This window comes from Malania oleifera, chromosome 6, assembly GCF_029873635.1.
Source record: "Malania oleifera isolate guangnan ecotype guangnan chromosome 6, ASM2987363v1, whole genome shotgun sequence".
Lineage (NCBI taxonomy): Eukaryota > Viridiplantae > Streptophyta > Magnoliopsida > Santalales > Ximeniaceae > Malania > Malania oleifera.
The window spans coordinates 106,446,291-106,518,379 of record NC_080422.1 but is presented as its reverse complement, the minus strand read 5'-3'; the positions used below and the strand labels follow the sequence as shown (position 1 = coordinate 106,518,379).

General features: G+C 36.5%; 2 protein-coding genes across 15 annotated transcripts; one reads left to right on the top strand and one right to left on the bottom strand.

Moving 5' to 3' along the window:
* Positions 1-16,070: 16,070 nt before the first annotated feature.
* Positions 16,071-38,401, top strand: LOC131157835 (translocase of chloroplast 90, chloroplastic). 13 transcript variants are annotated; one of them, XR_009137327.1, is made up of 4 exons: positions 16,075-16,350; positions 17,443-17,569; positions 35,221-37,809; positions 37,910-38,401. XR_009137327.1 is itself a non-coding variant. In XM_058112240.1 (3 exons), the coding sequence occupies exons 2-3, from the start codon at positions 17,443-17,445 to the stop codon at positions 37,485-37,487; spliced, it is 2,394 nt and encodes a 797-aa protein (XP_057968223.1). In that variant the 5' UTR covers positions 16,071-16,350; the 3' UTR covers positions 37,488-38,401. The 13 variants fall into 13 exon arrangements, 7 of the variants coding, with proteins under 7 accessions (XP_057968223.1, XP_057968222.1, XP_057968224.1 ...); XR_009137324.1 differs by having other exon boundaries at positions 35,215-37,809; XR_009137325.1 differs by having other exon boundaries at positions 17,438-17,569; positions 35,215-37,809.
* Positions 38,402-56,888: 18,487 nt separating this feature from the next.
* On the bottom strand, positions 56,889-59,860 carry LOC131157363 (uncharacterized). 2 transcript variants are annotated; one of them, XM_058111446.1, is made up of 4 exons: positions 59,772-59,860; positions 59,609-59,677; positions 57,351-57,552; positions 56,889-57,257 (listed from the first exon to the last, which is right to left on the bottom strand). In XM_058111446.1, the coding sequence occupies exons 3-4, from the start codon at positions 57,537-57,539 to the stop codon at positions 57,165-57,167; spliced, it is 282 nt and encodes a 93-aa protein (XP_057967429.1). In that variant the 5' UTR covers positions 57,540-57,552; positions 59,609-59,677; positions 59,772-59,860; the 3' UTR covers positions 56,889-57,164. The 2 variants fall into 2 exon arrangements, with proteins under 2 accessions (XP_057967429.1, XP_057967427.1); XM_058111444.1 differs by having other exon boundaries at positions 59,768-59,838.
* Positions 59,861-72,089: the final 12,229 nt, after the last annotated feature.

The following is a 72,089-nucleotide window of genomic DNA, read 5'->3' as shown; positions in this document are numbered from 1 at the left end:
ACACTTTACTTTCAAACCTATCTCTATCTCAACCATAGCCTTTCATTTCTTAAAAGTTTCAAATACATCATGTTTATTTTTTAGAAAATAAATTCATACCTTTCTATTTGAGTCATCAATGAAAGTAACGTAGTACCTTGAACCTCCAAGGAATGCAACGGGAGAAGGCCCCCATAAATCTCTGTGCACTAACTCCAATTTTTTAGCCTTTGGTGTTCTACCATTTTTTAAGAAACTCACTATTTTCTACTTTCCTAAGATGCAGCTTTCACACAAGTCAAAATCAACGGACTTCAATTCTAGTAGTTTCCCTTTTGACAACAGCATCTTCATCCTTTTCTCACTCATGTGACCAATTATGCGGTGCCATAAGTGTGTATTAGTACTTGCTTTAGCAACTGCAATTATGCCTCTTGGACTTGAGGTCATGTATAGAGTACCAGATTTCTTTCCATGAGCCAATACTCTGGCTCCCTTAGTAACCTTCCAAAATGCCACCAACAAACAACATTGCATCCCCTTCATCATCAAGTTGTTCGACAGAAATCAAATTCCTTCTCAGGTTAGGAATATGTCGTACCTTCTCTAGTAACCAAACAGACCCATTGGGCAATGACATCCAGACATTTCCCATACCCACAACATCCGAGGTTGTACCATCAGCCAAATACACCTTACCAAAATCTCCTACTACATAGTGTGAAGTGGTATGAAACGAAACTCCTGAGTCCAAAACCCAATCATCAAGTGGACTTTCTACTACAAGAAGTAGTGCATCCTGTACCTCTTCTGTTACAACATTAGCAGAATCATCCTCATTCTTCCTTTTAAGGCTTTTGCATTGTCTCCTAAAGTGACCCATTTTCCCGCAGTTCCAGCATTGCCCCTTTTGGCCAGATCTAGATTTACTTCCGTTTTGATTATAGTTTCTGGATTTTGATCTACCTGATCTGAATTTCGGTCATTACCTCTGCCTCTTGTCTGAAGGTTTGGGGTAGAGCCAGATCCTGAGGTTTCACCCGCATCTCTTCTGCGAATCTCCTCAGCTAGAATTAAATCTCGTATATCATTATATTTCAATTTTTCTTTTCTAGTAGAGTTGCTTACTACCATCCTCATTGCCTCCCAACTATTTGGCAACGAGGCCAAAACGATCAATGCACAAATCTTATCATCAAAATCAATTTCTGCAGACGATAATTGATTTGTGATAGTATTAAACTCATTCAGATGTTGTGCTATTGATGCATTCTCTGCCATTTTCAAATTAAACAATTTCTTCATCAGATGTACCTTGTTATTTGCTGACGGTTTTTCATACATACTGGACAAAGCCTTCATCAGATCTGCTGTAATCTTCTACTTCACAACGTTGTGTGCAACAGACCTAGACAGAGTTAATCTTATAACTCCCAGTACCTGTCTGTCAAGGAGAGTCCATTCCTCGTCCGTCATAGTAGCAGATTTTTCTCCTAGAAGCGGCAGATGTAACTTCTTCCCATAGAGATAATCCTCGATCTGCATCCTCCAGAATCAAAAGTCTGTGCCATCAAACTTTTCTATTCCAGATGCCTTTCCTGCTTCCTCTGTCATTGCTCCCACTCGAACCAAACCCTAGGCTCTAATACCAGTTGTTGGGAATTAAGAACAAATTCCTGAAACCTATAAGAAACAAAATAGAGAAAGAATACACACCAAATAAAAATCAATCACACGCACAAGACAATATTTACATGGTTTGGCAATTTTGCCTATGTCCACAAAGTTGCAAGGATTTCACTATTATTAGGAAGAAAATACAGAGAGTGTGGCAGTACAATGCTCCCCCTCTCGCTCTCTCATGAAGTGTGATCGCATAACCCTAATCACCCAAAAAAACAATCATTTTATATGTTGCGCATAGGGTTCTGAATGGGCTACAAAACTGGGCCCAAAAATTTTCTCGGGGGAGTTGCCCCTGGACCCCCACGAGTACGGCCCAAGCCTTTGCTCCATGGACTAAGCCTTAGGATAGAAATCTCTCATTAAAGAAAGGTCGAGTTATCATCCAGATTGAACGCAACTAGGCTAAACAAAAGCCTAACACCAATACCTAATAGACTTAAGCTTTTGGGTTAAGTTAGTACTCACCTATGGGCATTAAGTCCACCCATGGACTCCTCCAATCCTAACAAGTGGTATTAGAGCCAACAGTTCGTAGCTATGGGTGATCAAATTTGTAAAAGTCGAGACAAAAAGCTAATTCTCCTTACGTGCTAATAGTTGGAAGACCAAGTATGTAACCGAAGCCAATAAGGATCATCTAGGCCTAAAGATGGATCCGAGTAGGGTAAAGATGTGGGAAGTATGATCGGTTTGGAGGCACGTGGAATGCAATCCGAGACACGTAAGGCACAATGGTAAGATTCACTTGAGTATCTATTGTAGAATTGGGCTTACTCCATAAGGAAGATGGTTTCCGTTTAAAGGGGAGCAATTGGAACTCACAAGTGAGGGGGAGATTGTTGAGAATTTCACTTGTGAGTTTGTCCCACATTGGAAAAATTGAGTGGATGATGGGTGTTTATATACATGGTTGGGCCCAATATCCAATAGACTTAAGCTTTTGGATCAAGTTGGTGCTCACTCATATGTATCAAGCCTGCCCATGGACTCTTCCGATCCTAATAGCAAATGCATTGTGTCAAGTCGAACTGAACTAAACTTTGCCACGATCAAACTTGTTTATTAAAATTTTAATCAAACTAGAGCTTAAATTTGTTTATTATACAAATAAACGAGCTAATGAGATCTCACCGAGTTGAGCCATCAATATGCTTACACATATTTTGGTTCTTTTTGAACCTCTCTTTCTAAGAACACAAGGCTCTTATGTTTGTTTTGCAAAAAAGTAAAAAGAGACTCTTACTAATATTGCCTTGGAGTTTCTTTACCCCCACCAAGCTAGCGCATTAGTCTTAAGCATTAACCCTATGAGTAAATTCAATTTATGAAGTCTAAACTAAACAAGCCCACACCTAAATAATCTCGACTTTTAAGCTCATCATAGTCTATCTAGCTTAATTTGACCTTATTAAATGAGCCCATAAATGAGCATAATCTAAACTTTTTAACCGAGTCCAAACTAAACCTACAATTGAGTTGTTCACAAGGGGGAATGAGCTAAGCTATACATGTTCAAGTTCGGTTTATTTAGTCTCAAAATCGAGTTTAAAAATCACTCATTTGTATGATAAATAAGTCTAAAGAAACTCTTACAAAATCAAACTCCTGAATTGCTCATAAGTGACTTGATTCCTTTGTGGCCCTATTTTTCTGTACATCATTCTTGTTAAATAATAAAATAAATAAAACAATATCTTTATTTTACACTAAAAATAAATAAATGCACTACATTCATAAAATCTCGATGCAAACACAGATAAGAATATTAATTTCATAAAATTTACAAGTACAACAACAACAACCACATGCCTTAAGTTCTGTTAAACTGAAATGGAAACGGAGAAAATAGGTAATGAAGAAAATGGAAACACCTTAAAGAGGATGAGCTGCAGCGGGGGAGAATGAGCATGCCAAATTCATTCCATCAAAAAACACAATTATCACGTGCTCAAATAATCCATTAAAAACCATGTGCTCATTATCCATTAGAATACAATAACTCCTTTACTTCTATATCTATCCTATGTATCTATAAATAAGAACATTTGTATTGTGTGAAGAATAAAAAGTGAAGTGAGTGAGCAAGGAATATGAGAGTGCTAAAGGTGAGAGAGCGAAAAGTGAGAGAAGAGTTTAGCTGAGTGTGTGTCTCCTCCTCTTATTTTTCTCCCAGATTATAGTATATTTGGTGTGCTCCGTGAACATAGGTCATATTAGACCGAACCACGTAAATCTGGTATTTTTATTTTGTGTGATTATTTTGCTTGTGTGTGTGATTATTGTTCCTAGATCCCTAACAAGTGGTATTAGAGACAGGTTGGAGCAAAGTTGTCAAATTAGAGCAAAATTTCCAAATCGGAGCAAATTGGAGGTCTTAGGAGCTATATTGTGCTAATTACGTGTCAAAGGAAAATTCTGTCTAGGAAAGTGGGACTTAAGCGGTCCATTGTGACCCTCCACTTCCCTGAAAAATTGCCTGGTGTAATTTAACACAATCATCACTGGGCTCCACTGCCACGTCAGAAGACACGACAGCACTAGGCTCCACTACCATGTCAATAGACACGTTAGCACTAGGCCCCCACTGCCACGTCATCATTGAGCCCCACTTGAAACATCAGCACCACGTCATCACCGGGTCCCACCTGTCATGTCAAAAGCTTGTTAACAGCGTTAATTAACGTCATTAGTAACGGCGTCAGAATATTTTGTTAAGTGGGAGTATATTTCGTTCAGTTTAATGGAAAATTGACCGATTTTGACCAGAAGGTTTGACCGGATTTTCTTTGAACGACTTGAACCATTTCTAAGGTTTTCAATCGTTTCGAATCCAACTGTGTTGTCCATTTTAGTTGATTCCATCTCTAGATTGACGAATCAAGATATCGAACAAAAAGAGCTCAAAGATCGAGATGTTTAATGGCACCAACTTTGGTTTCTGAAAGATGTAGATCGAAGACTACTTGTTTGGCAAGGAGTTGCACTTACCATTAAAGGGAAAGTCGGATTCCATGAAGGAGGATGAATGGGAGTTGCTTGATCGAAAAGCTCTCAGAGCTATCAAGATGATGCTGGCAAAGTCTGTTGCCTTTAATATCAAGAACATGACAACCACCAAGTCTCTTATGGATGCGCTCTCAAATATGTATGAGCAGCCATTAGCTGCCAATAAGGTACACTTAATGAAGAAGTTATTTACCATGAACATGTCCGAAGGTGAAAGTTTTAGTAGACATCTAAATAATTTCAACAAGCTGTCATATCAACTCGCCTCAGTTGAAACCAAGTTTGATAGTGAGATTCATGCCTTACTGATTCTTAGTTAGTTGCCTGAGAGTTGGAAAGGTATTGTTACTACGATCAATAGTTTCGCAGGAAAATCAAAGCTAAATTTGGATGAAGTCATCAGTATGATTTTGACATAAGAGATCAAGATGTCAAACACTACTTCCACTTCAAGTTCAGCATTAAATGTGGAAAGTCGAGGGAGAGATTCATGGAAAGGAAGCGGGCATAGCCGATTAAACAATCGCGGCATATCTAGATCTAGGCGATCCAAATCCAGAAATCCCAAAGGTTCCTATGGCACAAAGAACATTGAGTGCTGGAAATGTGGAAAGTTCGGTCATTTCATAAACCAGTGCAAAGTTCTAAGAAATGAATATGAGGCGAAGACAGAAGCAAATTTTGTTTTAGAAGAAGGTGATATGTTGATATGCTCTTTGGAGAGCAAGAAGGAGTCTTGATTCTTAAACTCTAGAATCTCATTTCATGTCACTTGTAGTAAAGATTGCCTAGAGGAGTATATACCAGGTGACTTTGGTAAAGTATACCTTGGCAATGATCAACTTTGCAACATAACTGGCAAGGGAATTGTGAAGATCAAGATGAGCGGGTCAGTATGGAAGCTAAAGGATGTTAGATATATTCTAGACCTGAGAAAGAACTTGACCTCAGTTGGTTAACTAGAAGATGAGGGATACATCACAACATTCATTGGCGATGAATGGAAGATTTCAAAGGTTGCATTGACGATTGCATGAGATAAGAAAAGTGGAATGCTTTACGTGACTTCTAATGCATATATGTATATTTCAGTTGCTATAGGAAATGTCGATAGCAACATTTGGCATCAACGACTTGGTCATATCAGTGAGAAGGGACTCAAGGTGATGCACTCAAAGGGAACGTTGAGTGATCTACGGTCAGTAGAGATTGATATATGCGAAATACTTGGAAAACAGAAGAGGGTTAGTTTCCAGACATTCACTAGTACCCCAAAAAAGGAGAAACTTGAACTAGTCCACTCATATGTATGGGGACCGGCGACCGTCTCATCCTCAGGTGGAAGGAGTTATTTCGTGACATTTATTGACGATCATTCTCGGAAGGTATGGGTTTACTTCCTGAAATACAAATCTGATGTCTTTGATGCTTTTAAAATTTAGAAAGCAATGGTTGAAAATAAAACTGATTTGAAAATCAAGAAGTTGAGTACCGATAACGGTAGTGAGTATAATGACATCGGGTTAAAGAACTGTGCTAGGTATGCCTCAGCACAACGGCGTAGCCAAGCGGATGAACCGAACATTAACTGAAAGAGTCAAAAGCATGCGTATGTAGTCAGGCTTACCAAAGCAATTCTGAGTAGAAGCAGTCAATACAACAGCATACTTGATTAACAGAAGTCCATCAGCACCATTGGACAACAATCTACCAGAAAAGGTATGGAGTGAAAAGTAGCTAAGACTTTCACATTTGAAAGTTTTTGGTTGTGTAGCATATGTGCATGTTAATGATCATATACGAAACAAGCTTGATCCAAAGTTTCGGAAATGCACCTTCGTTGGCTACAATGAAGATGAGTATGGTTATTTCATTTGGGATGATGAAAACAAGAAGGTGATCAAAAGCATAGATGTGATTTTTAATGAAAAGGTGATGTACAAAGACAGACACACAATAGAACCAACAGAACTCGCAGAACCAGTTCAAAATGAAACAACCTATGTAGACTTGGATGATGTCCTAAAGGTTGTTAGGACACAACAACGAAACTTCGAGAATCCTCAGGCAGAGGAGATACAATAGAAAAATACCAAGATTCCTCAGGCAAATGAACCTGTGGAGCAGATTGTCGCACCACCGTCTCCTACTCCAGCTCCGGAGCTTAGGAGATCTTCTCGGCAGCATATACCAAATAAGAGGTATATGAATTATTTACTTCTTACAAATGGAGGAGAACCCGGATGCTATAATGAAGCATGTTAAGCGGTAGATTCGAGCAAGTGGGAGTTTGCAATGAAGGATGAGATGAAGTCCCTCAACTCCAATAAAACGTGGGAACTAGCTAAGTTGCCCAGAGGTAAGAAGACTTTTCACAACAAGTGAGTATACATAATCAAAGAGGAGCATGACGGATCCAAGAGATACAAAGCCCAATTGGAAGTCAAAGGCTTTGAGCAGAAGGAAGGAATTGACTACATTGACATTTTTGCACCGGTTGTGAAGTTAACAACCATCAGATCAGTCTTGAGCATTATTGCCTTAAAGGGTCTACATCTTGAGCAGTTGGATGTGAAGACAACATTTCTTCACGGTGATCATGATGAGGAGATTTACATGCATCAACTAGAAGGATTCTCAGTAAAAAGTAAAGAGGTTCTTGTGTGCAGATTGAAGAAGAGTTTGTATGGTCTCAAACAAGCTCCTAGACAATGGTATAAAAAATTTGATAGCTTTATGCGCAAAAAATATTTTCAGAAGTGTAATGCCGACCACTGTTGCTACTTTAAGAGGTATCATTCTAGTTATATCATACTATTGCTACATGTCGATGACATGTTAGTTGCAGGACTAGATATAGGAGAACTCAGGAAATTGAAGCATCAAATGTTAGAGGAGTTTGACATGAAGGACTTGGGTTCAGCTAAGCAGATACTTGGGATGCGGATCTCCAGAGATAAGCAACAGGGAACGTTGCGGTTATCTCAATCGGAGTATATTAGCTGTGTTTTATAGAGATTCAACATAAGCAGCGCCAAGGCAGTAAATACGTCATTGACTGGTCACTTTCATCTCTCCAAGGATCAGGATCCCCAGACAGATGAAGAGAAGGACTTCATGGCTAAGGTACCTTACGCCTCAGCCATTAGAAGTCACATGTATGTCATGGTTGGTACTAGACCAGACATTAGTCAAGCAGTGGGAGTTGTCAACAGGTTTATGTCAAATCCAGGGAAAACTCACTGAGAAGCAGTGAAGTGGATTTTGAAATATCTACGTATAAGTGTCTATGTTTCGGCAAAGGAGATTTGAAAATTTGAGGATACGTTGATGCTGATTTTGCAAGTGAAATTGATAATCGCAGAAGCACCACCAGATATGTGCTCACTGTTGGCACAACAGTTGATGTCATAGATGTTGGAATTCATGTGATCCCAAGAGAGGGGGTGAATTGGGTTTTAAAACATTTTTTGTTAATTTAAACAATTACGCCAATTCACCACAGTTCATATCCCATTCAATATTGAAAACGCATACGTACAACAATTAAGTTAGATGTCACATATGTTGGAATTAGTGTGATCCCAAAAGGGAGGTGAATTGGGTTTTAAAATATTTTTCTCTAATTTAAACAATTACGCCGATTTACCACAATTCATATCTCATTTAATATTGAAAAAGTATATGTACAGCGATTAAGTTATCAGTGTGTGCATACATACACGTGTGCTTCATATGTCATTTAAATTAGTTTTGTGTGCATGCAAGATGGTTATAACAAAACAAGAACAAGCATACACATATTGAAATATAAGTGCATGAATTTAAATAAGATAGAGAGAGAATGACACACAGATTTGTTAACGAGGTTCAACCAATATTGGCTACGTCCTCGCCTTGGGCATACCCCCCAAGGATTCCACTATCCCTGCTTACTTAAACGGACGGAGCAGAAGCCTTTTACATCCTCTCCTTACGAGGCGAGGAAAACCCCAGCTCAATTACTAGGCTAAGTCGAACTAGTCTCACTTATGAGGCTGAGACTTTCCAGTTCAATTTTTGGGCTGAACCAAACTGGTCTCACTTACGGGGCTGAGACTCCCCAATTCAATTTTGGGCTGAACCCAATCGTACATAAAAAATATTTTTTGTACATAATACAATGCTTCTAAATACAAGTAGAAATATACACATTAAAGCTCTAAAATGTATGTACTCTCTTATGATATGATTTGAGTTCAGTAGAGTAAAGAGTGCTTATTTAAATGATTAATGCACAAATAAAACATATGAATATATATAAAATGATTATTATGTTCTCCAACAAAGATATTTGCAAATAAAAGTGTTTGGAGAATCTAAAGTTTAAGTTCAAAAGGATTTGTGCAATAAATAATTTCTCCCAAAAAAAATGTTTATCAAGAAAAAAATAACCGGAAGAAATATTAAAGCTACTCTCAAAAACGATTTTAATAAATGAAGTTGCAAATGAGAGTAAATGTAAATGAGTATAAAATAAATGCCCAAAGTAAAATATTCTCTTCAAAACGATTTTCAAAATAATGATTGGAAGAGATTGGAGAGTATAAATTGTAACCCCAAAAAGATTTTGCAATGAAAATATGAATGGGGGAACTTTAATTAAGAAAATGATTTAAGAGGTTTTAAAGTTAATCAAAGTTATTAATCGGGAGTAATGAGGGTGTATTTATAGAATTTGTGAAAATTATGACCGTTGGGGACATGGAGGTCATTTTAGAAAAAATTAATGATGTTTAATTAAAAATAATCTCGTTTTACCGCGATAAAAAAATTTAACATGTAATAACCCCAAAAAGGGTTATAGAAGATTAGTAGAGTGATTCCCAAATAAAAAAATAAATAAATTAAATAATTAATTAATCAGATTTTTAAAGAAAAAAGATATTTAAAATTTATTTTTATTTTTATTAATGAAATATATTATTATTATTTAAATATTATTATTACTATTATTATTATTATTAGTATTATTATTATTATTATTATTATTATTACTAATCATCCTGAAGCTTCTCAGCTTCAGGATATTTTCTTTTTCTTTTTCTTTTTCTTCTTTCTTTTCTTTTCTTTTCTTTTAAGCATCCTGCGTAGCTCTGAACTCTCTCTTTCTCTCCTCTCATTCTCTCTCCCTCTCTCCTGGATTTCGTGATGGATTTTCACCCGATTGAAAATCTGAAGATGTCACTAGACTTCATTCTCCGCTGCCGTCATTTCTACCGGAGCGGATCGGTGGTAGGAGCGGCGTAGGCGTATTCCCTAAGGTAAGTCATTTTTTCCTTTTTTCTTTAATTTCTTACAAAATGTAAGTCCAATCGACGAATGGACACCACCACGAGAATCTAGGGATGATTCTCTACAAGTCTAATGGGACAGAATTCTCATGGGGGTGGCGGGCCAAAACCCCAAATTTGGGGTACGAGGGTTATTAAGGGGCTTATTTTTAATTAATTAGCATTAATTTAGAAATGCTAAAATATTGAGCATCTGGGGCTGAAGTAGGATTTTTGAAATTTAGGGCTCAGGTGAGCGCGCGAGTGTAATTTTGGGACCTGGAGGCAAAATTCAGAAAATTAAGTGGAGGTGTTAAATAATAGTTTAAATATTAATTTGAGGTATATGGAGCCTAGGGAAGGCTAGATGAGTATTATTTTGAAGAAATATATTAATTAATCTAGGGAAAATGCAAATTGCAAGAGTTGAATTTCGGGCGCCAAGGGCGTAGGATTTGGAATTCTAGCGAGACTCTTAGTAAGCCCCTGATAGGTATCATATGTGGCCGTACATGATTGCATAACGTGTTAGGACAAAGGGAAGCTACCTATATGGGTGGGTAATCTTCCCTATTCTCGGGAACTTCGCGGTAAATATGTATTGGAAATTATTAAATTTGAGAAATGATTTTAAAGCTTATAAAAGCTTGTGTTGTATATCTATATGATTATGAGAATGTGTATATCAATGTATTTTCTCAAATGAAACGATGATTTGAAAAGTAAAGTGTATTATAATTGAACACATATGGCCACACACTGTAAATAATTTATTCTTTCTTACTGAGATGTGTCTCACCCAAATTATCTAAATTTTTCAAGGTACTGAGATAGGTCAGGTGGTAGAGCTCCGTGATCATAGGGAGCTGGGACCCTGATATACAGGGTGAGTTTGGATTAGGGAGGTGTGATTCCCTAGGGTTGTATTGTTTTTGGATATGAGATAGTATTGTGTATATGTGTATATAGATACTTTAGGTATTATATTCTAACTGATATGTGTATATTGTCTTTCGCTGTTAGGTTGTATAATAAAATAACTTTTTACCCGATACCTAATGCAGGTCGGGTCGTATGAATGATAGTAGGATTGTTGACGTAGCCGATTTGTGGATTTATGTCGTGATTATTTATTTATTATTGATATTGAGAAAAAAAATTTGTATGAAAAATGGGGGCATCACACAACAACCCGAGAGGCTCGGTCGACCGAACTTGAGGTTTGGTTGATCGTAGTGTCTAGTTCGGTCGACTAGGGAAAAGTTGAACTGAAAGTATGGTCGACCATCTTGAGGGTTTCAAAGGCGATTATCCAAATCAGCGCGGTTCGATCGACCGAGTCATTTTGAACTAGGAGGTTCGGCCGACCGAGAGGTTGGAATCTCCCAAGTGGGGGTTCAGTCGACTAGGGCATTACCCATATAATTCTGGTCGGTCGACTAGGAGGTCAACTTGTTGACCGGAGGAGGTTCGGTCGACTAGGTTTGCCTATATATATCTGGTTGGTCAACCGAGAGGTCAGCCTGTTGACCCGATGGGAGCTCGGTTGACTAAGGAACTCAGTGTAACTGAGTTCGGTCAATTGAACATGCCAATTTCAACATTTTCGGTCCTTTTCTTTAAAATGATGTCCCTAATTATATGATATTTATTTTCAAGTCTATGGGGGGACATTTTTATGCAATATTTAGGGTCCTAAGGTCAGTCTAAGGCTTTTAAGAAATAACCCTAAAAATCCGGCGTCGGTCGACCGAAGGGTGTCCTATGGTCATTTGGTCCTTATGGTCATTATACGGTCATCTGAGCATTTAAAACATATCATGCAAGATGTATGCATTATTACAGGCTAAATATAAAAATAAATGCATATACAAGTAAAAACAAATGTCTTATTTATCTTCTTTGCTCTTAAATCTTCACAGAAAATGTCAGGAGAGTGTGAGCTTTATGATCTTGCTGGCATCCATTTTTCGGTATCTTATTTTCATGCTGAAATGAAAACCTATTCACACACTAAATGCACACATAAGATACTAGTGCTTTGTCAACATCAAAACAGGGATCGAACTCAAAAAGTCAACAATAGATACATAAGATTGTTGTTTTATCCACTACAGAAGCTGAGTATGTAGTAGTGACAGAAGCCAATAAAGAGATGATTTGGCTTCAAGGTTTATTAACAGAGTTCGGAATAAATCATGAAAGAAATGTTTTGCACAACAACAGTCAGAGTGCGATACATCTGGCAAATAACTCTACATTTCATTCCAGAACCAAACATATTGGATTACGTTATCATTTCCTCAAATTTCTATTAGAGGATGGAGTGTTGACACTGAAAAAAATCGAAGGTAGCAGGAATCTGGTAGATATGTTGACAAAGGTGGTGACTACAGAGAAGTTGAAGTTGTGCTCAACTTCAGTTGGTCGTCATACTTGAAGACAAATTTGAGTACATCATTATCTATGTATGGTTAAGATAGTATCTCCGTATTTAAGTGGGAGATTGTTAAGCTGAAATGGAAATGAAGAAAATATGGAAACAAAGAAAATGGAAACGCCTTGAAGAGGATGAGCTGCAGCGGAGGAGAATGAGAGTGCCAAATTCATTCCATCAAAAAACACAATTATCACGTGCTCAAATAATCCATTAAAAAATCATGTGCTCATTATCCATTAGAATGCAATAACTCCTTTCCTTCTATATCTATCCTATGTATCTATAAATAATAATATTTGTATTATGTGAAAAGTAAAAAGTGAAGTGAGTGAGCGAGGAGTGTGAGAGTGCTGATGTAATGACGCGAAATTAAAATAATTATAAAATATAATGAATAAAATAGATTAAAGGAAAACAAGGGGAAGAAAGGAAGAATTTTTAAGAAAATAACAAGCCTTGTCGATGAATGTCCTATATTCGTCGACGAGTGTCCTTCTAAGATCGTCGACGAAGTCTACTTCACGTTGGCGAATAAAGCCCGAGAGAGAATTTTGGAAACCCTGAATTTCGTCGACGAAGGTATCTTTTTGTCGACGAAGACTCTACAATGCCTCGTCGACGAACCCACGTGTCTCGTCAACAAAGCCCTGCGTATAAAAAGGGTTTTTCTTCATTTTCAGCATGAATTCTCAAACTCTCTCTCCTCTCTCTCTCTCTCTCTCTCTCTCTCTAAAAATGATCCCCTAGCCTTCTCTCTTAAGTTTCAGGCCGGTTTTGACCCGGTTTGACAATCCGGAACCACCACGAGGTTCGTGGGATCATTCTCTTCAAGGCTGTAAGAGCTGATCATTGGGTTGTGAGGTTTGGAAAACATCCCAAAATCAAGGTAAGTGAGTTATTTTGGGTTTTCCTTAACAAATAATGTTGTATGGAGCTTAAGAAGTAGTAAATAAGTATTTTTCTTAAGATTTAAGTTAATTGGAATTTATTTTAATTAAGTTAGGATTTTTGGATTTAGGATTCAAGTGAACGCTACGAGTATCGGTTCGGGGATCCTGCCAACGTAGTTTGAAGTCAGATAAGGGAGAAATTTATGTATTAAAATCAAGTTTTTCATGAATTAAAATAGATTATATGTTATTTAAATATATATGTTTTTATGTGGGTTTAAAATGTCAGCCATGAAATTTATGTTTTTTGAGCTTAGGAATGCTTATATAACTATATATATGTGAAAGTAAATGAATGAAAGTGAAAAAGAATTTTCTGGGGAATTAAGTAAGAAATAAAATGTATTTTCAGTATATAAAGGTTAATTATGAGTTGACTTATTTTGTAAGGAATGTATATGAATTTTATTGTTAAATTGTGTGACATGAGATTCTGCGCAAATATATGTTAAATGTACGAGATACATGTTAAGTAAATAAAGTTTTATGAATAAAATATGATATGGACAATGTTGCTTGTGTATGTTAAATGCAACCATGTAAATGTAAGACAGCTGAAAGACAACCATGTTAGTAGATTCTAGCGCATTTCTATGTGGACTAACTGTAGTAAATTCTAACGCATTTCTATGTGGAAACTAACAAATGATGGCTAAAGAGCAACTGTAGTACGAAGGAATGAAATGAAATGTTATGCAATGAAATGACAATGAAATGAAATGACAAATGCGAATGATGTAAATGGGAAAGAGTCACTTAAAGTGAAACGAAATGCAAAGTTAAGTTATGAACATGAATAAATGTGTATGAATGTATTATGATATTAGAATGTGGCAATAGTTGCATAACGTACTAGGGCAGAGGGAACCTATTTGTATGGGCGGGTAGATTTCCCTATCCTTAGGGTCTTTACTGGTAAACTATTGTTAAATGCGTGAGTACGAGATTAATCTAACACTTGAGGGCTTACTGAGTAAGATAAGTGCTCAGGTATGCTTTATTTGTGACCTTAGGGTTACCTATATATTAGAGCAGAGGGGTGCTACTTGTATGAGTGGGTAATCATCCCTATTCTTGAGTAATCTCGTGGGTTAAACCTTTGCATGTGATTGTTTAGGTTCAAAAAATGATTTCAGAGTTATATTAATGATTTGCAAATGTAATTAAAATGATATCTATTTATCTCATGTTGGTCACACTCTGTTTTAATATGTATGTTTCTTCCCTTACTGAGATGTGTCTCACCCGAATATGAATGTTTCTCTTTCAGGACATCCTCGAGATCGAGCTTAGGAGCTTGAGGGTATTTTTAGCATTTTTGGAGGACTATATAAAGAAATAGGGTATATGTTGATAATATTTTAGGAATGTATATGTTATGTTATAAGTCTTTATTTTTAAGTCTGTGGAGAAAAGAATGTTTGTGGACATACTAGAAAGTTATGGAATTATGTATTTATGGAAATGCAGGCGATGATTGGATTTTATGGATTTATAGGTAGAAAAAAGAAAACTCTGGTATTACAGTATTATGGTATATGCTGTATGGAGATTATTTATGTTTTTCACTGCGTATGTTATGGATTATGATTTATCAGGATATTATCAAGTATAACGCACCGGAATCGGGTTTATGGGTTCAAGGCGTTATAGCTAAAGGTGAGAGAGAGAGAGAGAAAAGTGTGAGAAGAGTTGAGTTGAGTGTGTGTCTCTTCCTTTTGTTTTTCTCCCAAATTATAGTATATTTGGTGTGCTCCGTGGACGTATGTCATATTAGACCGAACCACGTAAATCTGGTGTTTTTATTTTATGTGATTTTGCTTGTGTGTGTGATTATTGTTCCTAAATCCCTAACAAGTTCTACTAAATGGGATTGGCTACTGGAATTCTTTTCCGTTAATTCATGCGATCAAGAGCATCTTCCACCAATTCATAGAATCTAAATAAAACTCAATATAATTTTATATTATATTTTTCTAGATTTATATAAATATAAATTTAAACCCCTCCTTAGAAATATAATTATATACATTTTTTTCTATTGGAACCCTAATTGGATTCGGTAGACACAATAAGAGGAGGTACACAACACACACTAGATGCCCCTTTTTTCATTAAGAAAATCTAATTGGGGAGAATTTGAGATTTTTTAGAGGTGAAGTTTTTTTTTAATAATTTTTTATAGTGTTGCCAAAGGCTCAACCTTTGTGAGCTACAGTTAGGGGAGTGTTCATGGTTCGGTTACCTAAACCAAACCTAAGAAACTGAACTAAATCGAAACTTTTGATTCAGTATTTTTTTTAATCGAAATCGATCTAAACCCTTTGATTAATTGATGATATCCAAACCGGATTTTAAATCATTATAAGTTTTTTAAAGATAATTAGATATTTTACTTGAATTTGATTTATTATGTACATTTATACTTTATTTATATAAATTAATCATCTAGTTAGTGCATACTATTTTTTAATTTTAAGATATATTATATAAATTATTATATAGTAATATATAATATAAATAGTATATATTATAAATAAATACATATCTTAATTTGATTCTTCAGTTCATGAATATAAAAATTATAAAAAAATTATAAAAAGTATGAATTTAAACTCAACCGAACAAATTGGTTAATCGAATTTTTAATTCGATTTAGAATATGGATTTTTAAATATTTTTGAACAATCCAGTGCCACGCGTGGTTCTCTTCCCCGTTGGAGAAGAGCGGGGCCCACAAGCCCCTACTCTCTCTGTCTCTCTCTTCGTGACCGACCGTGAAGGTTTTGGGGCGCAGAATCGCTACAATGGCGTTGTCTTATCCGATCGCCGTCCTGGCACCGAAGCCGAAATCAGCAATGATGTGCTACTGATAGAATTGCTCTGTGGTTGAATACGCTTGGTTTTCTTGGTGTCCTTCATCGGGATGCATGTCGAAAGAATCTGAATAGTTTCTGCTGGTTCGAGAAAGGACAAGGTAATTGCTTGGATCTTCGATGGTAGTGTTCAAATTTTACTGTCCTCTAATTATATGACGCGGACTGCGCGTCTGCCGTCGCCCTTGGTTTACCATTCAGACTTGAAGTTTTACGAACTTAGCTGTTTCGATCTTGTTTTTGGTTTTGGGTGGGTTTCGAATGATCTTCTTGCCTTTTTCTTTCCCTGGGGATGATTCTTGTTGGGGCTTTTGGAACTTCAATTGCAGTTGGGGCTAGTTGTGTTATTCTGCTGTTTTGTGATGGTAATTGTCGTCCGATACGGTGTGTGGTGATGGAAACTTTGAGATGGGGGATTTGAAGGGTTTGTTGTTCTTATGAAGCTGCCGAAAATGTATGTAGTGAATGAAGATAATTCGTGGAGACAACCATTTGGTTCACTATCTTGGCTTATGGATGCAATCTTGGAATTTTTGGGAAAATATAGTCTGGGGAATTCATTTCTCATACTTTTCAGGGTTCAGTTAAATTTGTTGTCGTGAAATTCAGAGTTTACCTCAGAGGGTAAACGTAGGATAAGTAGAGGGGAGGTGCTGTTCTTTCCAATTTTATAGTTTTTCCTGCCTTTTTAACATATTTGGGGTTAAGGGATGCTCTTTTTTTATAACAGTGAGGTGATTACTTTCACTTTAAATTTTGTAATTGTAGGAAGAAGATTCAGTGGAAGACTCACTGGGCCTTTATAGCATATTATAAATATAGAGACAATGAACTTTGATAAGTTATTCAAAATGCTATAAGGGCCCTTTTTTTTTTTTTTTTCTTTCCTGTGAGGACTATTTACTCAATTTTTTTTTTGTCTGCAAAGCTGTTCTCATTAGCATGATTGCCTTATCATATACATGCATGTGTGATTGCCTTATGCATTCTTATTTGATTTACATGAATATCATTTTTATTTTGCATTTAATTTTTATATTTTAGAATATCTATGCTACTTGTTCTTCCTTCTGGTCCTAGTCCTCAGTACAAATTTACAAGTCAATTTAACAATGTGATTATTTTATATGTTTTTTAATAGGACGGATGAGGGGCATTAAAGATTGGGTTTTATATGTTTTTTTATAGGACAGATGAGGGGCATTAAAGATTGGGTTTTATCTCAGCTATTGTCCCCATCATTTGCATCGTCAAGGCCAATGCCAAGCAGTGATAGTTTCTTCAATGTAGAACCTTTGGATGAAGAGTCCAACGACCAAGGTATCATCATATGTCTTCCCTTTTTTTGTGTAAATAGTATTCTAGAAAATGGCTAGAAATGATGCTTTTTTTTTATTTTTTGTAGTTTCTTCTAATGGTGCAAATATAATTTCATCTAGGACAAAGTAATAATGGTTTGGGTTAGTCTTACTTTGTGCGGTTGAATTGAGCCAAAAGCACCTAACGCCATAATTTTACTTACAAGGATGTCTTTGCTCACTCCATTTGTCAACTTTCTTGTTTTACTCTCCTTCAATGTGGCTTTGGCGGTTCCCGTTAGAGCTTTCTTCCTTGTGTCATAAAGTTATCAAAAGTAAATTTGGAATTGATGGGAATGGGTGAGATACTAATTTGGGTTCTAGATGTTCTTTGGAAAGCTTGTGGAAAGCTATTTCCCAAATTTACCCTCTCTTTATTCCCCATACCAAATTTGTTTTGTGTAAGGGCAAAATTTACGTTTTGGGAAGACCTTTTGATGGGGAATGTTGTTTTTTCCACCTCTTTTTCTCACCTATTTTGCTTGAGCTTAGGGCAAAATGATCACATTTCTTCATTTTGTGTAGACCTGGGTGGTCCTTTACCGTCTTGGGATTTTCTCTTCAGGAGATCCTTGAATGATAGGGAAACTCTTAAGTTATCTTCTTTGTTGGTTATGTTGAGTAATTGTGGGACATCTTTTGAATATGATAGTCAATAATCATGGTTGTTGGTTTCTTTGGGTGTTTATTCTTGTAAATCTTTCTGAGAATTCTTGGTTGGTACTAATTCTCCTCTCCACTCTAAAAAGTTATCTGGAAGGTCAAAGTCCCCCCCTAAAATCAAAGCATTTCGTTGGTTGGTTGTGCTTAATAGGATAAATACTAATGACTTGTTGTAGATGAGTAAACCTTTAAAGGCTCACTCCTGATAAATGTATGCTTTGTTTGATGGTTCGAAATCTGTTTCACATTTTTCTTACATTGTGATTTTGCATGGAAGATTTGAAACAAGTTATTCAATTATTTCGGAGAAAGCTGGGCTTGCTCTAGAATAGCGGAGGAGTTCTTGGAAATATCATTTGTGGGGTTTGGTAGGAAGAAGGAAGGAATTGCATTATGGAATTGTGCTTTATTTGCAACATTCTAGGGTTTGTGTAAGGAATGTAATTTGCATATATTTTCAGGGGAAGAAGTTACTATATTTTATGGCTTCTTTATGGTGTGTGGGCTATGGGAATTTCAAGGGGATGTGTATTTTAGATGTTCAGCGCGCATGTCATGGAAGAAGGCAAGAATGTGAGGGTGAGGGTGGCGAGCCCCCACAGTCGCAGGGTACGAAGGCCAAAGCTGCGCAGGTGAATGGGTGTTGCGGTGCAGGGAAAGGGTATCGCAAGGGTTTTAGAGTTTTCAGCAAATAAAAAAGGAGAAGGCAAGGGAAAGAAGGAGGAGGGGAGAAGAGGTAAAGGGGTCTGCTGGTTTAGGGATGCCTCCTGTAGTTGCAAAAAAGGACGAGCCCATTGTTGTGAGTCACGGAGGAGGGGTCGGTGAGGGGGAGTGACACGGAGGTGCATCATTGCAAGTCTTCCATAATTGGGAATTTTATTTTAATCTTAGACTTGTGGAAGAAGAAGGGCGTTTTAGTAACAATGAGGAGAAAAATGCAAATTGAAAATTGGCTTAGGTTCCTTTTAATTAATAGTATAGATGAGTTGTAGTTGGTCAGTCTTCCACTACAGGGAGGATAATTCACTTGGTTGAACTATAGAGAGGTGGTGGTCAATGCAAGATTGATAGATTCCTGGTATCCATTGAATGGAGGAGATTTTACCTTACCAAGTCTAGTTTTGTCTGGCAAAACTTGTTTTTGACCACTGCCTTTGCTTGATTGTGGTGGAATTTTTAGGGTAAAAGCCCTCTCAGCTTTGAGAATATGTGGCTTAAAGAAAAAGGTATAGGAGACGTAGTAAGAGTTGTCGTGATGGGTATCCCAGCAGCTCTGCCAAAAAAACTAAAGTTGTTGAAGTATTATCTGAGGGAATGGAACAAGCTTGTCCTTGAAGAGTTTATATCGAGTAAACCAATTTGCTAGGGACCTAAAGGGGCTGGATTCTAAGAAAGAAGCAGGCCCCATCACCAAAGCACATAATGATGGAGTAGCTATAAGGGGATAATAACAAAAAAAATGTTCCCCGGAATTTCAAAGCCCATATGAGAGCAAATTTTATTGGCAAGATCAGTGTCAATGGCGAGGTATTTAATGATGAAGAGCATATAGCTGCTAAGGTAATAAACTTTTACCACAATCTATTCCAAGAGACTACTAATAGGAGGCCTCTATTTGATGGCATGAAGTTTGCATTGGTTAAATGAAGAAGATAGAGCTTTGTTGGAGAGTCTTTTTTTTTAGGAGGTGGTGGTGGCAAGTCTTAAAATTTTTTGTGGGGATAAGACACCAATTTGAATGACCATGGAATTCTTCAAATAGTGTTGGAGGCAGCTAGGGTTGCATTCGGGGGAGGAGATTGCGAAGAGTGGGCCGGGTGGTATATTTCTTGTTTTCAACTTGACCCAAATAATTGAAAAAGGAGGTAAGTCTCTTTTGACTAAATTGGGCCATTTATTTGAATAGGCCCAATGCCTAAGAAAATTTGATTTCGGCTCTAATGTGGATTCAAAGGGAGACTATCATCTTTTGGGCTCGAAGAAGGGCCATGAAGGTGGATAGGCTTATGTTCGGGGAAATGGTGGTATTTCCTTTCTGGCCCCCAAAAATGGGCAGGCGCAAACTTCTGTTCCTAGAACTCCGAAGACAAGTATTGAGGAGGACTCTATACCCTTTTGATAATGGAATTCGTTCCTAGTCTCTATCTTTCCAAGTTACGAGTTGAACCGAACAAGCTTTGCAGCAAGCTTAAAATATTAGCAGCTTAGCTTTGAAACAATATTGTGGAGTTAAAAATGCAACTAGTTTCAAAGAGGGATTAGAAGGTGGCGTGGAAAAGAGTAAAAAATTAGAAGCTGCCTTAGGGGGTGCGATTGGTGTTTTTTGTCTTGACTTTGATAGATTTAAGGGAAACTAGGTTTATGCTTGTCAGAAGGCGACTTGTATAGGTGTTGAGATGAGGAAGGTATTTGAAGATAAGAGAGAAAATTTTGGTGAGTTAGTGGTAAAGCTATTAAGGAGAGATTCTAAAGGAGAGTTTGGTATTGTGGGAGTCCCTCATGCTAAGAAGGAGGTTTGGTGTAGTAATGGGGAAAGTAAAGTAAAAGAGGTAAAGAAATGGGGGGACTTTTCAGATTCAGAAAGTGATGATATTAGTGAGTTTTGACCTTGGTGGGGGGTTATTGTTGGATGAGATTCGAGAATAATATGGGTGTGTTTCTAATTCTTGTGACAAAGTAGGGGATTTATTTTATGTTCACCCACCCCTGTTGGAAGGCTTGGAGGGAGTTTCTATTTTTGATAACGATGGTTGGTCAACAATTTACAGCGTAGGGATGGAATTTTGCTTATACCCATAGTGGAGATTTCCAAGAAGGGGTTAGAAGCTCAAGATCTTTTGGATAAAAGGATTTAAAGATGACTGATTGGAGGAAAAGTGTCCTTGGATGGTGGCAAAAGTCGAAAGATGAAGGGTCAAAGTTTGAAGATCTCAATAAATTATGATGGAAAGGGTTTGAAAAGGGGTTTCCTTGCTTAAGATTGTCTAGTTTTATTTGTGATCTTCCTTTTTTTTTTTTTTCCCTTTTCTTTTTTCTTTATTTTTTGGTGGTTTTTTGTTTTTGATGGACTTCTTGTTCCCATACATTGTACCTTCCCTTATTTCTATCTAATGTAGCTTTTTTTTTTTTTTCTTTTTTTTTTTTAAATTTAAAAAAAGTTAAAGAAAAAATGAAAAATATTGAGCTTCTTGCTTCATTGAGCTCTGACAGCATGGGAAAGTAGAGAGAAGGCTAAAACTATTTTTTAGCCCTTGTCCAAAAGAAAGAAGGGGCACAACATCAAAGATTTTCATCCAATCACCTTTGTGGGAAATGTCTACAAGATCATTGCAGAGGTACTTGTGCTTAGGAAGGAATTTGTGTGGAAAATGATTTTTGAAGCTATGAAGGACATTGAAAAGGCCTATGACCATCTGAATTGGGAGTTTCTTCATTATATGCTAGAGAGGCTGGACTTTGGGGTTTAATGGAGAGGATAGATGAGAATCTCGAGGTTTTAAATTTTGATTTCAAGTTTTCAACTAAAATTTTGACATTTCAAAAGCACGGAAATTTCTGGAAATTTTGCTTTTGATTTAAAAAATGATGGAAATCAATATTAAAGATGGATTTGTTATGAAACTTTTTAAGCTGTTAACAAGCTTAACAATGCAAGATTTGGACTTTTATGAACATTGAGATTAATATTACCTATTTGAGTCCAAAATCTGTGTCTTAGACTAATCCCTCTTTTCCCCTAATATTTGGCATTGTTACTAGTTATTTAGTATTACTATTTTGTGTTATTTCTTTGTTAGTAAGCATGAGTTAGTGTGAAAGGGTGATATAGTCATTGTATTATACTTGGCATATATTATAAATTGAAGGAGAGACCTATCATTGTGATTAAGTCATCCATTTTACCCCATTCTTCAACATGGTATCATAACATGATTCTGAGACCTAAACCCTAATTGTCGCAGCCACTGATGAAACTGAAGCCTAAAACCCTAAATCCGTTGCATGTCTACTATTACAGGAGAATTGCCAGCACCACCATAGGCCTGAAGAATAGCCAACAGCTGCCAACAGCGGTTGTTAGAAAATTCCTAGACAACAGAACCAGTTCAGGAACACAAAGCCTCTTTAGACTTTGCAAAATCAATACTATAGCCACCTATAGACATTGCCGATCTGGCCACCAGTGAAATCCCATTGCCAGAGCTCCTCCAACGTGCGCTCATGCATGGGTCAAAGGTAGCAGTGCCAACGCGACGTGCACCAGCATGTTAAGGTCCTTCCACACTTGAGTTGCTCCTGCACTATTCTAATCCCTCTATAAGCATATTATTGAAGTTTTTGGTGATGGATTTTGGGGTTAAATGCACCTGTGGTCACTGAACTTTTAACTAAAGTTCCCAATACCACTAAACTATTTTTGTGTGCTAAGGTTAACCAGCTACATTTTTTTTTTTTTTTTTCTTGATAGAATCCGTCTTTCTGTCCAATTTACATGACTCTCCATCATTTATGTTGAGTTGGAGGTAGTTTTGGTCTATGTAGCAGTGAGGGTCCCACTTGGCACATGCCATTGCATGGCCGATACCATCAAAACAAAATGAGCCTTCTTCATTCTAAAACCTATTAACAAACAAAAGAAAAATGCTAATTTGTAGAAGATCAACACTGGGGATGGAATTCCGATGTTCAAAAAATATTTGAATTTTTCTCCGCTGCAACATGAAAATCCAAATCAAACAAAGTGAGATCCTGATCTTGTCCATGGACGATGCCGCTTACGCCATTCTTGCCCAAGAAGCTCCTAAGCTCCTCCTCACTAGCTACCTCCACTTTGATCATCTCCACCTTTGCCACCACCTTGAATGCCATCCTACTTCGTGGGCATATATAAATATGGTAAGACCCTAGAAGCCCTTCATCGATCCAATACCATCTCTTGGAACGACATTACCATGGAAGCCACGCCAGCTACTAATTCTTCACCTTTCTTCATTTTAGGAGATAACAATCTCCATTTCGTCACCATTCCCATCTTGCTTCTTCTCCCACTCTTGAGGCGGTTCTGGCCACATGTCATAGGTAAAGAGCCTAAAGCAGAACCACCCTTCCATGGGTTGGACCTATGAGTGCACGGAGTAGTGGAAGTTCCTGTAGATGCTGTGTTGGATGGAGCTTTTTTTTGGCTAGAAGAATCTAGACTCCTGAATGGATCTCAAGCCCCAGAAGATTTAGGAAAAGGTGAATTTTTTGGCGATGAAAGAAGGGCAGTTGGTGATGATTAGGGAGGTTTTGTTCGCAACGAATTTTAATGTTCTTGGGAACGTTCTGTTGTCCAAATATTTTGGAGGAAGGGGAGGGGCAAGGGTTGTGTGATATAGTGAGGAATCTGATGGATCTGTGGACGAAATCCAATGTTTTGGATTTGTATCCATTTTTGGGGGCTTGGATATTTAGGGTCAGAGAAGGGGGGCGTACCAGTGTTGTGAGAAATTGTATAAGGTATGGAGAGGTAGCATTAGGGAGAAAAAAGAGAGAATGAGAAGAGGTGAGGAGAGGAAGATCAGAGACTTCTTGGATGTTTTGCTGGACAATAATTTTTCTAATGATTAGGTTGACGTTGTGTTCTTGATATCAACAGTGAGACAAAGAGGGAAAGAGAAAGAAGGATTGAAAAAGGGGAAAGCAGAGGCGATGGGATTGAGAGTGGATTGAGATTGAGATTGAGGGGAGATGATGGGGTTATACATAGCAGGTGGAAGATGATCTTATAAGGAAAGTGGAGTTCTTTATTTCTGGAAGGAATAATGTGGCATGTGCTGGGTAGGACCCATGCTGCTGTGTAGGCCGAAAATGACCTCCAATTTAGCATTTGTGACTGAGAGTTGTTTAAATTGGATAGAAAGAAGGATTCTACAATAAAGTTGTAGTTGGGGTGACCTTAGGTCAGAAAATAAAGTTGAGTGGTATTGGGATTTTAGTTAAGAGTTCAGTGATCACAGGTGCATTTAACTCTGGGTTTTCTCCAAAGACCTCACCTTTTTTAGATGCTCATGTGTGGCACCTATGAAATGATAGTTTGGTATTGCCTGAAGCTGTTTGTCAATGTTTATTGAGTTCATTAGGGCCTAAAACAACAGTATTTGTTGTGTTTGTGATTCGTTTTTTATCTTGCTTGTCGTGTGCTTGTGGTTTGCTTCTGTTGTCAAAGGTTGTGTGTGTTGGGATGGAGTTCATGAATCCCAAAAGCATGTTGTGTGTTTATGATTTGCTATTGTATTGAGGTTGTGTGTGTGGGTTAGAGCCCCCAAATTGCAAAAGTATGTTTTGCTCGTTAGTCAGTTGTTCGATCTTTGGTGAACAATGCACTATAACTGTCTTAGAGAGGAGTATTCAAGGTTCTTGCAATATTAGGCATCCTAACAAGTATCTCATCACATTTTATCTTTTGCTCAGAAAGGTAATCCTACAATCAGCATGTCAAGTTATCACTCTTATTCTCTCCCACTAGTCATTGGGTCATTGATTTTGCCACCACTGACCATATGACATGTGTAACTAACTTCGTTTATGCTTTCTAGCATTCTAAAAATGCACCTCAAGTTGCCCTTGTTTATGGGTCCACTTCCACAGTGAAGGGGATAGGAGTAGTAAATCTTACTCCCTCCTTTTCTCTTTCTATTGTTTTGTACATTTCTTCAATCTCATGGTTGCTTGTAAGATTTTTAAGTCACAAATTTTTTCTACAACCTTCTTTCCCTATTCTCTTGTTGTTCAAGCTTTGAAGATGGGGAAGACGATTGGAACAAGACATTAGGCTGGTGGACTTTACTACTTTAGTTGCTCTCTCCTTTGATTGCCTACATTGCGGCCATTACACGACTTCAAATCCATTGTTGCATTGATCATCGTTCATTGGCCAAGTTAAAACAGCTAGTTTCTTCTTTGAGTTTTGCGTCCAATCTTGAGTGTAAGTCTTGCCATGGGAAAGCATCATTGTGTTATCTTTGCGTCCCAAATTAATAATTGAGCACTTAACCCTTTCATGTTTGTTTATTCCGATGTTTGGGGTCCTAGTAGTGTCACGTGACTCACGTCAAAGTTGGGGTTTTGATACTTCGTTACATTTGTCGATGGCTACTCTAGGATGACTTGGTTGTATTTAATGAAAGATCATTATGAGTTGTTTGATATCTTTGTGCCTTATATTACCATATAAGGACTTAGTTTGATGTACTTCCTAGTGATAATATTGAGGAATACTTTAGTTACCAGTTCACTACTTAAATTACTAACTCTGTTATTATTCTTAAATAGCATTTGCAACTGTTACTTCATGGTGTTATGTAACAGTTTTTTAGGTTATGCACCGGTGGATTGATGGGAAGAAAATTCACAACTACAATAGCCATTATAGACCATTCTCTTTATGTAACTACTGCAATGATCATTACGTAATCATATAGGAATGTTATGGTAAAAGAACATATATATATATTTTACTTTTTCTTCATATTTTTCTTTTCCCCCCCTTTCATAAATCATTCTCGACAAGCTATGAGAAGAGAGGGGGAGAAGAATATAATTAGGTTGATAATGATACATAAATCATTTATTTTTATTAATATTTAGAAGAGATGAACTAGTTAAGAATTTTATTTTGTTAAATACTTTTTTTTTATGATATTAGTAATTTGATATTTCTTTTCTATAGTTTTCAACTTCAACCTTCCTTTCTTTTTGAGTTTTTTGTTAATCAAGTTGTTAGTACCTTATTTATAATATATAATTATTATAATTTTAAAATTTATGCTATACTTATACAATATAACTTGTTGGTCTAAATTTATTGGTTTTTTTTATTGCTTTAACAAATAAAATAATAAACTTGTTTTTATATGTCTTATGTGTCAAATAGATTAATGGAATGCATTATATATTTTGTTTTATTAATCAATTTATCACACATATGATTGATGAAGAAAGTGAAAAATATTTTTGTTTTGTCAGTAGTGATTTAAAATAGATGTAAAATTTGTTGCCCTTATTAAACAATGTTATTAAGTTGAACCAAGGGATTCAAAATTCACTAAAACTCTTTTTAAGAAGGATTTTACAGCTTAAAACATGCAAAAAATAAATTAAAAAAAAAAAAGAAAAAAGAAAAAAGAAAAAGAAGATTCTGTGCTTGAAAAAAATTGGGCCATTATACTGCTGCTCATTATGTAACATATGTGACCGTTTCTGCTACACTCATTACCGTATGCTATGCTACCTGCTACCATTATTTAAAATCATGTTTGGTATGATTCATCACTCATCTTGTGCCATTCCATAATAAAATGGAGTTGCAGAGCAGAAAAATGGATATATTCTCGAAGTTGCTCATATTCTATTGTGTGAAATGGATGTCAAGTGGTACATGCACTCTTCTTGCTCTATCATCAATAAAATGCCATCCTCTGCCCTTAGTGGTTAAATCCTATATTCAACTATCTTCCCAGAGGCTCCTTTGTTCTCACTTCTTCCTCATTTGATGTTTGTCCTTTGTCTTAAGTCCAAGAATGATAAGTTGGATCCTTGTGCTATCAAAAGTTTTTTGTTTTTTTGGGCTACTTGTGTACTCAATAAAGATATTGATGTAATAGCCCTACTATGCATTGATTATTTGTCTCTATTGATGTCACCTTCTTTGACTAGACAATACTATTCTAATTCCTTGAGTCCTGTTGACCTTGATGATTCTCTTCCTCTGCCTACCTTTCAGACCCTAGAGCCTCCTCTAGTTCCCTCATCTTATGATCCTATTTTCCAAAATATTGATCTTAGTATTCTGTTTGGAAAGGTAAATGCATTTGTACCCAACATCTAATTTTAATTTTGTTTGTTATGATTTTTTGTCACCCTTATATTACTGTTTCGTTTGTACTCTTGTCTTCTATTGCTATTTCAAAATCTGTTTGGAAGCCCTATCCCATTTTGGGTGGTGCATGTGTTACAGCATAATGATACTTTGGAATTGTTGGTTGTTTTTGAGTGTATGTGATGAAAGTTAATCGAGATGGTTCCTGGGCTTGTTGCAAGGTCCATTTTGTTGCTACGAGATACACTCAAGTGTATGATCTGGATTATTCTAGCTCATCTCACCCTGCCTTCAACTTTTTAGTCACCATGTGTCATTGGCCTATGCCTCAGTTAGATGTGAAGAATGCCTTCCTAATTTTCAGGAGAAGCTCCACATGGAGCGATCACATAGGTTTGTTGCTTAAGATTAGTACAACAGCCTCTTGGGACTGACTTGGTGATTCAGTGCCCTAGTAATTGAGTTTGGTTTTTGGTGGTGTGCAGTAGATCACTCTGTGTTATCTTCATCTTTTGATAGGATTTTTCTTATTGTGTATACGGATGATATTGTGATTACCAGTGATGATGATCAAGGCATCCAATGTTTGAAGCTTTTTCTACAAACTAAATTTCAAACAAAGGATTTAGGGCCATTAAAATACTAGTTGGGTGTAGAAGTATCCAGACATCATATAAGGATCGTTTTGTCTCAAAGGAAGCATGTTTTGGGCCTTTTAGATGAGATTGGGCTGTTAGCATCCAAACTTTTCTATACATCCATGATCCTAATAAGTAGTGACAGATGTGGATGATTTTGGCAGATCCTATAAGATAGCGGACACTTGTTGAAAAGTTGAAATATATAACATGGTCATCGACTTGAGATATCTTTTACAACAAGTGCTTTGGGGCAATCTCTTGATTCTCTGAGAACAAATCATCAAAATGTAGTCATATGAATCTTGAGATACTTTAAAAGGTGCACCTGAGAATGTCTCTTATCTTAGAATGGGGGTCACATTTATGCTTAGGGATGAGTTGTCTTTCGACATCCACAACCAGATGTCCTGTTTTTGTTAGTGGTAATTTGGTATCCTAGAAAAGTAAGAAACAAACTGTGCTGGCCTGGTCGAGTGCTCAATTAGAGTACAGTGCCATGGCCCACACTACATGTGAGCTTATTTGGTTGAAGAACATGTAAGAACATAGTTTTTCCACGTTCTCGGCATATAGAATTGAGGTGTGATAATGCTATTCATATTGCCTCCAACCTAGTCTTCCATGAGCGGACTAAATATATTGAAATTGATTATCACTTTGTGAAAAATTTATGCAAAAGCTCATTACTGCGACTATGTGAAGTTTGAATCAAACTTGTTCATTTATTCACTAAAGCCTTGGAAGGTGCTCGGGTTAAATCCATTTGTAACAAGCTAGGAGCATATGATATCATTGCTCCAGCTTTAGAGGGAGTGTTACTGATTACTGCAGTTATTTAGTGTTATTTCTATGTTAGTAAGGGTAGTATGGTCATTGTTGTGTACTTCACATATATTAGAAATAAAGGGAAAAGACCTATATTTGTGATGAGGTCTTCCGATTAACCCAATACTTCAACAGAGAGAATATCTATTTAGATAGAATTTTGGTTTGAATTTTAAAACTCAAATTTCAATTCAAAGGAAATTTGAGTCTATCAAAATTTTGATAAATTTTGTCGAAATTTTGAAATTTTGATTTATGTCAAATGATTTGTGCGAGTTTTGGAGGAATTTGTGTAAGATGGAAATTGATTGCCTATTTGATGTCAAAGGTGTGGAAGGAGGAAATTTCAACATAAGTTTCGATAATTTTGTGGAAATTTACGAGCTTGTAGTAGCTCAATTTCTTTTGTTTAGTATTTGCTTATGGTTAATGGCTCCCTAGAAGGCTTCTTCCTTTTTTATGATTATTATGACAGTTTTGTCCTGACTACTGAGGAGAGCTAAGGCAGGTGGATTCATTAAAGGGTTTGAAGGAGGGGGGTGGGGCCCTGTTGGGGAGGAGGTTCAACAGGGAAGGTTTGCAGGAGCCTGATTTTATCTATTGCAGAAGACACAATTATCTTCTGTTAAGCTGATGAGGACCAATTGATTTATCTCAAGGTGTATCTTCTTTTGGCTTGAAGTTATCTTAGTTTTACAAGTAGATGTAGAACAGACTGAGGCTATACCTGCAGGAAATGTTTGGTTGGAGGAATGGTAGTCTGTTTATTTGGGCTGCTAGCGCAAGGTTAGTAAATCTTGACCACCTACCTGGGGATTCCAAAGCGAAGGCTGTGTGGGATGGTGTGGTGGAGAGATTTAAAAGAATACCAGTGGGGTGGGGAAAACAGTATTTATTGGAAGGGGAAATACTAATATTAATCAAAATTATTGAAAGGGACTTTTATAGGGTAGCAATTCTGAACAACAAAAATTTCACTTGCCTAATTGGGATTCAATCCGTCTACTTACCAGATTGGCGTTTTTGGGATATTGCAAATTATTATTGGGGATAATGGAGGAGTCTGACCAAGGAAACTGCTGATGTTCAACTCAATAAATTGTATGCCACTAGCAACATTGCTTTGGAGATTTTCTGGGCAGTGGGTTTCTAGGGAAGAAGGTTATAGTAGCCAAGCATGGCAGCACAACTGGATGGACCTCTGATGAGGTAAGTAGCTTTTATGGGGTTAGTGTTTCGAAAAGCATAAAAAAGGCAAAGAAGAATTTTGCAAATTTATAGGATCTGACGTTAGGAATGACAACAAACTTAGATTTTGGCTCCAAAAAGTTGGTGCAATGATACAGCTGTGAAAGACAACTTTCTGGTTTTGTTCATCTGTGCATAATATTATTAATGAGGAAGTTCTCATTGCAAATTTGGTTAACTTTAGTCCAAACTCTGTTGCTTGGGGTATCTAGTTCAATCAGGATTGCAATTCATTGGGAGCTGATTGAAGTGGAACTGCTACATGGATCAAAACCTGATACCTGAAGGAGGATGCTGTCAAATGGAAGGGAGGTTAGAAAGGAAAATTTTTAGTCAAATTATATAACCTTTTGATAAACAGGGGGGCTGGGGATTTTCCTTGGAAATCTGTTTGGACTTCAGAAGTCCCAAAAAAAGAAAACTTTTTTCACTTGGGAAGCTGCTCAGGAAGCTATACTCACAGGGATGGATAACCCTTTGGAAGGAATTGAGTCATTTTGGTGAGCCTGTGTTTCATGTGCTAAAACAATTGAGAAACCTCTTAACTGTATTTGGCGTGTCATTCCTTATAGGTAAGATCTCTCTCAGAGCTAGAGCACAGGGGACATTCGTGGGGGAAGGAAGGTGGGTATGGCTCTTCAGTGCCTTTTGGGTGGAGTATGGAGAAAAAAAGAATAGTAGGTACTAGGTCGTTTATTGGGCCTGAGCTGTCAGTACAGAAATTGATGAATCTGCTTTGGCAAACTGCTATTTTGGCTCAACAAAGCTTTTTGTCCTGGCTACAGCTTTTTGATATCTGATTTCTTGTATAGCTCTCTCGATTTGTACTTGGGCTGGCTGCCCCTTGGTGCTCTTAAATACTTTCTCTTTTGCGTATTACAAGAAAAAGCCATTGATGTAGGATAGGACAGATAGAGAAAACAGTGAAAGAAGAGTGGTAAATAGAGGAAGAAAGTAATGGAGGAGAGAAAAAAGTTGCGAGAGAGAGAACTCTAGCAGATATCCTAATTCAGCTATGACTTTCTGAACTTTGAGGCTATGGAAAATGCTGCCGCCAATATCACCGAATCAACCCCTTGCGTCTCTGCATCAGGATCTGAATAGTTGAGAAGATCCAGGAGATTGTCATAGTCCTGCCGGAGAAGACAATCCTTGGGATTGGGGGGTGTTGTGTGGTGGTTGTGCTAGAAACAATGATCGCAGGGAGAGGGGTGCTAGCTGGCATTCTCTATCGCAGATAAAAGGGCTGAACTGCTAGTAGTGTGTTGCACCAAACATGGGTTAAGGGTTCTTGTCCTAGCCTAGCTACGTAACCAAACACATCCAAATATTCTCAAACAAGAGGTTGACTGTTACATTACTCTAATCGTTCATTGTTCTAGAGCTGTGCAAACATTGGGTTGGGTTGGATTGGATTGACACAAATTCTTAGCCAAACTGATTGTTTTGGATATGCAATTTAGGGAACTAAACATATCTGAATCTACTATCAGTTTTATCAGTTCAGATGATCCGTTTGAATTGGGTGGATCATGGGCTTATCAGGCTCATATCTTGCAATATTATCAGAAATAATGGTGTCCTTGATTGCTGGAAGCATGAGAGCCTCTCAATCTCCCTACGCTCAAGTCAGGGGTGCGCTTCCTTTCTCTAAAAAATTTTGCTTCTTCTTGCTCATATTGTAAATTGTACACGTGCACTACCTCTCAAAATTATTTGCGTCAGTAGACGTCTTATGGAAAAAGTGAATGAAAATGTACAGGAGAACAAGATGATAAAGATGTCAAAATTGAAAAGAAACAAGAGGGGTCCGGTTTTGGAATGGCATTTTGCTAATGACTCTGTTAGTTAGGAATTCTTGGATAAATTGCTGGACAGAAAAGGTTTTGGTGCAAGGTGAAAGAATTGAATTAGGGTGCCTTTCCATATCTGGTCTTCTCTATTTTAGTGAACTGGGAGGCTAAACCTTGGCTTAGAGCATTTAGAGGGTCTAAGACAGGGAAATCCTCCATCCCCTCACCATTTCCCTATTGTGGCTGATGCTTTGAGTAGAATGATTGACATAAGGGTTGAAAGAGCATTGGCGGAATGGATTAAGGTGGACCACAATAACTTACAATATTGCATTTGGGATTTGCAGATAACACCATTCTCTTTCTTTTGGAGGATATGGATGGTTTCTCCAATATGTTAACCATTTTGCAGGTGTTTGAAAAAGTGCTAGGTCTTACGATTAATTTCTCTAAGAGTGGCACCGTGGGTACTAGGATCAACTCAAGCCCTTTTGCTAGGCTAGCCAGTTGTCATGTTCTGAGTTGGTCTATATGTATTATTAGGTGTTCCCTTAGGTGGTAACCCTCTGGTGATTCTTTTTGGGGCCCAGTTTTCAAGAGAGTTGCTTGGACATTGGATGGGTGGAAAGGATGCTTTTTCACTCTTGTGGGTTGCATTACTCTTATCCATGCTTAGTCTTTTTTAAACCCCCTGTACAATTTGTCCCTATTCAAAATTGTTGTGAGGCTGGCTCATAGATTAGAGAAATTGACAAGGGCTTTCTTGTGGATGGGAGTAGGTGAACGTGATATGGTTCATCTCATTAGTTAGCGACTGTGAGTAGATCCAAAAGGGAGGGAGGTTTGGGTCTAGGTAATTTGGGGTCCAAAAGCATTTCCTTGATGGAAGTGGTGGTGGCGCTCGCCTATAGAACTTACTCTCTTTGGCGCGAGGTAATACGTAGTAAATTTAGACTTCTTCAAAACAGGTGGGATGCTAAAGTTGGAGTTATTATTACCTATTCAAATCTTTGAAAAATCGTGTATCAGATTCATCACTCATTTTCCCCTCATGATATGGTGTTGGTCATAGGGAGAGGATCTGTTTCTAGACAGATTATTGAATTGGGGAAGCTTCTTTAGTTATTATATATCCTCGTCTCTATTAGTTATCTTTTTTCATGGTTCCCATATTTCTGCTTTCTCCTTTGCAAGAGAGTGGGCATTTCTGGGATTTTCATTTCGTGAGAAACCTTAATGAGAGAGATCAGCAAGCTTGCCCCTTTGCTCAATGTTTTTTTCATTCTTTTTAGCTCTAGTCGAAAAGTGACAAAAGAATTTGGGGTTTAGACTCTTGTGGGGATTTTTCTTGTAAATCTTTTTTTCCTAATGTGATTCATGTTTCTAATGCTACTCCTTTTGCCTCTTACTCTTTCATTTGGAAAGCCAAAGCCCCTTCTAAGGTGAAAGGCTTTTTGTGGACAGTGATCTTGGGAAAAAATTAATAGCAATTACTTGCTTCACAAATGCAGATCTAACAATTTTTTATTTCCCTCCATGTGTCTTTTGATTTAAGAGCGGAGAGACCTGTTCACATTTGTTCTTACATTGTCATTGCTCTTGGACGGTTTGGAATAAATTGTTGGTATTTTTTAAGAGAATTGGGTGTGTCCTTCCTCCTTGGAGGTGTTTTGCTGCTTGAATGTTTAATGGGTTTGGAAAGGGGAAGGAGAGAAAGGCTTTGTGGCAGTGTTCAGGTTTGGCTATTTTTTTGTGTACTCTTGAAGAAATTGGCACTCCTCTTAATTTGCTTTGGAATAGAGTGGTGTTTCTTGTAGACCCCAGATCAGATCCTTCTTGTGAAAAATTTATAGATGCACATGCAATGTAACTCTTTCTGTTTCAAAGCAAAGAATTGTTTAATAAGATGTAATCATGAAGGGAGCTCCAGTCAACTGATTTGATGTTATGATGTGATATTCAAAGCACTAATTTATTTATTTGTGATTCTCCTTGAGGATGGCAATGGTGGTACAGTTATTGCAGGGTAGCATATATTAGTTGTTTAGTTGCTGGGAAAGTCTGGGTGTTGATATCTGTCCTTTGCAATGGTTTGTTTAGCTGGGAAAATTGGGTGATGCTCGATGACTCATGGGCAATTGAATTTTTCTTTTTTATTTTCTAAATCCCCTGCTGCAGTGGCTTGTTTGGTTGATGGAAAAATCTACTTTGGTTGTGAAGTGGTTGTTTGGTTGAGAAAATGTTGGGGGTTCTTATCAGGTAAACTGAAAGGCATTCTATTCATGTCATAGAAAGGTGTTAAAATGGTAACATGGTTAAATAGTGATATTAATAAATTAGTGTGCTTGCATGTAGGTTCTGTTTTCTCCAAGTTAAAAATTATTTGCTTAAAGATAAGAATCCTTGCAGCTGCTGTTTATGGTTGATTTGTGACCTCGTTTACGTTGCTTGGTTTTTATTTCTGCTGTCTATTTTTTGCTGTTTGTGAAAAAATTGAAAAGTAGATTTTATAGTTTTCAGTTTTTTTGGCAACTTGTTTATAGAATATTTTAATATCTAGAATTTTGTTTTTGTTTAAATCATTCTTTTTATACATATTTTTAATTAAAATAAAAATAAAATGATTATATGAATTTAAAATATAATTCAGATAAAATGTCCATAAGTCGAAAAAAAAATCATTTACGAAATATTTTTACTATTTTTCAATTGTCATGTACAGTAAGATTGTTGTTGTAAACTGAATTTTGAAATATAATAACTAAGTAAAATAATTATAATAATTTTATTTTTAATATAGCATTTTAAATTTTTTATTGTTCTGTTCATTTACTATTGATTCAAGGAGAAAGTATGCATTTGTTTAGTTAAGTTTTTAATTTGTTTTGGTTTTAGAAATATTAACCAAACTAGTTGCTAATTTTTTTATTTTAGTTTCTGTTTATAGTTTTTAGTTTTCGATTTTGGTTTTGGTTTTCATCAATTTTGATAGTGGTACCAAAAGGGCCCCTTATATAGTTGACCTAAAGATTTGTAAGCCTCTAGAAATTCTCACATGCTCCCATATATAGAAATTTTCTTTCTATGTTTGAATTTTGAATTATGTTTCTATGTTGATTTAAAAACTATAATTTCTTAGGAAACTACCAAATTATGAATGTTTTCTGTTCTTTTATGGTGCTGAATGAGTGGCGTGTATGGATGGGGTTGGTTTTGATTCTTATGGTATTGAACTCTCACTTAAATCGTTTGGGTCACCAATTGTGTTTCTTGTAGACTGACTTCTGGGCTTTTCATAGATTTGTTTTGTTTTGCAGTTTGGTAGATTCTAGACAGTAGCATAACTGGTTTGGCACCATAATGTTCCTTGATATTTATTAATTATAAATTCATAATTGCCATGCGAACTGTCAAAAAAATTTATTGTAGTTACCTGTGGTCCTTAGGTCAGAGATATTTAGAAGTTAAAAAATTGACAGCCAATTTTCAGATCATTAAGATATTGCTTCTGCATTGCCACAATATTTTAATTTTATTTTGATGGCTAGTCTGGCCTTATATTGTACTTTTTTGTTAGGTTCAGTTCACCCTGTCGATCTGGTAGGACGACCTGAATCAGATGATTCATCTTGCTACTCTAATAATGATCAGGAAAATCGGCTTTATTTGTCTGCACAACAAGTTCCAGTTGAAGAAGATTCTCATCGGTCTCTTCATTGTAGTGACAGAAAAAAGTTGGATCCATTGGCTAGGATTGAGGGTCTCCAAATTAAGTTCTTGCGTCTTCTTCGACGGCTTGGGCTATCACAGGACAATCTTGTGGTGGCCAAGGTTTTGTATCGGTTACAGCTGGCAACTTTGATAAGAGCAAGGGAATCCGATCTGAAAAGAGCTAATCTAAGAAGTGATAGAACTAGAGTAATAGCGGCAGAACAGGAGGCAGCTGGCTTTCCTGAACTGGATTTTCCAGTTAGAATTCTTGTCCTGGGAAAGACGGGGGTTGGCAAGAGCGCAACCATAAATTCTATTTTCGACCAAAGAAAGGCAATGACTAGTGCATTTCAACCCGCCACTGATCGCGTCCAAGAGGTAGTGGGAGATGTCAATGGGATAAAGTTCTCTATTATTGATACCCCAGGCCTATTGCCTTCCTCTACGAGTAATATGAGAAGAAATAGAAAGACTCTGCTGTCTGTGAGGAGATTCATCAGAAAATCCCCTCCAGACATTGTTTTATATTTTGAACGCCTTGATCTCGTTAACTTTGGTAATGGTGACTTTCCTCTTTTGAAGCTTATAACTGATGTTTTTGGTTCTGAAATTTGGTTCAACACAATCCTTGTAATGACCCATTCTTCCTCAGCTCTTCCTGAAGGGCCTACTGGGTATCCTGTCAGTTATGAATCTCATGTTGCGCAGTGCACCGAACTGGTGCAACACTATATACACCAAGCTGTGTCAGATTCCAAACTTGAAAATCTTGTGCTTTTGGTGGAAAATCACCCTCACTGCAGGACAAATGTGATGGGGGAGAAAATTCTTCCTAATGGGCAGGTTTGGAAGTCTCACTTCTTGTTACTATCTGTTTGTTACAAAGTTCTTAGTGACGCTAATGCTGTCTTGGATTTTCAAGACAGCTTCGAACTTGGGCCAGTGAGTGGTGCTCGGTCGCCTTCGCTGCCTCATCTTCTCTCATCTCTTCTGCGGCATCGCTCCCTGTCAAGCTCTAGTGAAACAGGCAATGAGAATGACGAGACTTTAACATCAGAACTAGAGGATGAAGATGAGTATGATCAGTTACCTCCAATTCGTATCCTGACAAAATCGCAGTTTGCAAAGTTGACGAACTCTCAGAAGAAGGACTATCTTGATGAGCTGGATTACCGGGAAACACTTTATTTGAAGAAACAGTTGAAAGAAGAGTCTCGGAGGAAGAGCGAGAGCAAGCTTGCTCAAGATGAAGGTTCTGCCAATGATGATATTTCTGATAACCAGGAAGCATCTCCAGAGGCTGTTTTGTTACCAGATATGGCAGTTCCTCCAAATTTTGACTCAGATTGCCCTGTACACAGATATCGATGCCTTGTTACAACTGACCGGTGGCTTCTGAGACCCGTTCTTGATCCCCACGGATGGGATCATGATGTGGGCTTCGATGGAATAAATTTGGAGGCAGCTGTGGAAACAAAGAAGAATGTCCTGGCCTCTGTCACAGGACAGATAAGCAAGGACAAGCAAGATTTCATCATTCAGTCCGAGTGTTCTGCAGCCTATGCCAATCCAAGGTGGCCCACATATGGCATGGGTCTTGATGCTCAGTCAGCTGGTAAAGATTTGATCTGTACTGTTCATAGTAGTGCAAAGGTTAGGAACTTGAAACACAATATCACAGAATGTGCAGTTTCTGTGACATCTTTTGGGAACAAGTATTATGTTGGGGGCAAGCTCGAAGATACCATTGCGGTTGGTAAGAGACTGAAGTTTGTAATGAATTTTGGTCAAATGGTTGGTCTTGAGCAAGTGGCGTATGGTGGGAGTCTCGAAGCCACTTTGAGAGGGAGAGACTATCCTGTGAAGAATGATTTTGTCAGCCTGACAATGACAGCCTTATCCTTTAATAAAGAAATGGTAATAAGTGGAAGTTTTCAGTCTGACTTTCGGCTGAACCGAGGCACAAAAATGTCATTTAATGCTAATTTAAATAACAGGAAAATGGGGCAAATCTGTGTAAAGACAAGCAGCAATGAGCATATGGGAATTGCTTTGATTGCATTAATCTCAATTTTGAGGGCTCTGTTTAGGAGAAAGGCAACCAGTGAATTAGACAAGCAAACACTGGAGAAAGGATAAATTTGTCAGGCAATTTTGGTATTAGAGCATTGCCAAGTGGATAAGCTTTTAGCATAGCAATCTCTAGGAGATGGGCATTTTCCGTCTGACAAAAAATAACTGATCGGATAAATGAAGATGTTTTTGAGTGGTCAATGGGAGACACAGACTTTCTGAAAGCCTGCGATTGATGTATTATATTGCCCTCATTCCTTTTGTTACACCCATCACCTCGAGGATCATGAAATCCCAGAGTCGTGCATCTGCAATCCAAGAATCCTGTGCATCCGCCCAACTCTGTCGATGGAGGTTTATGTCAAGTAAATTTTGCAATAATTGTACAGTAAGTCATGCTGCTCTGCTTTTTGTGCTTCTGGAATATCTCACTTGAAATAAGAGCTAACCAAAATTTCCCCCTTTCTTTGACTTGAAATGCTGTTAAGCTTTTTGTTGTGCTAAACGACATGATGGACTAGCTGCCTTTTTGACTTTGATGATGGTGAGGCTGTTCCTTGATAGCAGAATCCTGGAAATGCAAGAATGAAAGTTGATTTTTACCTAAATAATTTTTGCTAAGAGGGCAGACATGAAGGTAATTCAGATGTTATAGAACATCACGCTTACCATGCGAAAGTAGATGTGCAGCCTTCTGCACCGATCAGTTGAGAATTCGCTCGAGGCTCTGTAGAACGATTGACCAAGAGGCATGGTCCCTTTATCAAAATGCTGTGGAACTCTCCTAACATCATGATTTCTGTTTTTCTCGTTGCAGGATCTCTTCCAACATTATGTTAATAAAGTTTCATGTTGGATTCATGATTCATCGAAAATGATTTTTGTTTTCGTTTTTTGTTTTTGGTGACTAAAACAGCTGAGGGTGAGCATTGATCAATGGTGATAACCTTGGCCATATTTGCTGAGTTATATTGGTTGAATTGTCTGTGCATTGGTTTATTCCATATAGCTGCACTTCCTTTGGCTGGTGGACCTGATCTGCACTGCTCTTTCAAACAGTTCTTAACATAAGTTAGGGGTGATTCTCAACATAACTTATCTTGGGTCTATCACCTATAAGAGATCGTATAGAACAGATGTGAAAATTTATTTTTATGCCTTTCTAACCTGCACCAAACATTGGTTTAGACTTTAGAGTACTTGGCAGGGTGTAACAAAGTCTATAACCCATTATAGGAAAGTACTTTTTGGTAAAAGTAGTTATTGGGAAAAAAAAAAAAAAACTTATATGAGATTATTTATAGTAAGTACTTTTATGAGTATTTATTCAAGTATAAAAGTATTTATAAAAAGTATTTTTACAAAAAAATATGTATTTTTTAAGGCGTTTCAAACGGGAGTAATTACTGAATTTTTAAAAATTATTACAAAAAAGTTGCGTTTTTAAAATTTTGAACATTATATATGAAAATTAAAAAATAATAATAATATTGTTCACGAAGGTTTTATACATATGTTTAGTCTCAACTCTCTAGTTCATCATGTACAATTTCCTTTTTTTTTTTCTTTTTTCTAAGTGACTTTAAAAATTGATGTGATTTGAGTTTCAATGGAAGCTATGTTTTGGAATTTTTAATCTTGAATTTAAATTATAAACAAGGGATTAAAAACAATGGTATGATTCAACCTCAAACTCATTTGAATGTAGTGTATAGAATTTGAATTTGAATAAATATATTGAATTAAAATTTAAAATTGCATTATATTAAAAAAATTATCAAATTTCAAGTTTAAACTCTATACCATGCTCTCAAATTTTATCAATTTTAAAACACACACTGCTCCATACTCTCAAAAGTATGAATATGATTGAAGTTGTCTTTTGGAAAATGGGCTAGGCATAAGATAATTATTACGACGCATCTATATCAATGCTTTGTGATACATTATATGGCTTAATTTTAGGTCTTGTATTTGAAGGCCTAAAGATAACTCAAGAAGGAGTGTGAATTGGATTTATAAAATTTAAAATGCTTGATGTAAAGATTTAAAATAATTTAAACTAACAAACAAATACACAAATCCAAACCAATTAAATCAAAAAGGGAAGGGAAGAAAGAAAGTCAATTCCTTTTTATAGTGGTTCGGCAACTAGCCTATGTTCGCTCTCTCAAGATTCAATCGCCTTAATGTTTCACTATATTCCTTACTTTAACGATGGAAAGGGCACCTCTTATGACTTTCTTGCTTTTTATGAAGACAAGAAAACCAATTTTACACAAGAGAGGTTACAAATAAAAATTCTTCACAAGAAATGATTTATATTTTGAGCTTACAAAATAACTCTCAAAAATGATCAAACAAAGGTCAAGAGTTGGTGTTCTCTTAAAGATAAGCAAAAAAAAAAGTACAAAGAGAGATTAAGAGAGAATGAAAATACAAACATTTTGATATGCGTCTGAATAATTTTTCTTTTGTTCTTAAGGTTTAGGAGGGCATATATCTAGAGATTGGATAGAACTTTTTTGTTGGCCAAGCTGGTCGACTAATTACTGGGTCCGATCAACTACTGCTGGTCTTGACTGGTTGACCACCTCCAGGGGCCGGTTGATCGCTGCTGGAACCAAGATTGGGATTAGGTCCACTTAAGTTCCCATTTTACCAATATAGGTCCATTAGTACTTTGCTTTATGTTTTCTCATGATTTTAAAAATTAAAATACATTACAAATAAGAGAAAAATATTACAAATAAATAAATTAAAGGCTTCAAAAGCTTTTTTTAGTCTTTTAATTTTCTCCAATTTCAATGACTTAATTCCTATAAAAACACAACTTAAACACAAAGTCATTAGTACATAACAGTTTGTTATTATCAAAACATGATTAATTAAATCTTGAAGCCAATAGCACTGACATGAATTCAAATGAAATTTAGTATAATTTTATATTATATTTTAATCAATATTAACAAAATAAAATTTAATGTTCAAACTCTAATATAATGTATGTGTATAGGAACAAAACAAAGTAAAATGAAATTGATCTTTATGTTTTTATAAATTCATCATATAACTTTTCATTTCCCTTCACTTACTATTTACTTTATGTTACCATATCAAACAAGTTACACCTCTTCAAGCATGGGTTAATAGTTTAGAAGACGAATAAGAAAAAAATAATGAATTGTATCATTCACCAACCAATATAAATAAAATTATATATATTATTGTGAAATGTGTGGTAATTATGATAAATAGTACAAAAAATAAAGAAATACATAAAGCAACAAAAACATACGGATTTAACGATAGTATGCCTAAATCCACAGAAGCGAACAAGAGCTGAATTTCACAATATAAAAGTAAGATTATATCATATGTATTTATATTAACACTAGTCGTACAGAATTACATCAACCTGCTTTCTCTATACACATAATGTTTTTTCTTTTTAAAAAAAAAAACTTATTTTTACACTATCTTCATGTTTAATTTGTAAAATGAAATCAACTAGGATTGAATTTAAGTAAAAATTAAAATTAAAATTTTATTCATAATTGAATTTGTTTATAGTTCCTATCTTAGGTTAGGATGCTCTTAATGCATTGAATGCCATTAAGAAATGACACTTCTCTTGTAGGAGTCGGGAAGAGTTTTTTTTGTCATCTCCATTCACCATTGCAAAATTGCTAACCTAAATTTTGTTCCCAATGATAAATTTATTAACAAGAGTCTCGTTACATCACTGCAGTGGCACATCCATAATTACAACAACAAATTCACTGACCCAACAAAATTCAAACAGTCCTCCATTTTTGCAAAGCTCAAAGCTTCTTCAATTTCAAGGTGAAGAACCCCACAGAACCTCGGCCAAAATGGTGGACGCCTCAGCGTCTGAAACAGAGGACTCCCTCACCCTCACTAATATCTCCTGCTTGAATGCTCTCTTCTCCCTCTGCCTCAGCCCTTCTCCTACCTCCAGCTGCACTGCAAATCTTGCTACGCAGCTCGCAAATGGGTGACTCTGCAAGAACAGCCTCTCTTTGCAATCTCTTCTCCTGCCTTCAACCTCAACCCCTCCAACGCGAATCGCCCCGTTCTCTGTCCCCTCCGCGCGACCCAGATCGATCAAATCCCCACCCAGTTCAGACCTTTGCATCTCCACCAGTTTCTTGATCAATCCTTCTTTAAGCATAGCTTCAATGGCTTCTTTGCGCCCGTAGTACCCGATTTCCAGAACGCAGTCCATCGCCGCGATGCGCAGTTGGAGCTCCTGCGAGTTCAAGAAGCTTATGATTTTGGGGATTTCGCCGTTCGATTCGATCTCGTCCACCAAGGGGCTTTTGATCGACTTGATCAGCAAGCAGAGGACTCTGAGCGACGACACGGAAGCCATAGAAATCAGAGCTCGAACAGTCGGACCCATCAGAACCTCCCCCACGAACACGTCCTTGTTGAACCGAATCAGAGACGCAATCGCGAAGGCCGACTGCTCCCGAATCGACTTCGAGCAGTTCGCGTCGCAGAGGGCCTTCTCGAGCGACGCGAAAACCCTCGATCGAAGAACCAGGTCCTGCAACTCGCGATTAAACCCTTGCGAGACTCTGGTCTCGAAATTGATCAGGGCTTTCAGCGTCTCCTCTTCGCGGTTCGGTTCGCGAAGGGTTTTGAGCAGGTTCTCGATGCTCTCGCGATCGATCCAAGCTTGGATCTCGGATTCAATGGAGCCTGCGACGCGGGAGATTTCGTAGGCGGATACGCGGCGAGAGAGGAAGGAGCGGAGGTTGTGGCCGCGGGAGTTTTGGAGGGTTTGGGCTAGGGTTCTGAGGTGGGAAAGATGGTCGGAGAGACTGGAGAGGTTGGGGTCGGTGGAAAGGATGGAGTCGGCCTCTGTCTCGAGCTCGAGCAGGGCTTTAATGGCGGACGAGTTGGAGTCGTTCTTTTTGGAGGTGGGGTCGCTTTGTAGGTCGTGGGAAGCTTGTTTCAGGGCTTCCAACACCTTCAGCACTTGCCTGTTGCCTTCTTTACCTCCTCCTTCCATGGCTGCTCCTCCTCCAGACTCGAGAGAGAGAGAGAGAGAGAGAGAGAGAGCGTGCAGAGATTTGCAGAACAACCAGTCAAAGAAAGTGACCAAGAAGACCCGACGACTAGTTGCTCTGCCCAATTTGAGCATAGGAGAACGCCACGTTTTGCTTATAAGGGAGAAAGCATGAAGGGGGGAAATTTGATGAGAGCTGTGCAATAAAATTGGATGGTTTGTTCCTAAAAATGGCATTCTAAGTTTTGTGGAGCTATTTTTTTCAAATCTCCAACTATATCAAAAAGGGTACGAAATGAGAGATGTATAATGTCTGGGTCATTGTATAATTTAATTCAAAATTGGATGATTTGGAAAGGATGGGCATGTGGGTCAGCTTGGAAAGAAAGTTTGGGAGGATTTGATGAGTGGGTCTCAAGAGATAATGAGCATGTTCAATTTGTGGATTATATTGGATTGGCTTTGAAGGTATTGACTTGGGGTATAATGACTTGTGATGTGAGGAGTGACATGCATATTGAAGATTAGGAGCTACTATGTGAAGATTAGGGTCATTAGTGAAGTTAGGATGGTTAAATTTGGTAATGTTAAGTCTCTCTTTAGGTTGATGTCATGTTTGCTAGGAAATTCGGTTGTCATCGTTGTGTTTTAGAAGTTCGTAGTTATTTGATAGAGAAAGATAACCCACGAATTATAGGATACCGAGTTCCAAATTTTATGTGAAGAAACTGTCTATTAAGGAATCATTTTTTTTTTTTTTTAACTTTTTCTGTTTTAGTTTATTCTATTTCAATGTACCAGCATATTCTCTCCTAGTATAAGAAGACACAGGAAAATCAATAAAATAGTAGGCATATCGTATGATGTGCATTAAATATTGAAAGGAAATTGCCTAGTTTCATAGGTCCAAGTTGCACGAGAGGGAATAAAATTGTACGATTCCCACTAAATTGCATTCATTTTTCTCCTTTCATGTGATCCGATCCCGTGAGCAATAATAATATTGATTACGCTAACTGAAAGCATGTACAATTATAGAGAGGTCAAAGAGATCTTGCACCTTAATTGTATCTCCTTGCCCTCATGTTGCGCATCATCATACTAGTATTATTAAAGGGTGTTGGGAGGGACGTTATGATAGATAAGTGTTCACTCTTGTGTAGGCCATTGTTTAGGCTTGTAGGCATGTTTATTTCAATAAAGGATGATTAGAAATTGCTTACTTAATTTTTTTTAAATTTATTTTTATTTATTAGGTGATTTATTAAATGTGTAAATTAATAATCCATTTTACATTCTAAATCTTTGTTAAGGGCAACTGCGAGGTCATAGTTTCAAACTAGTTGAGTTGTCCCTTACTAGACATTCTAATTATTAATTTAGATTAAAAATGAAAAAAGATAAAATCTTTTACATGAAATTGAAATTTTGAAAAAAAAAAATCTAAATTTACAAGTACATGCCTTTCTATTTCTTCCCCAGAAAATTTGAATTCATGCTTCATTTAATAAATAATAATGCAGTCTTCAAATAATATAGGGGAATTAGCAACTTGCCAAAGCCAAGTTAGCCAACCCGAAAGCATAATTTACTCCCTAAGACAGTATATTCGAATCCAAGTATTCCATGCCCTGAAATATGTCAAGCTACCTTTATATCTTGAAAGTGGTTTCTAGGGGTTTACACAAATTACCAAAAAACTAAAAATTGGACCAAAACGGGATCAAAATCACAAACAATTCAATTTTTTGGCATTCAGTTTCAATTTTAGTCTTATAAAAATGTAAATTTTTGATTTCGATTTCGATTTCAATTTTGGTTTCCAAAATATAACCGAACCGAAAAATTAAAAAAAATAATCTATTTAAATTTAAATTATATATATAAACTAATATATTTACTTAATTAGTATGTTACCACATGATTGGTCCATTTAATACTTAGAAATCAAAATGCCAAATAAATTCTCAACAATTCTTGTGAAAAGCAATTGTTGAATATTTAGAAAAATTAATTAAAAACTGAAAAAAAAAAAACAAACGTAACTGAACCATCAAATATTTGGTTCTCTAGGAGATAATTAATTTGGTTCGATTTTTGCTTCAATTTAAGAATACTTGAATCCGAAATGTTCGATTCGATTTTCGATTTGGTCCATAACAAAACTGTAATAAACCAATTACACCCATAGTGGTCTCTCACTCTTTACTTTTGTTCAAAAGATCTTTTTGATTAAAGTTCCATTTGAACTTGAGTAATTAATCGAACATAGTATAAAATTAACTTGTAATTTTATAAGGTTGATTTGCTCAAATAGTTTACTTACATTTTTTTAAAGGACATCTTGATGATTATGTTTGAGACTTTTATTTTGAAGGTTTCAAGTTTTAAAGTTTGTTTGAAACTTAAAAAATGTGGAACCAATGACGAAACATATGAAGAAATTTAATTTTCTTATGTTTGGTAGCCAAAAAAATGAAAAAAAAAAATTTATAACAAATTAATGTTCACGGTCATAATCTTATATATTATTAGCATTTATCTTTTCTTAATTTCTAATCATAGCTTGAGAGAAAATGTAATGAAAATTGAATTTTTTTTCTTTTCTTTTTTGTGAGCAAAATTCTTGATCCACCATTAATGTTGGATTTATTTATAATCTTATATTTATTTATTTATTTATTTATTTATTTTTGTTCCTATGAATTTCTAGTCTTGCTCATGAATGATCTACATTTATATTGTGATCTACAAAAGCAAAGCTAAAGAAAGAGTAAAGCATTTTTATTTTTATTTTTTTATGTAGGCACAAATTGGAAAATTAAGAAAAGGAAAATACGGAAAAATTTATCAAATTTTTCTTGCTTAGTTATTAGGGAAAGGATGAAAATTAAATATATAACAAATGAATAAATAAAAAATTATACATCATTAATATTTTCATCTTTATTACTTTTCAATAAGGAACAATTATTATTATAAACATATTTAATATAGAACAACAATAACAACAACAACGTCTCAAGTCCCACTAGATGGGATGAATTGCATGAATCATTTTCCGTCAATTCACTCAATCAAGAGTGTAACGCCCCGACCCGCCACGTGGGGCTCGGATGCTACTTTTGTGATGTCTGTGTACCTAATACTATAGTCAATACATAAATGCAACAAAAATAATGAAAAGTTCTCCAACATACATTACTAATGTAACGATTTGAAGAATAATGGTATTTAAATAATAAAGAGGGAAAAAAAAAAACAGTAACAGAATGAGTCAGTTGACGACGTTACATTTTGGGATGTAGTGACTAGGAGAATTTATCAGGTCTTCGTCGACAAACACAGGGAATTCATCGACGAGGATATAAGAGGGTCTCATTGACGAAAACAAGTTTCGTCAACAAAAAGATAACGAAAAAGATTTTTGAAAGTTTGAAATTTGTCAACGAGGGTGCAGGTTCGTCAATGAACATTCTACAGGACTCGTCGATGAGATGACGTGACTCGTCGACGAATCCCGCAATATAGATAGTGCTTAAACTCAGTTTTTACGCAAAAATTTCAGCAAAGACTCTCCCTCTCCTCTCTCTACAGTTCCTCTCCCATTTTTCTTTGATTTTGGTCCCGTTAGCTGCCGGATCGACAATCTAATGCCACCATGACGTTCCTGAGGAAATTCTCTCTAAGTCTGCTGGAGCAGATCGTTGGTGGGATGAAATTGGATTTCATCCCAAATTCAAGGTAAGACTTTTTTATTGAAATTTGACTTTCCAACAGTAGTAGAAAATGCAATAGACGTAGAAATAATGATGTTTCGTTATGAGAAATTTGATTTTCAGGGTGTTGAGTGAAAAACCCTGCAAGTGTTAGGACCCGTCATAGTAGGGGATTTTTAGTAGAAAACAAGTAAGGAAAATATGCTATGCTAAACAGTTTTAAAATGATTTTCAGTATGAAATATAAATTTTTACCAGATTAATATAAACAGTAGAACTTTATACAGTTTATCAATTATGAATAATATATTTTAAATTATTGTGTGGTTTGAGAATATGGATGTAGTACAAAAACATGTTTTACAATATTTTTTTCAAAGATATGGTTTACAGAATATACAGACAGTGAATATGTTTTATAGCAATTACAGAATACCATGATTATACAGTTTACAGTATCATGACATATAGTTTTACAATTCATTTCAGAAATACAATTGATACAGATTCAGTTTATCACAACGTCATAATAAATACAATTATTACAGAATCATAGTAAAATAAATAGTTATATACATAAATGTATTATATAATATCAGACCCTATTAGACCATTATAGTTTACAGAGCATGGTACCGTTGCTACATACAGTATAGAGTACAACCACCTATTCAGATAATAAGTGGTATAACAGTCGATCGTATAAAGCCCACAAGTGGACAGACTCCCCATCGGATATGGGTTGAGAAGGGTTGATCAGACTAATGGAGTAAAGTGGTTTATCCTGGTCGGCCAGTCAGGATAGATCCCGCTTACGGACCACATAACCTTATCATGAGGAGTTAAATCATGACACATAGTTATCCACAGGGAAGTTTTCAGTTATTATATGTATATACAGTCTTATAATAGCATTGGGTGTACTTATGTATAGTAGAAGTATTATGAATGGAAAACCTATAAGAGCAAATATGTTGAGCAACATGGGTACAGGTGACGGCTTTATATGTTATTTCTACTTGTATTCTCATATTCATTTATACATGACTATATATAGAAACAAATTTTCATGGTATTGTAACTCATTTGTCACACACTAATAATAGAATATTTCGTCTTACTAAGTGTCATCTCATCCCATTACTTTAACATTTTTCAGGTGATCCAGGTAGGCAAGCAGATCAAGCTCACTGGTAGAGGGGCTTCAGTACTGCCCTGTTAGTAGAGAGTTGAGTATTTTTTTTTTAAGTATTTCTGTATAATCCTAACCAAGTTGAAGATGTTTTAGGGAACAGTCGTACATGTATATTGTGGGAGCATTTGAGCACTCTAATATTGTATATTTTGAATATGGTTATATAAATTCAACTTCTTACTGCTTAGGTTGACAGTTTGGTATCAAAGTATTATAAATCTCATAGTATATATAAAAATTAAAAAAAAAAAAACTGAAAATAAATAGCAAGTTGTTACAACTAGAGTGCTAAACTACTTTTATACACAAGAATCTCCAAGAAAATCCATATTACAACCCATAACACTGTACAAAAAGAAAACTCAATCAACACCCACTACATAAACTAAACGGCTAGCTCGACCCCTCTAGTTTGCTAAACACGATCCCTAGTGTTTCTTGAAAAAAAATAATTTGTATATTAGGGTGAGACACTTTTTAGTAAGGAAGACTAAGTTAAAATCAGTGTGTAGCCAGCATGAATTTTAGTGTATATAGAAAATAACCAATTCTTCATTTAACCAAAAATAACATTTAAATAGATGTTCATTCTACACAGTTAAAAATGTCATTTTTCCTTCCCACGGTATAAACTAGTTCAGTGAAAAATTAACACCATTTACATAAATCCACAAATATACATATAAGATAACTCTTTGTGACTAACGTCATTTACTTCCCCCATGACAGGTTGTGCGGCCAGAAGGCTGGACTAAGCCTGGGTGATTAGCCCAAAGCAAATTCAAAACATCATGCTCTGCAAGTATGTCTATAGACATCCACAATCAAGCTGCAAGTCTGACGCCCTTACTTCAACCTCACATAGCCAGTCGGCTAAGATCCTCCCAAACTTCTATCCAGAACAGCGTGGATGCACATGGTCTAATAATCAATCACTAGCAACGGTACCATGCTCATATAACAACTGGTCATTATGATTCCTAAAGCATATCATACAATTTAAATAATAAAAACTGTAATTTAAATCATTTCGTTTTACACCTATCATTTAATAAAAACTCGGTCATCGGCCATCAAATAAACTCGGCTCACAGCTGTCAAATAAAACCTAGCCCCCAGCCCTCGACCGTCAAATAAACCCGGCTCACAGCCGTCAAATAAAACCTGACCCCCAACCATCATATAAATCCGACCCTTGGTCATCATATCAAATCCTTGTATTATTCACAAGCAGTTCTAGGATATTTCAAAAACATTCCCAAATTCGGTTACAAGATAAACCATATAAATTTATTCACTTGCCACACAATTTCAATATTCAAACACGATCCAAAAGAACCCTAAGAAAATACTGTATTTTTAGTTTGTAAGATAAATTAGATTTTCCACCGTTCATATTATTCAAAATACCGTATCATATATCCTTGGTTTGTAAAATCTCTATTGAATGGTTGGTTTTCAAAATAATCTTTGAACTTATAAATAAATAAATATATAACAGTTTAATCAGTTCACATTTAATAAAAATTCTAACTTAACTTAATTCTCTTACCTGAATCCTAAAAAGTTTAGTAAAAATTTCAACACACGTCCGGAGCGTTCAAAACTACTAACCCCAAAATCACATTATCCCCAATAAAATCAACTCAACCCTAAAATTATAATTTCCTTAATATTCCTAAGCTTACAAAATTCTCAATAACTATTTAACATTTCTTAAGCCTATAAACTCCAAATAAATAATTAAATTCCTTAAATCTTATCCTAACCTTGGAGTGGTGCCTAGGAAATTCAAATTAAAAATCCACTCCAATTAAAATGACGACAATCGAGACTAAGACCCCGTGGTGGTATCCGATCATCGAATTGATTAAAGATTTAAGAAAAAACTGAGGAAAGGAAAAGGGTTTACCTTACCCCAGAAGTGGTACCTACGTCGCTCCTACGACAAATCCACTTCAGTAGGAATATCGATGGCGGAGAATGAAACCCAGTGGTATCTTCCATTTTTTGATCAACACCCATTTGGCTGATGAAATCGAGGAGAGAGAAACTGGTGTGGAGAGAGATGTCTGCTCTCTATATTGAAATGGTTGTTTTACTTATATATATATTATATATACATATAATTATATATCCATCATAATATTTTTTTAATTACTTTAATTTAATAATATTTAATTAATTAATTGATTAATAATAATAATAAATTTTTTTCACACTTCCATGCATATTAATTTTTTGGAGCGTTACATTCTCTCCTCCTTATATAAATTTTATTTCCAAAATTTATTAATCAATCCTTTTATCTAACTATCATCAAAATCCAGCACACATACCCATAGCATATCCTCCAAAATTTGAATGATCCTCTCGAACTGCCCATCCGTCTGCAGATGAAACGCGGTATTGAAAGTGAGTTATGATCTCAAGGCATCCTGCAAACTCCTCCAGAATTGAGAGGCGAACCGCGGATCTTAATCTGAAACAATGGAAACCGAGACACCATGAAGTTGTCCAATCTCCTGTACATAAATCTCTGTCAGCTTATTAATAGAATAACTGACTTTGATTGGAATGAAGTGCACACTCTTCGTCAACCGATCCACTATAACCCAAATAGCATTTTGACGGTGCACTACTAAAGTCAATCCCAATGCGAAATCCAACGAGATATTTTTTACTTCTACTTAGGGATATCAAGTGGTTGTAGTGATCCCACTGGCCTCTGGTATTCTGCTTTTACCTGCTGACATGTCAGACACTGCTCAACAAATCTGGCAATCTCCCTCTTCAGGTTTCTCCACCAAAACGATCCTCGCAAATCTCGATACATCTTCGTGCTCCCTGGATGAACAGTATAGAGAGAACGATGAGCTTCCTCTAGAATCATCCTCTTTATCTCTACGTCGTCAGGTACACACAACCTAGTGTGAAATCTAAGAACCTCATCCCCATAAACATTGAAGTCAATCTGCGGCTCACTCTGTACCTTCTCCACAATTTTCATCAACTCTACGTCTCTCATCTAAGCGACTTTAATCTTTTCCCACAAGGTTGGCTGCACAATCAAACTGGAAATGTACGTCTGTGGATCCCCATCCACCAACTCTATACCCAACCTCTCCAGGTCCATCCTGATCTGATGTTGTCCAATCACTGCTGAAACTGACGCACCCACTGACTTCTGACTCAAGGCATCAACTACCACATTTGCCTTTCTTGGGTGGTAACTAATGATACAATTGTAATCTTTTATCAACTCCAGTCATCTGTGTTACCTCATGTTCAACTCATTTTGGGTGAAGAAGTACTTCAGACTCTTATGATCAGTAAAAATCTTGCACCTTTCATACAGGTAGTGCCGCCAGATCTTTAATGCAAAAACTACTGCTGCCAGCTCCAAGTCGTGCGTAGGATAGTTCTTCTCGTACTCCTTGAGTTGTCGAGAAGTGTACGCAATAACTTTTCCCTGCTGCATCAAGACACACCTGAGCCCTTTCTGCGATGCGTCACTGTAGATCACGTAACCACCATCCCTTGATGAAATGGTCAACACTGGGGCTGTGACTAACCGCTGCTTCAATTCCTGAAAACTCTGCTCACATTCCCCAGTCCACTCAAACTTACTGTTCTTTCTCGTAAGCTGCGTCAGAGGACCCAACAATCTAGAAAAACCCTCAACGAACTGGCAATAGTCCACTCAAACTTACTGTTCTTTCTCGTAAGCTGCATCAGAGGACCCGACAATCTAGAAAAACCCTCGACAAATCGGCAATAGTATCTCGCTAGACCCAAAAAACTTCTAATCTCGCGCACGTCTTTCAATCTCGCCTAGTCAATTATCGCCTCTACTTTACTTGGATTCACTGAAATCCCCTCCGCGGACACTACATGTCCCAGAAATGCAACCTGCTTCAGCCAAAATTCGCATTTCTTGAATTTAGCAAAAAACTTCTTCTCTCTGAGTACCTGAAGAACCAATCCCAAATGAGCTTCATGCTCTGCTAGACTCCTTGAATAGACCAGGATGTCGTCGATGAACACCACCACGAATCGATCTAAGTATTCGTGAAAAACCCTGTTCATTAGGTCCATAAATGCAGCAAGCGCATTCGTCAATCTGAACGGCATCACCAAGAACTCATAATGACCATATCGGGTCCAAAAAAAAGTCTTCGGTACATCCTCTGATTTCACCCTCAACTGATGATATCCGATCGCAGATCAATCTTGGAGAAAATCTGTGTGCCCCTTAGCTAGTCAAACAGATCATCTATATGAGATAATAGGTATTTATTCTTCACTGTCATCTTATTAATCTCCCGGTAGTCGATGCACATCCTCATCGACCCATCCTTCTTCTTTACGAACAACATCGGTGCTCCCCAGGTTGCTACGCTCGATCTAATGAAACCCTTATCCAGAAGTTCCTGTAACTACTCTTTTAACTCCTTTAATTCAACCGGAGTCATTATGTACGGAGCTTTGGAAATAGGTGTCGTCCTTAGAGCTAACTTAATGGCAACTTCTACCTCGTGATTAGGAGGCAGTCCCAGTAAGTCCTCTGGAAAAACGTCTGAGAACTCCCTTATCACTGGGATATCATTTAGCTTCAGTTCCTCCTTTGGTACTTCTTTCACAAATGCAAGGTACCCCTAGCAGCCATCTCGAAGCAACCACTTTGCCAGAATCGGTAAAAGGATCTGTGGTGCAAAACACACACACGGCCTAATGAATTTGAACTCTTGCTCCCCTAGAGATATGAACACTACCTCCTTTCTGTGGCAATCAATGCTCGCATAGCTAGATGCTAGCCAATTCATCCCCAAAATGACGTCAAACCCATGCATGTCAAAAACAATTAGGCTAGCAGGCAACATCCCCCCTTGAATCTACATTGGATAGCCTCTGATCACCATACTACATACCACAACTGACCCCATTGGTGTGACCACCCCTAACTCGACATCTAACAACTGAGTCTCTACCCCGTATAATTTAACCAAACCCCAAAACATGAAAGAGTGCGTCGCACCTAAATCAAATAATACAATAGCATTACTTGACAAAAAAGAAATAGTACCTGTCACCACGTCACCGGCGTTCTCCGCATCTCCCGGCGTAAGTACACCCGCGCCTAAGCAGTACCCCTCTGGTGAACCCCTCGGGGTGCCTGATTACCTCCTCGGTACTGATGTTGTGGAGGTGGATAGTTCAATGTCGCGCGGCATTCCCACGCCATATGTCCAGCCCCACCGCACCGATAGCAGACATCTGATCCTCCCCTGCACTCGCCCCAATGCCTCTAATGGCATCTGGAATAAATAGGACGCTGCGAACACCCCTAACGGGCTTGAGATCCCATACCCTGTCGCAGGTTTAAGAAATTACCAGGCCGCCTCCATGAGCCATGATTAGTGTTGGTCTGAAACCCCTGAGGCAAGGGCCTCTTCTTCTAATTTGCAACTCTCTCATCTTCCTGAACACTGGCCTCAACTGCCATGGCCTTGTCCACTAGCTCAAAGAAACTTTGAGTTAACAGCGCCACTGCTTGTGCGTGTATTTCCTGCCTCAGAACTCTCTCAAACATCCGAACTTTCCTCTGTTCATCTGAGACCATATGCAGAGCGAAACGAGAAAGCTCCACGAATCTGGCTGCATACTACTGTACAGTCATGGGTTCCTGGGTCAGATGCAAGAACTCCTGAACCTTCACCTCTCGGGTGACAGTAAGGAAGTATTTGTCGAAGAAAACTTCCCTGAAACGGCTCCAAGTGATAGATGTATGCCCTGGACGCTGTTCATCAACCATCTTCGCCAATCTCCATCACCTCTTCGCTTCCCCTACCAATTTAAAGGTGGCAAACCGCACCTTTTCCTCCTCTATGCACTCCAACACCCCCAGCAGCTCCTCCATCTTTTGAACCCAATCTTCAACTGCAATCAGGTTCGCTCCTCCTAAAAATGCTTGTAGATTCATCTGGGCAAACTGCTGGAAAGTGCAACCCCTATCAGCCAGCAATTGATCCTGCTTCCTAGAGTCCCTCCAAGTTTCCTTTCTAGTTTGCCATGCTATACTGCGCAACACTTCTGAAGCATCAACATCGTCTTCACTAAAGGAATCCACATTATTATCCCCTCCAATCATGATATCTTTTCCTTTGGGATCCATCCTGAATATAGGATAGAAACAGACTTAAAACTCCTCATTTATCATAATTGAAACAAGTATGAAATGAAAAAGCTACTAATACGTATGAATTTTCAATTTAAAGATTTATGTGCCCTAGTTCTGCCACAAATCCGTCAAGGTATTGGTCTCTAACCATAACATCGATACCACACACATGCTCAATCGTCTTAACATCCCAACCTAAATTTATTAGCTCCAGTCTCTCAACCCAGAAACGAAACTATTGATGGATTTACCATAATTTTCCTGAAATCGTCATTCCAGGAAAAACACAAAAAACCGTCAAAGGAACTCTGCCTCCAAGTTTCTAGATCAAAACCCAACCGAACCTACCCACTCTTACTACTTATTTTATCTTAACCTATACTCTGATAATCATTAATCATCAAAGTCTGCAGAACCTAACAAACCTAAGCTCTGATACCAAATGTAACGCCCCGACCTGCCACGTGGGGTCTGGGTGCTACTTTAGTGACTCCTATGTACCTAATACCATAGTCAATACATAAATGCCGCGAAAATAATGAAAAATTCTCCAACATACATTACCAAAGTGCTAAATTACTTTTATACACAGGGTCCTCCAAGAAAATCCATATTACAACCCATAACACTTTACAAAAAGAAAACTCAGTCAACACCCACTATATATATAAATTAAACGGCTAGCTTGGCCCCTCTAGTCTACTAAACACGATCCCTAGTATTTCCTAAAAAGATAAATTGTATATTGGGGTGAGACACTTCTTAGTAAGAAAGACTAAATTAAAATCAGTGTGTGACCAGCATGAATTTTAGTATATACAAAAAATAATCAATTCTTCATTTAACAAAAAATAACATTTAAATAGATGTTCATTCTACATAGTTAAAAATGCCATTTTCCTTCCCACAATATAAACCAGTTCAATGAAAAATTAACACCATTTACATAAATTCATAGATATGCATATAAGACAACTCCTTGTGACTAATGTCATTTACTTCTCCCATGGCACGAGTTGTGCGATCCAAAGGCTAGACTAAGTCTGGGTGATCAACCCAAAACAAAGTCAAAACATCATCCTTTGCAAGTACGCCTGCAAGCATCCACAGCCAAACTGTAGGTCTAATGCCCTTACTTCAACCTCACGCAAACAGTCAACTGAAACCCCCTTACACTTATATCCAAAACAGTGTGGGTGCACAACAGTACCGTGCTCACGTAACAATTGCTCATCAGGGTTCCTAAAGCATATCATGCAATTCAAATAATAAAAACTGTAATTTAAATCATTTCGTTTTACACCTGCCATTTAATAAACTCTCGATCTCCAGCTATCAAATAAACCCGACTCACCGTCGTCAAATAAAACCTGGCCCCCGGCCATCATGTAAAATTCGGCCCCCGACCGTCATATCAAATCCTTGTATTATTCATAAGCAATTCCAGTATATTTCACAAAACAGTTTCAGTATATTTCACAATCATTCCCAAATTCACTTACATGATAAACCATATAAATTTATTCAGCTGCCACACAATTTCAAATATTTAAACACAATCCAAGAGACAACCAAGAAAACACTGTAATTTTAGTTCGTAAAATAAATCAAAATTTTTCACCGTTCATATTATTCAAAATACCGTATCATATATCCTAAGTTTGTAAAATCTCTATTGAATGGTTGGTTTTCAAAATAATCTTTGAACTCATAAATAAATAAATATATAACAGTTTAATCAATTCATATTTAATAAAAATTCCAACTTAACTTAATCCCTTTACTTGAATCCTGAAATCTAGTAAAAATTCCAACCCACGCCCAGATCGTTCAAAACTCCAAACCCCGAAATCACATTATCCCCAATAAAATCAACTCAGCCTCAAAATTATAATTTCCTTAATATTCCTAGGCTCACAAATTCCCAATAACTATTTAACATTTCCTAATCATATAAACTCCAAATAAATAATTAAATTCCCAAAAATAACAAATTTGCTTCCCTAAATCTTACTCTAACCTTGGAGTAGAGCATAAGAACTCCAAATTAAAAATCCACTTCGGTTAAAATGACGACGATCGAGACTAAGATCCCGTGGTAGTGTCCGATCGTCGATTTGGTTAAAGATTTAAGAAAAAACTAAGGAAATGAAGAATGTTTACCTTACCCTAGGAATTGTGCTTACGTCGTTCCTACGACAAATCCACTGCGGTAGGAATGTCGGTGGCAGAGAATAGAACCCAGTGGTATCTTCCGTTTTTCGATCGACACTCGTTTAGCCAACGAAACCAAGGAGAGAGAGAGAGAAGACGGAGGAAAGAGAGTGGCGTAGAGAACATATATATATATATATATATATAATTATATATACATCATAGTGTTTATTTAATTAATAATAATTTTTTTTTACACTTCCATGTATATTAATTTTCTGGGACATTACAAAGAGCGTTTTCCTTTAGTGGCTTAAGGGCTACTAAATCCGTTCCAACTCCCTCCTTCCCAGTAAATAAGAGCTAAATGATAAAAAGTTGTGCATTTAAGCTACCATTGTAGTTTTTAAATAGACACTATAGTTGATTTGTTAAATATCTTTACTACAAATTATGGAAACATAGGTGATCGTCAATCATCATTCCAAAAATACCTAAAATTAGAAGTATCTTATAATTACAATTAATGTATGTATACATAGTTTATACATTAATTTAAATTGTTTTTATTTTAAAATTTCAACAAAATTTTATAAGTTTCCATTGTTTTCTTAACCCCCAAATATCCCCCAAATAGTCTCTCTCTCTCTCTCTCTCTCTCTCTCTCTCTCTCTCTCTCTCTCTCTCTCTCTCTCTCATGAAGAAACTTGTAGGTTCAATATGGCGCCCTTAGCTATTGTTTTGAGAAATAAGCCAATCAGGGTTGAAGAAGTTTTTATCAAAACTATTGTTACTAAAATTTTGATGAGCTCTTGCCATATGCAAAAATCTTAGAAAAGCTACTAAAATTACATATTAACATCAAAGATGATAACTCTCACTAACTAGCTACAAAAATTATGTGTTAACACTACTAATTTTTGAATGATACGAATAAATACATTATTAGCTATCATCTTCAACAAAGGTCAACACCCAATCCTCCTCCGCATCGAGGATGCTAAAGAAAATATTGTTGTTAAAACAATCACAACACTCAAACAAGTTGTTTATTCCTTTCTTTATAAGCTCCTTCAATCTCTCATTTCAAGTCATTATTGCATTAAAAAATTCAACAATCTTAATAAAGTAAATGTCACAAATATTAACAAATTATATCTAAAATAACCAGATTTCAGAGTTTCAGAATTATATGCACATCTACCCATTGTGAATTGAAATTATTTTGGTATGCCAAAGGGGAAAACCCTTGGGGTCAAGTCCAGCTTATTTAATATGCATATAGCTCCATTGTGAATCGCGCTAAATGGAAGCATAGAATATGATTCGTGCCATAAATAGAAACAATTAAGGAAAAAAAATTTGTTGAATATAAAATATAAACAATTTAAGGAAAAAGGCAGTGTTCTATTACTTTGATCCAGCTAGAAGCTATGACAGAAGGGTGCAAGGCATTTTACTTGGATATTGTTGTTTGAAGGGGCAGAACACTTTCAACTTCATTAAGTTCAGAATTCCTTTCTGCAACAATCTTTGACATCCCAAACATCTGAAATACACCAGCAATAATTAAATCAGTGATATGTAAAGACCCCCAAGTTTAACAATTTTGTGGAAGTAATACCACAGCATTGAAACTAACCTTCTGAATGCTTTTCTTAAAGCAAGTTTTGTGTTCATCCATGGAAGCATGGATAAAATCATCAATATGATCTTTTACATCTTCCAAGAAGGTGGCATCCTCAGACTTCTTCTTCCGACATGAACTAACGGGTGATGTAGTGGCAGCAGATGGGGATCTCATATCACGTTGACTGTTTTGGGAGTCCATACTCAGTGAACACCTAATCAGAAATTATGCAGTGGTCAGAAACCATATGATGTTTCTCTGCTTTGCCACATCGGATTTATTAATTGAGGATGTAGAACTACTAAAAAAACTGAAAATTGTGTACAAGAAAACAAGACCAACGCAAATAGTTCATTTCAACGACGGAAGGCTCAATTAGTGACCAAAGGCTTTCATCAACAGCCTGGACTTGATTACCACAAGACATTCAGTCCCATAGTTAAACCCTTGACAATTCATCTCATCATGTCCATTGTTGTGTCTTGGCGCTGGACATTGCGCCAACTAGATATTGAGAATGCTTTTTTGCATGGAACTCTTACTGATGATGTCTTTATGCAGTAGCCTCAGTGCTTTGTGGACCCAGCTCATCCTACATTTGTGTGCAAGCTCAACAAGGCAATTTAGGGGTTGAAGCAAGCTTCAAGAGCTTGGTTCGATCAACTTAGTTCTTGGCTACTTGAGTCTCTTGCCTCCAAAGTTGATCCTTCACTTTTTATTTTCAGTAATGGTGCTGTTAGAATTTTCTTGCTTGTCTATGTCGATGACGTAGTGATAACTGCGTCTAACTCCTCCGTTATTGATACTTTGATCGCTGCCATGTGTATTGCCTTCCTTGTTCGGGATCTTGGGAATTTGTCTTTCTATTTTGGTCTTGAAATTGATCATACCACAGATGGTTTGTCGATCTCCCAAAGAAAATATATAAAAAATTTACTCACCTGCAGCAACATGCTTTAATCCAAACCCATGTCCTCACCAATGGATGCATCACTTAAGCTCTCTAAATTTGATTCACCTGATTTTGATGATCCTGTTCTCTACAGAAGCTTAGTTGTAGGTCTTCAATACCTCAATTTCACCCGCCCAAATATATCATTTGCATTGAATAAACTTTGTCAATTTATGCACTCACCCAAACTTACTCATTCGAGTGCACTGAAAAGGGTCTTGAGATACCTCAGGGGTACAATTAACCATGGTTTATTTTTTGCTTCTCAATCAAGTTTAGTTCTTCAAGCTTATTTCGATATGGATTGGGGTGGTTGTCCAGATGATCGACAATCAACCAGTGGCTTTCGCATCTATCTCGGCAACTATCTCATATCATGGAACTCTAAGAAGCAGAAAACAGCAGCTAGGATCATCCACAGAAGCTGAATACAAGTCCTTGGCATCTTCGGCAGCTGAATTAATATGACTTCAAACTCTTCCCAAAGAACTTGGTCTGTTTTTGCCTCAAGCATCAACACTTTGGAGTGACAACCTTGGTGCAACATACCTTTGTGCTAATCCTGTATTTCATTCAAAAGCCAAGCACATGGATATAGACTACCATTTTGTTCGGGATCGTGTCGCTACCAACACACTCAGAATTTCCCTTTGTAGCTCTAAAGATCAACTTGCGGATGTTCTTACCAAACCATTAGTTGCAGAAAAAATTAATCATTTTAAAGCAAGTCTCAAAGTGGTTGACACCCCCTTGGACTCAAGGGAGCGTATTAGACTATGTGCTCCTAGTGATAAATCAGTTACACAGCATACCAACAGCACAGCTACAGCAGACCACTAGCGTGCACTGCAGAGGCTACAATTTGTTATTTTCTACAGTTATTGTAACCATAATATATTCTTTTATTCCTCATGTAAAGTCTATATATAGACACAAGTATTCATAAATGAAATACACAGAATATTCAGCAAATTCCATTCTGTTTACAATGATAAGCTTGTGTTATTCTTAAAAATAAACGTTCCGAGAACAAAACTGAACATTAATGGGGGTGCCAATACATCTTTTTCTTTCAGAGAGAGTTACAAGTATTAATATCTATAGAAGGCTTAGTGAAAGGTAATAGAACCTCCACACAGTGATTTCCAATGCAAGTTCATCGACCAGATCAAACATGCTTAAAATAAAATCTTTCTGAATCGCTATTTTCCATTTCCCAATCAAAACAACTCGATTGTAGGTAAGCTTAACCAAGTATGATAACAAACCCAAGTGACAAAAAAAAAAAAGGAAATCCAATTAAAAAAAATTATATTACCAGTAGAATGACAATGTGTGAAAATTCGGTGACAGCTACAGTTGCATCGAGCAAAACAACATCGGCAGGCTGATTCAAAAACCAGAGATTCTTAGCTTTCGCGGTTGAATTGAATATCAAAACACTGGAAATCGACGATTAGTACCAAGCCTTACGTACTTACGAATGAAACCCTAATCATGGATAAGCAGAAAACAAGACTGAGAGGGGAACAGAGGACACGGAGAAATAGTTGGAAGAAAATGGGCAAACAATAAAAATTGGGAGAAAAATGTCCCGGGTAAACACAGAAAAACGACGTCGTTTCACTCACTCTGGGTGATTTAGGTGAATAAAACTATTCAAAGTTTAAATCGCGTAAGGGTTTATTTTAATTATCGCTTAACTTGCATGAAAAGCATTATGAATTTATGAACAATGCTCTTGATGTATAATAATTTCTATAGAAATATTATGAATTTATTTATTTTTTTGTTTAACTTAGCCTAATACTCGATGCATTTTTTTAAATTATATTTTTGATAAAGTTAAATTATAAAGATGACATATGTTGGTGTGATGCCCGTAACGTGTCATCAAGAAAACAAGAAATTATAATTTTTTTTTAAGTGTCACATAAATTAAACTATTCAATAGATTATAAAATTCCACCACATCCATGCTTTGAGTAATTTTAGGTATTTATTTGTTTGAGGTACACTCGTTGCCCATGTCCAATGCCTGCTCATCGTTAAAGCTATATCAAATTGAAATCGAGTTTTAAAACGATAAAATTATTACATTTTGTTTTTTAAATTATGATCAATTGAACACTATTTCAAAGGATTAAGGCTTAATTTGATTTTTCTATAACTTTTTAAAAGAATCTTTTAAAAAATAATTGATGAGAATGAGTTTTTTATGTTATTTTAAAAATGTTTGATCCTTCATGAAAGAGGAACTGTTAGGAAAAAAAAAAAACTAACTTTCAGTGTTTAGTGAAAAAGTCGCGAGACGCTTAAAAGTATTTAAAATGACTAAAATAGATATATATTTTCAAGAAATACAATTAATACATTGATAATTATGTAATATATGGAAAAAATTAAGGACAATATGGAAATTGATAATTTGTTGGAGAAAAGGTCAGTTTTTAGTTTTTAAAAGCTCACAAAAAATATAAAAATAAAAATTGACTTTTAAAAATTAAAAAAATTGTTTACCAAATACGTTCCATCTAACTTTTAGTTTTAAAATGAAGAAGTCAAGACATAAAGGGGGAAACCAAACTCATCCCAAGCCATTAAAACATCATTCTTTCAACTTGTCCAAATTCACCTAAATTTTGTTAGGATAGGAAGAGCCCATGGGTGGGCTTGATACACATGAGTGAACACCAACTTGACCCAAAAACTTAAACCTGTTGGGTCTTGGGCCCAACCTTATATATAAGCACTCATTATCCACTCTAATTTTCCAATGTGGGACAAGCTCACAAGTGGAATCAACAATCTCTCCCTCACTTGTGTGTTCCAACTGTTCTCCCTTGAAAAAAAATTGTCTCCTTTCTAGGAGTAAGCCCAATTATCCAATAGTTGCTCAAGTGAGCCTTACCACTGGCGCCTTACGTGTGTCGGATTGTATTCCACGTGTCTCCGAACCAATCCTACCTCTCACATCTTTACCCTATTTGGATCCATCCGCAGCTTAGATGATCCTTATTGGCCTCAGCCACACACTTGGTCCTCCAACTGTTAGTACGTCAGGAGAATTAACTTCATGTCTCGACTTTTTTACAATGTCGCTCACCTAGAGTTACAAACCGTAGGCTCTGATTCCACTTGTTAGAACAGGAAGAGCCCATTGGGGGGGGGGGGCTTGATACAAATGAGTGAACACCAACTTGACCCAAAAACTTAAGCATATTGGGTTTTGGGCCCAACTATGTATATAAGTACACATCATCCACTCTAATTTTCTAATGCGAAACAAGCTCATAAGTGGAATTTTCAACAAATTTAAATTAAAATTTTGAAATTCATACTTTCAAACGTAGCATATGATTATTTATTAGTTTTTTTAAAAAAAAATTATTAATTATCTACACATTAAGGGCTTAATTTTGTCACCCAAGCATGATTGTGCCATCCAATGTCATATTTGAATCTCAAATTGGATTTGGTGTAAGGGACAAATTTGACTATGTTGGTTGCAAACATCATAGGTACTATTTTTTAAAGGATAGTGATAGTGTGATAACCCCAAAAATGACTATACAAAATTAGTGGGATGATTTCAAAAAAAAAAAAATTAATTAATTAATTAAATTTTTAAAAAATAAAAAAATAATAATTAAAATTTATTTTATTTTTAATAATAAAATATATTACTATTAATTAATTATTATTATTATTATTATTATTATTATTATTATTATTATTATTATTATACTCATTCCTGAAGCTTCAAGATTGATTTTGGGATGCAGAGAAGCTCTACGCAGGACCCCCCCCCTCTGAACTTCTCTCTCTCTCCTCTCGTTCTCTCACTCTCTCTCCTCAGTTCCATGACAGATTCTTGCCCGATCAAAAATTGAAAGATACCGCTGGACTCCATTATCCGCTATTGCTATTTCTACCAGAGCGGATTGGTGGTAGGAGCGGCGTAGGCATATCTCCCGAGATAACCTAATTTCTGTTTTTTTCTCAATTTCTTACAAATTATAAGTCCAATCGACGATCGAACACCACCAAAAGAATTTAGGGATAATTCTCTACAAGTCTAGTGGAACGGAATTCTCGTGGGGTCGTCGTAGGTATAACCCCAAATTTGGGATAAGGGGGTTATTAAAGGACTTATTATCATTTAATTAGTATTAATTTAGAAATATTAAAATATTGAGCATCTGAGGTTGAAGTAGGGTTTTCGAAATTTAGGGCCCGGGTGAGCGCCGCGGGTGTAATTTTGGGACCCGCAAACATAATTCAGAAAATTAAGTGAGGGCGTTAAATGATAGTTTAAATGTTAATTTTGTATATATGGAGCCTATGGAAGGTTATTTGGGTATTATTTTGGAAAAATGAGTTAATTAATCTGGGAAAAATGCAAATTGCAATATTTGAGTTTCGGGCACCAAAGGCGTAGGATTTGGATTCTAACGAGACTTCAGTAAGTCAGGTAAGGGGAATAAATTATAACAGTATTTTTAGAATTATTGATTGAATTAATATGTGAAAATGAGCATATAGTATTTTGTCTGAAAATTATTATGATATAAATATTAGATAAATTGTGTGGCATTTGAGTAATATTAAATTGTGATATTCTGGAGTGTAAAATTAATATATTTTGAATATTATATGAAAAAGTGTGAAATATAATGATGTGTAATTTTTAAGAAAATATTGAAATGAGAATAATTGATGTGATTAGTGGAAAGTAATGAAATATGGTATTTATATGTGAGTAGAAATATTTTGCATGAAAAATGAGATTTTGTGAATTACTGATATGATTATTTTAGAAAATATTGAAATACGTGAAACATGATATATATTATTATGAGATGATGAAATGTGCACAAAAAAATGATATGAACACTTATATTGAGATGAATTTAGATATACTTGTATGAGATTAATGATGTTTATTGATGTGGAAATATTCGATTTGGAAATATTGAAATGTGAAAATGAGAACGTGAATTTTGAAACGTATATACTGAAATATGAAAATGGAAATGATGAATATTACAATATGAAATTGAAATATGATTGATGAAATGTCAATACCGCGTAATGATTGCGGGTATATGGTAGTGAACCCTGATGGATGGTTATGATTTTGAGCACGATACCATTGTTAGTGGTGTAGTGCAACCACACGGACTCTTGGAGCGTGGCGTGACAGTCGACTGAGCTATTTTGTAGGGTTGTTGAGCCCCTTGAGTCTGAATCAGGGCTATAGGCCGGCCAGTCGTACTACAGACGCGATATGTGATATGATATTTTGATCTAATCGGGTCGGCCAAATTTGGTTAGATCTAACTTTCGGGCCGCACAACCTTTACCATGAGGGGAAGCATGGCGTGTAAAGAGATATCCTCTGGGTAGTCATGAATTATAGACATGATGTTGGTACTAGGTACTAAGGATACTTATGAGCTGGATAGTGAAATAAAAATGGAAAGTGAAAGAATGATAAAATTTGCTCAAATGAAAAATGAAAGAAATAATGGAAATTGAGAAACAGAGAATGGTAAAATTAAGAAATGGAACTGTATAAGTTAATAATATAAATAATTGAGGCGAAGTGAAACTCTCTGCCTAAGGGCTTACTGAGTAAGATAAGTGCCCTAATAGGTATCAGATATGGTCATACCTGGCTACATAACATGTTAAGGCAGAGGGAAGCTACTTGTATGGGCATGTAATTTTCCCTATTCTCGGGAACTTTGCGAGTAAATATGTGTTGGAAATGATTGAATTTAAAAAATGATTTTAAAGCTTGTGTTGTATATCTATATAATTATGTGAATATATTTATCAGTGTATTTTTCTCAGATGAAATGTTGATTTGAAAAGTGTATTATAACTGAACTCATATACCACACACTGTAAATAATTTATTTCTTCTTACTAAGATGTGTCTCACCCAAAATTATCTAAAATTTTCAGGGAACAAGGATAGGCCTGGTGATAGAGCTCCGAAACCATAGGGAGCTGGGACCCTGACACATAGGGTGAGTTTTTGGACTAGGGAGGTGTAATTTCCCTAGGATTGTGTTGTTTTGGGTATATGATGGTGATGTATATATGTATGTGTGTTGATACTCTGGGTATTGTATTCTGACTGTTATGTATATATCGTCTTCCATTGTTAGGTTGTATAAATAAAATAACTTTTTACCCGGTACCCAATGTGGGTCTGGTCATATGAATGGTAATAGGGTTGTTGACGTGACCGATTTATGAATGTTGTAGATGACGAGTAAATATTTATTTATTATTGTCAAAAAAAATTGTACAAAAATCGGGGCGTCACAAATAGTACTTATATATTGTATTGCAACATGCATAAGTCACTAAAATTTTTTTTTTTTTTCATAAACAAAATATAAATATTGAAAATAAATTTGCAATCCCCTTCATGTTTTATTTCAAAAAAATAGTTTATGTTACTACAAAAATATTCACTAGTAAATTTTGTATTATCTTTTTAAAACTTTCACCTAATAATTATACATAAATTTATAAAATAAGTAACACTATTTATCATTACATTATATGTTCATAATGTTAGGATCTTGTGAGCAATAAATAAGCACCAGAAATTGAGAGACACCAGAAATTTATGTGGTTCAGTCAAGATCGACCTACGTCCACGGAGCACACCACAATTTCACTATACAACCGGAAAAAATACAATCTCTCAGACGCAACTCTCTTCTCTTTTCTGTCTTCCTCACTCCTCTACACTCTCTCTTCTTCCTCTCTGTTTTGTATCTACCTCTCAACAGCTCCTCTATTTATAGATAGCTGGAGTAAATCACAATAAATAAAAATTGAGGAATTACATTCATCTACAATTAATGGCTGTGGATTACAACTGAAGATGCGTCTTCAGCTTGCACCTGCTGGGTCCAGCTACCGGCTCTCCAGCTTGCGTTTTCTGGCTCCAGCTACATAACAATCTCCCACTTGGAGACGGAGACACCTCCTCAGCCAGTATCAGTATAGTAATAAATGATGTGCTCAAAATATGTCTTCAGGCATGAAGACCAACTGAAGTTAAATACAACTTCAACTTCTTCGTAGTCACCACCTTTGTTAACATATCTGTCGGATTTCTGCTACCTTAGATTTTTTCAAGTGTCAACACGCTGTCCTCTATCAGAGATCTGATGAAGTGATAATGCAGTTCAATATGTTTAGTTATGGAATGAAATATGGAGTTCTTTACCATATGTATCTGACTCACTCGAAAAATGAGCAGCTCGGAAGCTATCCCAAGTATAGGAGTTATGTCGTGTAATATTAAGCCCAAGGGCTAGATCATCTCCTCAGGGAATGCGTTTAATCTCAGATTTTACGTTCTTCCAATCGAAATTAAAAAGGTACTGAACTCAGTTCAGATTCGGGTTTTCAAGATTGTTCAATTTCACTTTTACCGAATTAGATGACACGTAATTTAAAAACCCTAAAACTAACATGTATTAAATAAAAGAAACAAGAATAGAAATCCTAGTTTACTTAAAGAAACATTGTGACACGCACTAATAAAAATTGGAAACTACAAATAAGGAATTAAAACACGCTAGAATGGAAACTCTAATCTACCTAAGGAAACATCGACACACGCACTAATTAAAAATGGCAACATTAATCATGGAATTAAAGCACATAATGGAAACTCAATCAACACATACGTGTGCAATAAAAATTGGATCTTTAACACGAATCAAGAATGCAAATTAAAATTAAAATATCAATCAACCTAAACGATAACAAAACACAATAAAGACTCAAACTTCAATAAGATAAATCCTAACTAAAAAAAGACTTTTTTTTTCCTTTTTTATTTATTATCTATTTTTTTTCTTTTTCTTTATTACTATTTTTCAAGAAGTAAAACGGAATTTAAATTGAAAGAACGATAAAAAGCCACTAATTTAAATATAATAATAACTTGAATTAAAAACAAGATAAGTAAACAAAGAGAGAATTAAACTTCAAAAGAAATTAAAACCAATTGAGCAATATTCAAATAAACTCTTCACGAATTTAATAAATAACTAAACAAATAAAAAAAAACAAAGCATTAAGTTGTAATTGAAATTAAACGGAACAAAAGAAAAGAAGAAAGTGGAGAGAGAGCAAAACAGAGAGTGATTGCAGAGGAGGATCCGAAGGAGGCTGTGTTGGAGCTGTGCAGCTGTGCTCTGTGCTAGTATTCTGCTGGAAGACTGGAGAAGGGCGCGGGACTGCTGTGTTGCCGGTGTTGGATGCTCACGGGTTGCTGTTTTTGGACAGCAGAGAAGGCTGCTACTGTGTTGCTGCTGTGCTGAAAGGCTTCTTGGTGGCTGTAGGTTCTCGGGTTTGGCAATGATGAAGGCTGCTGCTATGTTCGTATGAAATTCCTGCAACAGTTGGTGGTGCTGGCCTCGGATGATGGTGGACTAGCAGGGGACAGCAGGGAAGGCTCTCAGGTTTGGCTAAAGCAGAGGGAGTTTTAGCAGGAAAACAGAGGAGGAAGAAGAGTGGAAAGGAGAAGAAGAAGAAGGAAAAAGAAGAAGAGAACTAATGGAAGATAGAAAGGCTAAAAGAAAATACCAAAAGAGAAGACGAAAACAGCAAAGAAAAGTAAGGAGAGGAGAAGAAGAAGAAGAAGAAGAAGAAGAACAAGGCAGCGTGAGAGGCCCCTACGGGCTGCTACTGAAAGAAGAAGGAGAAAGAGAAGATTTAAAGGGGATGGGGAAAAGCCCTATGACCCGAATTACCCAACCCGACCCGTTTGCAACGGGTTGACCCGGCAACTTGATTTTTTCATTTTTTTAATTCTCTGTTCGTTGCAAATTCTGTTCTTCTGGATCCCGTATCTCACAAAACTCAAAACACAAAAGTTGTAGATGATCCTTTCCTCTTTCTCCAAAAATTTGAATCGTCTCGATCAGAGCTCGGACGGAAAAGTTATACATGAAATACGAACAGGTGTCGGTTTTGATTTCCGGGAATTTTTCCTACGACAAAAAATTACCAAAACTTCATAAATAATGCAATAAAGTTCAAGAATAATAATTTTGGCACTTTGTTAAAATATTGAATAAATTTAGACATTTAATTAAAAATATAAACCGTAAAGCCCGGGTTAAACGCCCAATTACGCAATTTTAACGCGTAATCATACCCCCCAACTAACGTTTTGCTAGTCTCTAGCAAATGACGTGAATGAATTTCAGGGTGGTATCTACAATTACATACTCCAGTAATCATGAAATCAATGCACATGTAGCACAATTATACCACTTCACATACAAGAACATAACTGAATTTCACACAAGCTCGTTCATATTCAATGCACATGACTCCAAAGCACGTCACTCATGCAAGTTTCATCGTTTATATGTGATTTGAAAGTAGTATACTCACATGAAGTTAATCAGTGGCACATTCAGAGTTAATGCAATCATATAAGTTCGAGTATAAACAGGTAAACTCTCGAGGTGTGTGTGATGTGTGTGACTTAGTACACCTAAGACGCCAGTGGACACCTACAGAACGGTCGCTTTGATTCGGCCTAACTGGTATACCCTCAAAAACACTAAAAAAGAAAGAAATGGGTTCGCTCATTATATGTGAGGAGGAGTGTTGCGATCCAACATCCCACATAATAAAAGGAACAATGCTAAGTATATGGAGTGGACTAGTCTGGAAAGGATCTAGCCTATCTATGAGGTGTCGGGTCCTTCACCCTAGCATCTTCTCACCTACTCTCCATATCCAACTGAGACCACCCTAGATCAACTCATTCACAAACTTTTCATGAATACATCTGAGGCGTTAATCAGTTGAAGAATCTTCATACGTGGAAAATATGTGTCATGTCCTTGTGATATGTATTTGGGCCGGCATTGACATTTCATTTCATGCGCATGTGCATTTCTTGTTCTTTCTTCTACTCATTCTTCATTTTTTTTTTTTTTTTGTCTTTTCTTAAGCAATAAGGACAATATTAACACTTCTTTTGTAATCTTCATACCATCAATGGGAATTGAGTTCGAATAGGAGTTCATGAACTAAGTCTATCTCTAGGGGTGGCTCAGCCTTCACATCTTAAGTAGGCTACAAGACCTAGGTTTCTATCTCCCCACTAGGTGTCACCTCTAGGCTAGCAAATCAAAAATAAAGACTAGTGTACAAGGAATCATCCAGAAAAAGATAATTGAGTTCTGTGAACTCTGATTTGATATTAACGCTCAAAAGGACGATAAATAGCTCAAGGATATCTCACAAGGTGTCATAGTCGCCACGGGTGTTCTCTCAATGCTCACAAGAAACCCTAAGTGCAATGAATCACATGAATGTGTTTATTTAGCCTCGTGAGGTGCATGTAGATACAGGAAATTATATAGCCAAATTAACACGAATGTACTACCAATCGATTTTTCATGGAGTCATAAAATCATATAAAAAGAAACTATGCATGATTGACTCAAGTGTGTCATTCTTAAGTTATACGCAAGTATGTGAAGGGTATACAAAGTGTTAAGTATGGCATAATGCAATGTAATCCTTCAGTGCTCCTCCTTTCTTTCTCTCTTTATTTTTGATTATATTTTTGTTTTTGTTTTTTTTTTATTTTTGATTTTTTTTTAAACCCAGTACGTGTACGTGCACAGTGTCACATGCGAATGCTCATTCCCCCCAACTAAAGTGGAACATTGTCCTCAATGTGAAAGCATAGGGGAAATAGAAAATACTGTGCATGAGAAAAGTAAGGCGTACCTGAGTGGCGAAATAATGGAAAACAAAGATCGAACTACGAGAAAATAAACCTGAAAACTAACTAAAAATAAAATAAGATAAAATAAAAGGACAAGAATGAAAAGAAAAACATCACAATTGTCTTGGCGGAGGCTCCGGAGGAATTTCGTCTGGTGGCCGCAGGTATATATATTGCATCGGCGGTTCTCCAAATTTGAGCCGCCACAATCGATCAGTCGTCATACCTGCACGAAAATCAGCCTCAAATGAATAAATGTGTGTCAAAATACCAAACAATAAGTGTGCAGGTTGACCCTCGTGTGTGGATAAGAAAGGGTCTTTATTCAACATTGTGTCCAGGAAATGTGCTTCTTTATGAACTAATGTGTGATAGGAAGTTATCGGAATAATTACCTGCAGTTCTTTAGAAGCATTAACATTAAAGGTTTTACCTAGTTCCTTAAAAATTAGGTTCTCACCAGTATGGTCACCCTCTTTATCGGGTGTACATATCATCATACCACTACAAGAGTCTGCCTCCACACTCGGCTCCTTAACATCTGATTCAGGCGGGAGTGACGGTTTCACGATTTCTGAGCTCGGAGTATGAGGTACCACAGGTTGGTACTCCATATGAGTGTCAGTATCCTCATCAACTAATTGTTCCACTTTTGGGTTCGCTTCCTCTAATTTTTCTTCGAATTCATCTACTTTAGTCGTAACTTTCGATTCTAAGACAACTATTTGCTGGGCGATGAGCATCTCAGGTTGGGGAAATTCTTTCTCACTTCTTGAAGTAGTGGTGGTCTCTGCTGTCTCAAGAGAAACATCATATATTTGTTGGTGTGGCTGCTGGTACTCTTGAGGACTAGGCTGAGGTTCCACGGGCAATTCATCGTTTTCTAAGATATCCAACTGCGTGCTTATCGCATTAATGGTATCCCGCAATTTATTATTATGATCGACTTGAGTTTGCATGAATTGTTGGAGCATGTTCGCCATTTGTGTTATGCTATCCTCGAAAAGGTCCGACGACATACTACTCGAAGGGATCTGTTGTGGCTGATATTGAGGCGAAGGGTTGTTTGGGCAGTTTGGTGGCTCGTATACATCTCCACCACCGATTGTGCTGATAGGGTGTGCAGTTATAGGTTCCTGAGTGCATCGTGTGTTCCACTGTGGGACATTGTCAGCCAAGTAATCAAAGAATGATAATACCTGATCTGGATTCTCGCTGACAGGCTCTCCATTAGACATAGTCTGGACAAAACACTTGCAATCAGAGGTAAGAGCAGTATAAAAATAATCAGCTAACCTCCATGAGTCGAACTCGTGATGTGGACAAGTGCGTAGTAGATCCTTGAATCGCTCCCAGCAAGCCCTAAATGTCTCGTCATCCTGCTGCACAAAATTAAGAATCTGTTCCTGCAAAAATTGAGTTTTCTGTGAGGAACAAAACGCATGCAGAAATTCACACTCCATATCAACCCAATTAATGATAGAATGAGGTCTCAAGGAATGAAACCAAATCAGTGCCCTATCCTGCAAAGTAGCAAGAAATAAATTTAGTCTAATAGATTCGTCAGTTTTAGCATGAGAGAAAAACATGTTGCAGGTTAATTCAAACTCTGCTAAGTGCTGATAAGGGCACTCTGATTCCGTCCCGTAAAACTCGGGTAGCAATGATGTCCTCCCGCGCTGCATCATGAAATTAAGCTCGTCATAAGGCAAAACAGTGGAAGAGGATGCAGTGGCATATTCAAGCTGCAAAAAGTCCATTATCGTGCGCGGTGCATGTCCAGCCATTTTTCAAAACTCGATTTTTTTTTTCTTTTTTTGTTTTCTACTTTTTTTTTTCCTTTTTCTTAAAACTAATAAAAATGACAGGAAAAACGCAAAATTGAGACTAAGAACGACATTCCTCGGCAACGGCGCCAAAAACTTGACTCACTCGAAAAATGAGCAGCTCGGAAGCTATCCCAAGTATAGGAGTTATGTCGTGTAATATTAAGCCCAAGGGCTAGATCATCTCCTCAGGGAATGCGTTTAATCTCAGATTTTACGTTCTTCCAATCGAAATTAAAAAGGTACTGAACTCAGTTCAGATTCGGGTTTTCAAGATTGTTCAATTTCACTTTTACCGAATTAGATGACACGTAATTTAAAAACCCTAAAACTAACATGTATTAAATAAAAGAAACAAGAATAGAAATCCTAGTTTACTTAAAGAAACATTGTGACACGCACTAATAAAAATTGGAAACTACAAATAAGGAATTAAAACACGCTAGAATGGAAACTCTAATCTACCTAAGGAAACATCGACACACGCACTAATTAAAAATGGTAACATTAATCATGGAATTAAAGCACATAATGGAAACTCAATCAACACATACGTGTGCAATAAAAATTGGATCTTTAACACGAATCAAGAATGCAAATTAAAATTAAAATATCAATCAACCTAAACGATAACAAAACACAATAAAGACTCAAACTTCAATAAGATAAATCCTAACTAAAAAAAGACTTTTTTTTTCCTTTTTTATTTATTATCTATTTTTTTTCTTTTTCTTTATTACTATTTTTCAAGAAGTAAAACGGAATTTAAATTGAAAGAACGATAAAAAGCCACTAATTTAAATATAATAATAACTTGAATTAAAAACAAGATAAGTAAACAAAGAGAGAATTAAACTTCAAAAGAAATTAAAACCAATTGAGCAATATTCAAATAAACTCTTCACGAATTTAATAAATAACTAAACAAATAAAAAAAAACAAAGCATTAAGTTGTAATTGAAAATTAACGGAACAAAAGAAAAGAAGAAAGTGGAGAGAGAGCAAAACAGAGAGTGATTGCAGAGGAGGATCCGAAGGAGGCTGTGTTGGAGCTGTGCAGCTGTGCTCTGTGCTAGTATTCTGCTGGAAGACTGGAGAAGGGCGCGGGACTGCTGTGTTGCCGGTGTTGGATGCTCACGGGTTGCTGTTTTTGGACAGCAGAGAAGGCTGCTACT

What these genes read in the sequence shown, in the direction of transcription:
- LOC131157835 (XM_058112239.1), top strand. Translation starts at nt 17,443, where the DNA reads ATGAGGGGCATTAAAGATTGGGTTTTATCTCAGCTATTGTCCCCATCA. An exon ending in TGAAGAGTCCAACGACCAAG is followed by an intron (nt 17,570 to 35,214) that starts GTATCATCATAT and finishes CTTTTTTGTTAG; the next exon opens with GTTCAGTTCACCCTGTCGAT.
- LOC131157363 (XM_058111446.1), bottom strand. Translation starts at nt 57,539, where the DNA reads ATGGACTCCCAAAACAGTCAACGTGATATGAGATCCCCATCTGCTGCC. An exon ending in TTAAGAAAAGCATTCAGAAG is followed by an intron (nt 57,258 to 57,350) that starts GTTAGTTTCAAT and finishes GGTGTATTTCAG; the next exon opens with ATGTTTGGGATGTCAAAGAT.